Genomic DNA, 71,690 nt, shown 5'->3' with positions numbered 1-71,690 from the left:
GCACCTGACAAATAAACAGGTCATATGAACCATTTTACGAAGTATTTGTCCAGATAATCTCAGGAAACTTCATAAAACGCTTCCTTAAGAATTAAACTTCCATTTGACGAGTGTTCCAATCCAAGACATAAACAAAGACATCGATGATATTTTAACATTTTTTTTACTTAGGTTAAAATGTTAGTAATAAGGGATACGGTGTGAGGATAAAAAGGAGTGAGTGATTACTTTTTTGTATCAGTTTCATTTTGTGTATTTTTTACATTTTATTCTTTAATTACTACACATATTATTGTTGCAGTTCAAAAGGAATAATAGATAAGAATGAAATTAAGGGTCATAAATGTATTCGAAGATGTGAAGACCAAAAATTAGTTACAAAATTATATCCCTTTATCTATTGTGATAGATTATAGATTTTTATTTTATTTTTATCACTAAACCTAAATGAAATTGTGTGTTTGGTTTATCATTGCAAAGGCTTCATTGGATGAACCAATATAGAATATTCACTAGATGCATTTCTAAATCCCGTTTTCTAAGATCCCGTTTGAATCCCGTTTTCTGTAAAAGTCAACCTGATTCACTTATTTTTAGATATAAACAAAAAATCCTCGTATCCCAACGATGAACAAATAAAGAATATTCATTCACTAGATGCATTTGACTTCTCGAGTCTGTAACAATACAAAATCCCCATGACAAGGGGGTATGCCTTGACTTGACAAAGCATAATGAATCCCACAAAACAATTGTTTCTGTACACGCACTAAATCTATCTTTTTATACAGATGGACATAGTTACAAAACAATTGGCCTAGTTCCCAAATCAATCATCTTGCATGTTACCGGACAGCAAAGCCATCAAACGTGTTCTTCCCAATTTCATGTCCCACATATGCTGGCCATACCATATGTCATGATGGAAAAGCTCTATACAGGTTGGTGAATACTCTTCACAACATTCCGAATCTCGGGGAAGATGGAGACAAGTGCAAGTTCCAAAATTGCATAAGCAAGTTGCTTCACACATACATTAGACTAAAACACAAGATGATAGAATTGTTAGTTTAGCAGAAAAAATTTCAAGTGGATAAGAGAAAGATCATGGCAAACACAACAAAGTGAATACAACAATGGTATGGGACAGAGATTTAACCTGACTAAAGTAGTATATATCCCGGGCGCAACGTCTGTACTGCTTATGGCCGATTAAGCTGACTAAAGTTGTTGGAGCTCCATCTGGTAAGAATGGAAACTTTATATGTCAAAGTCTGGGAATGTAAATTCTGACAATGGCACCCGCTATTCTCACTTAAATCAACATAAGATTCTAAAGACTGAATGAAGAACATGAAACATGGAAGTACCATAACATTCAAAGACCTTCTACAGCAACTATGCCATTGTAAGTTCGCCAGAATAGTAAGGGCCAACAAATTCCATAACTATATAAATAAAATGAGATGTGCATCTAAGTTATGTAGAGGGAAAAATAAATGCATGATGTCACTTTGTCCAACTATCTCGTCTACCTCTCCAATCATTGTAAACTTGCAATTACACTAACCCCATTCTTTAATTAATTACTACAGAAACCTAGTGCCATTTGAGCAATACGAGTGAATTGTGATTATGTGAAGTTTAGCTGTCATTCAATTTCAATCTAAATAGTAGAACAAATTTGATTAGAATTCATATGAATTTATTTGTTTGTAGCACTATGAAGTAACAACCAGATTAACACTTTAAGCCTTTGACAAACTATTATAATGCTTTTTTTTTTTGTATTCAATTTGTAAAAAGTGTATATTGAAAATCTCTAATAACCAAACAACTAAATAACGAGGAGTGTGACTACAACAGATAAACTGAGGTGTCAGCAGTACACTTTAGTAAAAGATAACAGGGTGTTTGTGTACTAATCTTTGAAGAAAGAGGAAATCAACACATAAGAAGATTAATAGTAAAAAATGATGGGGAAATTAACGCTTTCGCACACAGTATATAAGCTCAGTGGTTAAAATGGAGAAAAACATCAAAGGTTATTTGTGACCATAAAGTACCTATAAAGCTCAAAAGAAAGTTTTGTCGTATTTATATGTGACCGGCTATACTTTATGGTAATGAATGCTTTATATGTGACCGGCTATACTTTATGGTAATGAATGCTAGAGTTCGGGATAACAAGATAAAAAGAGTAGGAGTAACAGAAATTATGTTAAGAGGGATGTATGGCTATACAAGAAAGGATGGGATACAGAATGGGAAAATATTGGTGCAGCACCTATCAAGAAAATGGCCACAGAAAATCAGTTAAAGTGGCTTTGACACTTGCAAAGAATGTCACTAGAGACAACGGTAAGGAAAGTAGATCACATGAATTTTAACGGTGTGAAAAGGGATAAAGGAAAACCGAGAACATAAGAGAAAAATTAATCAAAAGAGATCTTATGGTCAATAATATCTTTGACAATTTGATTTTTAACCGACTTCAATGGTGTCATATGCTTCATGTAACCTCACCAAATGGGATGAGACTATTGTTATTGTTGTATAGGGGAAAGAAGATTAAATAATGTAAAACACTTGATAGAAATACAAAATTGGTGCATAGCATATTTTGAAACGTGATTGGTGATAAATTTTCTCACTCTTATGGTTAACTTAAAGCATGATAAGTTAGTTTTCATTTGGCTTAAATTTTTTTTCGTCACTACAAATTAGTGCTTTTTTCATTTTCGACCTTGCAAAAATTTTTTTTTGTTTGATCATGCAAAATATGTTTGTTTTGTTTTTTTGTCCTTTAAGTGTTTTAGACAACATTTTTTCCACTGTTTAAAGTCTTCTTTTTACTATTCAAAGTTCTATCTAAGGCACTTTAAGGACGAAAAACAAAACAAACACATTTTGTAAGGACTAAAACGAAAAAAAATAAAATTTACAAAGATGAAAAATGAAAAAGAAATGCTAAATTACAAGGACGAAAAAAGTATTTAAGCCTTTTAATTTAATCAAAATCCATACTAAATACCAACACTGTTAAAAAAAAACTTCGAAGTGGAAGAATATCTAACAACCTAACGATCTCAAATTAATAAACATAGAATTCTACAGGAAATAAAACTAACCAAACAGCAGTTTCTTGATGTCACTTGCTCTACGAGCAGCCTCGAGCTCTTGCTCAAAAGACCCTGACTCAGATTTCGTGATGTTGCTTCCACCAGATCTGCTCATTGTTGGAGAAGATTTTTTATCACTGTCACTAATTATCTGGGGAGTCCCAACTCTTAAAAAAAATGTACCACCAGGCCATAGGACCTAAAAGCATGAGCACACAACATGAAAGATTAATCCAGTGTAAATTATTCTATAATTTTTATTTTTTTCTTATTACCTGGAAATAATTCCATCCAAATTCGAGTGGTAACTATAATTTATAATAAAGAAATTTCCACACAAGAGTTTAGCCCTTCATCAGCAATCTTTGACTCATCAAGACTAGCAATTAGTGAATTGACTTTCTTTTGACCAAACAAAGACATAAAAGATAAAAAGGACAAGTATTGATAATTTGATATCACTTTCTAAAGCAAAATTTTATTTAATCTTTTGAAAACTCAGAACATGATTAACCCATTACAATTATACCCAGTGCTTTAGATGCACTATCAAACAGAGAAATAGTTAATTTTAATCAAGCCAGACAGCCAACTAAGCCTAGTTTTTACTACTGTTAATTTGTATTAAAATCCTCATTTCTGTGAGTTGGCATACAATGTCTCCATAAAAAGATGTTTAAAGTTCAGGCTGAATTCTTACATCTTGGACCCACCGAATCCCTTGGGAAACAGTTTCCTCTCTCCGGAGCCAATGAATCTGTCTCAGGAGCCAATCATCGATTGCATCTTCCATCACCAACTGTAATATCTGTTTTGAAATCCAATAGACCTGTCTTCTGCATGAACATAAGACATAAATGATAACATTAGCAACTTTTAAGTCCTAGAAATTACACAAATTGACGGTGTAATGATACTTCATATTTTGTACGGACAGAGTCCATTTAGCCTAAGAAACAAAATATAAGGCATATTATAAATGATGGTTATAATAAAAAAAAGAAGCTAACATGAGCAGCTTAATTGGTAAATTATTCATTTCAAATCAGGGGATAAAGGAATGAAAGTGGTCAATAACTAACCTAGCTAACACACTTAACTGAGAGTGCAGTTGAATACTGCAGCTCTCTGTACAGTACACTAATAATGTAGGCCAAAAGTCTAGATAGGTTTATAAAAAAACACAAAATCTACATCAAAAGTCTTTCTTCTTCACCTCACAGAACCTTAACTTGAATTATCAAGTAGAATCTTTATTTGCTCCTGGTTTTTTATACCATAAGAACCTGACCATTTGCAGTGTTTGAGGGGGGGGGGGGGGGTGGATCCCTTCAGGCTTTTGACGCATGGACAAAGCATAAGTTGAACAATCATCACTATGCTGTGCTAAATTTTAATGATGAAAGGGTGCAAGGATCAGACTCTCATTCACTTCACCATGAAGGTTTTCATATCACATCAAGGAACCTGATATTCTAAAATCATGAGCTGCTAGGTACAATGCAAGTCTAGGATTTATTTTGTCTCAAACAACATGCAAAATCACATAGTATATTAAGATAACTTGTAAACTAGAAAACACCTAAAATAAAAAACATCAAAAGAAGCTTCTGCAAATTAGTATAAGATTAATTTTTTTGGAAGTTAACAGACATTATTTCTACCAGTTACTGAATTGAAAATTACAGAACAGCCAGATAGAATAGTATACCTTATCCAGCCTCTTTTATTAAGTTGAAATATGTTGTCAACCAAATTCAAAATGGGGACACTAACATTAGGTGGAGTCCACTGCGAAGAGAAAAATATCAAACTTATTAATGCTCATAATATGTCTTTTAAACCAGAAAAAAGAAAGGGTTCTCATCAAAGAATAAAGAGAAAATGAAACAATCCTGACAAAATTCTGTTTCACAAAATCCTAAGTAAAAATCCAGTTGTGATTTTTGCTGGCTCTCAAACCATTATTCTTCCCCCTAGAAGGAGAGAAAGGGAAAACGACAGAGGAGTTACAGTAGATCATAAGCATGTTTCCAAAATGTTTTTGAACACCAATATATTTGATTCATGCTTCTCGTTTTAACTTCATGATAGAAAAAGTTACAGAAAACTTTATTTTCAAAAGGTTTGGTAAATATTTGAGGTATCGGGATCTTGAAGAACTGAAGAAGTCAATGAAAGCTAGGATGCCTGATAATAGCTCAGCTTCTTAAAATATTTGGTGGATACAATTTGTAAACCGGAACGAAAAGCAAACTCAGTTGACTACACAGACCTCAGGTGGCACTCCAACTGGATCCTCCAAATTATCATGAATCAGAATGAAATTTGTAGCAGGAATACCATTGCCAGCCCTAGCTTCAACCACCATATCATGCTTTCTATCAAAATCCAAGTTCCTGGACTCTTCATCCCAATTGCTTATTCGTGATGAGTAACCCTTTGAGATCAATGCATTGTAAGAATGCAATCCACTATCTTGTGCTGCTTCTCTATCAATATTCTCACGGTCAAAATTGTTCCTTTCACCTTCCTCATTATCAGAGCTAACACTTTCTGCAGTACTTTGCCTTGGAATGCTTTTGTCGATTTCATCAGCATTCCAGGACAAATTCCATGGGGTATTAGATGTAGCAGATCCCTCATTGATGAGGGATGATGAACCAACAACTTTTCGCCTTAAACCATCTGAAACACCTTTAAACTGGCGTACAATATCATCCATAGCATCATCTACATTGACTGTTAATATAAAAAATTAAACATTGAATTTGGAATCAATAGACAAAAAATAAAATAAAATAAAAATCTAAATGTAAAAGACCCTTTTCAGGTTAGGATTAAGTTAAAACATAAATACTAAATACTATCGAAAAACAAAGAAAGGATTGGTTTTAGAATAAGAAAATGACATTTTTTTCCTGTAGCACAATCATCTTATAAGCAGTTACATAGCAATTCAGTCCATATTACAAAAAGCATTAAAAAGATCTTCATGCAAAGCATTTTCTATCAACTAGGGATAAATAATTCATCGACAGAATTTTCTACAATAAACACTTTTGACATCCAATGAAAAAACTGCAGCTATTACAGACATAGAGCCACATATAATTTCAACAAAAAAGTGTTATCAGATAATACAATACAAATATACAATAGCTGCCTAGCCCCTATTCTATCCAGCCCAATCAACCCACAAAAATGACAGAAAAGTTTCAACCTCATGGGCTTGAGTCCACAAGTAACATAGAAAAGACACACTTTGGTACAGCAGGAAGCCTTTTCTCCCACTTCTATTCAATTTTTCTTTTTAGGGATAATTAAACTAACTTCCCCTAAGGTTAGTGGTAATTACACCTATGCCCTACTAGATTAAATTTTTTTGCCTACATCCCTTATTTTATATATTATTCTTATCTTATGCATTGATGCCTTTAACCTTTTATATATTTTTTGCCTACACATGCATTCCTCATTTTTTATGTACAAACCATACACATAGTACCCTTAAAAATAACAAAGCAAGGGATGTGGAAGGGAAGCATGTGTAATTTATGAAACATGCAAAGTCTAAGTGAATTTGCTACTAACCTCAGGAGAGGTCGTTGTAATTAATCCTTTTAATTGTTTTTAATGGTAACCAGACTTTCAAAAGTTTAAGGACTTCAAAAATTTTAAAAAAAGAATTGCCAATAAAAATTTCATTAACTTAGAAGATTAACAGGAGGGGCCACCATACATAGAATAGCTACAGCCTGAGCATGAAACATGACATAAAACAAAAATGTTAGAACTTAGAACCAGATACCTGCCAAGGTCTTCATCACTGAAGGAGATTTCCCAAATGAGTAGTTCTTCAGGGGTAAAACAGAAAAAAAAAGTTTGTTAGATCTTAGATTGTCATTTTTGACATCCAAAAGCATGGAGAGAAAATTATGTAAAGGTCCCTCGTCAGAAGTTATGATAAGAAATACCATGCAAATGCACACCTTTGAGGAAACACTGAAGAAATCCCATACTTCATGTTGTTCGGCTACATTAGCTATTGACAGGAGATCCTGCAGCAAGATGTAATTATTAAAAATAGTACAAAGGGAAACTTAAGAAACTTTTTAGATAAGGAATAAGATACCTGAAGATATTTATCAAGTTGAATGCAGCGTTGATGTACAAAGGCATCATCTGTGCTTGAGGAAAATATCCTTTTAGGAGGCAATTGCAATGTGTAATTGGGAATATCTTTAAGATGCCGGTGCAATCGCTCAAAATTCCTGTATCTGAATATCACCAAGAGAAATTATGGCTAAGTGAAAGCACAAATTATAAGAGAGTAGTATTTTACTCCCTAAGTGTTTTTTACTTAGTTTCTGTATCTCTTGTAATCAGAGGTTAGTTAACTGTTTCTCACAGTTAACTAACCCAGGTTAGGTTAGTTTTCTGTTAGAAAGTTGTAAGTACAATTGTCAACAGCCTTATCATTCTGTTATGCAACTGCCTAACAGCCTTATCATTCTGTTATGCAACTGCCTATATGTACTGCTTCATTCCCCAATCTATGGTTGGGTTGAATCCTCATCAATACAGAAACACTTTCCTCTCTCTCTCTCCTCTTTTCTACCTAAATCTCTTTACGGTATCAAAGCAATGAGAGACTTCGTGCCCAAAGGATCACCTTGTACAGAATCATAGTTTGAGGAGAGACAGAAACTATGACCACTCGACCATACAAACAGCCACCATCATCCCTTGATTACCATACACAGAATCATAGTTTGAGGAGGAGTGTGTGTTACCCTGAGTTAGATGAACCTGAGCTTCAGAAGCAGAATTGGAATTCGAACCCTTAGCAAGATTCAACGAGCCCAAATTCTTCTTGCGAGACTTTTCAATGCTAGACTCCCCACTCCAGTGCTGAATGGTGACATCCCTTATCAGAAACTGATTAACAAAATTCCAGATTATAAGTTTCTAAGAGTTTTTGGCTGCTCTTGCTTCCCTTTGCGTCGAACTTATAACACCTATAAATTTGAACCTAGATCTCAGGAATGCATTTTTCTGGGCTATTCCATGCCACACAAACGGTATAGATGCCTTGCTGCAGATGGCTGCTTGTATATTTCAAAGGACGTGATCTTTAATGAGGATCAATCTCCCTATCCTGACCTATTTTCCCCACCCAAACCCACATCTTCACCTTCTACTCCTACCAATCCCCTTTCTATTTTACCTATACCTATAGCACAAGTTGCTGCCACCACCTCAACTCAGTCAGGAGCTTATGCTTTCCTTCACCAACTTTACCTCAACCTTCACCTATATTGCCTCAACCCTCCCCTGGTCAGGTTTCCTCTAATACATCTCAAGCTTCACCATCCACCTCTGTAGCATCCATTTCTGATGATTCTGGTTCAGGACCCTTGGTGAGAGAGGCTAATGTGCACCCCATGTGCACTAGGGCCAAATCTGGCATAGTGAAGTCTAGACTCAATCCCACTTTAATGTTAGCACACGCTGAACCTAAGAATGTCAAAACAGCACTCTCTAATTCTACGTGGAAGCAAGCTATGCAGGTTGAGTATGATGCTTTACTTTGCAATGGTACATGGTCTTTGGTTGAGTTACCTACTTCCGTATCTGTCATCAGTTGCAAGTGGGTGTTTCGAGTAAAAGAGAATCCAGATGGCTCTATTACTAAGTACAAGGTGAAGCTTGTAGCCAAAGGCTTTTATCAACAACTGGGAAAAGACTACAATGAGACTTTTTCTCCAGTTATTAAACCAGTAACTGTAAGGATCCTACTAACTTTAGCTGTCACCAACAAGTGGAAGTTACAGCAAATGGACGTCAACAATGCCTTTATAAGAGAGTAGTATTTTACTTCCTAAGTGTTTTTTACTTAGTTTCTGTATCTCTTGTAATCAAAGGTTAGTTAACTGTTTCTCACAGTTAACTAACTCAGGTTAGGTTAGTTTTCTGTTAGACAGTTGTAAGTACAACTGTCAACAGCTTTATCATTCTGTTATGCAACTGTCTAACAACTTTATCATTTTGTTATGTAACTGCCTAGCAACTTTATCATTCCGTTATGCAACTGCCTAGCAACTTCATCATTCTGTTATGCAACTGCCTAACAGCTTTATCATTCTGTTATGCAACTGCCTATATGTACTGCTTCATTTCCCAATCTATGGTCGGGTTGAATCCTCATCAAGAAACACTTTCCTTTCTCTCTCTCCTTCTCTCTTCTCCCTAAATCTCTTTACAAATATAAAGATGAAATAAAACAATTTTGAGACTTGAACATATTTATTCTCTATGGTGAAGCAGTTTAACTCAATATGGGAAAGAGAAAGATTAGACGAAAAAATACAATTTAATGATCCTTGCATTTTATTTATGGTTAGATCTTAGAACTCAAATGTAAATAAATTACACCTTGTATAAAGCAAGTTCTAATTAAATTGTCTGTGTTAAATTTCAAATTTCAAAGGTAAATTGTTTACTACTGCTTTTATAAAAATGTATGAAAGAATTAAACCTTCTTTTTACAAACCAAGTTTTATTTTGTGCGTCAGTCACTGCAATTGAATAAACAGCAAAACATGTGGACCCAATTTTCTCAAAATATGCTCCCACAACCTGAAATATTTTAGTAGACAAAAACAACAATCAACAAGTATCGACAGAAATCAAATCCATTAACAATATTTAAAATACTATATCTGAAAACTATTACAGCCAAAAGTGCATACCCGACACCGAAGCTTAGGAACTAATGACCCTTCTTTCCTAACAATCATATTAGAAGAACTCTTTCCCCGAAATCCTTCACTGTGCCTCTCAAGTTCAGGGTTGAAAAACTCTGAAATTCTGGAGTCTTCTTTATTAGATAGGATTCCTAAGGAAGAAGCACTACTCGACCTCTTTAGTGGACTTCTATAAGCATCAGAAGCAAGATCTCCCACAATAGACAATTCCTTGCCAGGGTTTTTAGGAGATTCTGAATTTTTTGCACTTCCAACATTTTGCAGGGGATCTGAACCTATGGCAGGCAATGGCGGCAGAGAAGACTTCCCATCTGCAACTTCATACTTTCCACGTTTACTTGCTGATGTTTCCTGAGCCAATTTTCTATGAGGCCGTGAACTGTCTGTAGAGGGACTCTTTGCAGAAAGATCCTTAGAGCCAGCTTTGATAATTTTGTTCTCTTTCCTTTTGTAATTCCTTCCCTTTGTCCACATGTTCTCAAGATTCTCCGGCATAAGAATTTCAGTTCTCCTCTGAGTTGTAACCTCCAACATTCGTGCCCAATCAGCAGGCCCAACTTGTTTAGACTCTTGATGGAGAGTGCTATCTTGTAACGATGTCCCTCCCTGATCACTCATTTTAGCCAATATCATATCAGTTCCTTGATTTAAAGATGGATGCTTATTAGAGGCTGTGAGATTGTTGTGTCCACCCTTACTGGCAACAGAATGACCATGATGGAGACTTGCTACATTAGTTGACTGATCACTGCCCATCCCTTCCGTACCATCATCATTAAAGAGAAGTAGAAGAGATTCAATCAGTTCATTAATATACCTGATCATCAAGATAAACATAGTATCATGAATGGGAATTGCAAAAATTATAAAGAAATGCAGTTAAAATGCTACTCCAATTTTCCAGTCTTGTAGATGACCAACCATATAGGAAGCAAATGCTCTACAATATTTGAGCATAAAATATTTTCAATTGTCTCAATTAAACAATATGCTTTACCTTTTTAACTCTACATATAACAAACAATAACAGTAACCATATCCGACTAGGTAAGATTGGCTACATGAATCACACAACGTCATTTGGCTTAGTTAAAAACCAAATTCTCAAGGATACTATTTACCATCAGATTTCTTTTAATAATTTTCTCTAATGTCCTTCTTGGTCTCTCTCTACCTCTTTTCACATGGTTAAAATTCATACAATTTATTCTCTTTGTCAGTGCCTTCTATGACCTTTACACATGTCCAAACTACCTCAACCAATTTTCTATCATCTTTTTCTTAATAGGTGTCACACCAATATCTTCTCATATACAATTATTTTGTATCATGTGCCTTCTTTGGTCAGATATTTATCTTAACATACTCATTTTTGCTACTCTCATTTTTTTCTCGTCCTTTTAAAGCCCAATATAACACTACCAGAGTACTTTTGAGTCTTGAGATCACAAATAATCTCTGAAGCCCTTTACCATTTTAACCACCATGACATCATTTTGTAATATTAATCCCAAATACTTAAACTTAAAAACATATGGTATGACATTTACAATTTTCACCTCCAAGTTGTTTTCCTCTTGGTTCTTGCACTAAATTTACAATGCTACTCTCCACAATCCTAGTCTCTTTTCTTAATCTATGCTCAATCACTGTTTCTTATAATTTCATAGTGTGGCTCATAAGTTTTACACCTTGGTAGTTTACACTTACACGATTTTGAATATCTCCCTTGTTCTTGCAAAGTGATCCTCCTCAATTCATCTAACATTTTCTTAGATCTCAAAATCTCGTTAAATAACTTAATGAGCCAAATGATATAATGTTCTCCTACACATTTCCAAACTTCAATAGGTAAGGGCCAACAACTTTACCATTATTCATCCTCTTAAGGGCTTCTTTCACCTCTCCAACTTAAATTCCACAAAAGTAAGCATTTTAATTTTTAATTATACATATAAATCTTTAAATTTAGAAATGCCCTTGGATAAAACAAGAGGGTTAGTGTATAAAAGATGTGGAAAACCAAAAACAATTGTTTAAAAATGGAAACACAATGATTACGATTAGACAATTAGTACATGTTAGACATAGTTCATAAATAACCTAGGTGCTAATTCACAGGTTCTTATATTCTCTGTCATTTTTCTTGCAACCCAAAGACTCGTCACTCAACCTATTGACACCCTAAATCCCATAATATTTCCCCCTTGACCTACGCTTAGACATCCAGAATATATTAAACTTGCTACTGTCCCAGTAGCTACCCTTTCACTTCTCAGCCTTCAACCTTATATGATCCATAACCTCCCACTTTTTTCTAGTCTAATAGTTTTATATCTACAATTTCATAAGCACAAAGCCAGAACAGAACAAAATCACCTTACACATGCTTGATATAAAATAAATATGAGAAGGGGGACAATAAAATGTATTCATACTCAGGGCCATAGCACTGTTTGAAAAATCATCATCATTCTGTCCTCTATATTGTTCCTTCCCACTTTCAACCTACTTAACTAAGTAAGCCCTAAATATGATTTCAACAAATAATAGAAAAAAAATAAAACTAATTGTCTAAAAAAACACACAAAACTTTAAATCTTGAATGGAGTAATCCTTCCATACAGTAGATATTACTATGATCCACCTCTTGAAAAATGAATTATCACCAAAAATAAACATAAGACAAAATATTCAACGACATACCCAGGGCTTGCCAAATTCATAATAGGCTGCATTACCAAGCAAGTTAATAATTCCCGAGATATAGAACGAATCACAGGACACTGAGCTTCTCGTTGTCTTAGTACTGTAGCTAAAACAGCACTCATTAGCCGCTGAAGAACCTGACAAAAAGAGCATTAATGAGATGAGACAGAAGACCTAATTCTCAAAAGAAACAAAATATAACATCAAAACACTCCACTCACACCTTGTACTCACTCTCAGGAGATATTAGTGCCGGATGAAGCTCCTTAGAATTCAACAGATGGAATTTTAATCTGTCATTCCGCTCCTCAGAAGATAATGTTTTCATAATATTAACACCTATAACAGCTTGATTTCTTCTGAAAAGTTCTATGTGAACACCTATTAAATCTACTAAATCCCTGAAATGTAAATGAAACATAAGAAAATTAGTAGTTTTTAAAATACTTTCTCTCTGGCAGTGAATACAGGAAATGGAAAACCAGATACCTTGTCAGCAGGTCAACCAGGTTTATCTCTTTAACCCTTCCTGATATTTCAGCTAGAACATCCATGATTATTGCCCGTATCTGCTCCGGAAACTCCTTATCTGGAGAAATCTCTGAGTACCACAAATCAACCACAAAATCCTTCAAAATCTTATCAATGAAATCACTCATTGCAGCCTCCACAGCAGGAGAATCAATTTTCCTCTTCCATTTTGCAGGGGAAGGCAAACTAGTGAGGCATGGATCATTGAGAGACAACTGCTTTTTCTCCAAATGAGATAGATAGGTCTGCGGTCTAGGCTGTTGAAGCTTCCAACGAAACTCCACCCTATTGAAAAGAATGCGCAGCCCCACAACAAATAGGATCGACATGGGTACATTCATCCACATTGATTTACTAGTATCTACGACACAACATCACCAAACAGAACAAACATAAGTACAAAGACAAAAAAAGCAAGTCAATTGAATGGCAATCATAATATATTCTCCATTTTTGTCCCTTCTTTCCTATTAAAAAGGAAAAGATCACATGAACTCTTCAATTGAAGTCATAACTCATAACCAAAACAAAGCCATAAACAGCCAAACTAGATAGAGTAAACCACTTACACACTAGCAAACAAACATTTTTTTTATTCATAGGAATTGAACTCAAGTGCCAGGGGTTTACAACAACTCACACACATTGTTTAACCAATTGAACTAGACCACTTTGGCTAGCAAACAAACATACAAACAATCATAGTGAGTTCAGTTCATCAATAAAATTCCACAATCCACAGTCATAACGTAACCATTACCAATGAGCTGAAGCAGCATTAACAAAGACTAACCAAGCAAAATTGGTAAAGCTGGAGCTACCAATTCCAAAAATTAAACCAAAATTGAGAGTGGAAACACGAGATTCATACACTAATTCACTAATATTAAACTAAAGTAGATACTGAGAAATCAAAAAGAGAAGAAAAGGAAAACTTACGAGTTAGGAAATAGGAAACGGCGAATATACAGAGTGCCCACCAGAGAGTGCGGAGCTTGGCCTCTTGGATCAGATCATTCACACTCTCCATAGCCCACACCGATTGGAACAAATCAGGCTCTGTGTTGCTCTGTTTCAATTTCAATTTCGATTCCTTAGGATTGGGGGTTTTCGATAAAAAAAAACAACAACAACAACAATAGTAATAGCTGGAATTTGAAATCCACCACCACCTAAATCTAAATGTTAATAATAATATTGTTTGTGACGTTATGAGTTGGTCCTCTCCTTAAACAATTAATTGGACATAGGAAGGATCGAAGGTGAAGAAGAAGTGATGAAAAAAGATAACGTGAGTGGCCTATGGTGAAGATTCCCGGGACCAAAATTTCTCACCCTATGATTATGAATTGGAAATTCCAAATTATAAATTGCAGTTCTCGTTCTGGCAATAATAATTCAGTCCTCGCTTATTCCATGTATTGTTATTGTTTATTAATTATTGTTTTTCTTTTTCGTGTTTCTTTTATCAGGCTAATTTTAATTTCAGTTGATAGTTTTTTTTTGTAAGGATTTTCAATTGATAGTTAGGAACTAATCTTTTTCAAAATGAATTTTACCTCCTCCTCTTTTTTTTTTTTTTTTTTTTTCTGTTGACCACAGTCCACACCAAACAATTTGTTAAAGTCAAATAGAATTATTTTGAGTAAATTACAATTATAAATATGGGATCGTTAAATTTCTCTCAATATGTTTTTATCTCTACGCTAATTCTCTTAATTGTTTAAAAAAATTGTACATTATACTAACCTTTTAATCGTTTAAAAATATTAAATCATATATCTTTGTAAGAAAAATTATTATAAATATTAAAAAAATAAGAAATTTGTGTACAATCTAAAAAAATTAAAAATATTAATGTATTTTACTCAATTATTATAAATAATGAAGTTCTTATCTACACTTTAAACTTCTTCTTTTTTGTTAATACATGTATACTTTAAACTTAAAACTCAATACAAACAGATTAGAATATTTAGACATTGATTAATTAAGAAAAAATAAATGTTAATAAGTGTTATTAAGATATTGGTTAAAAAATTAAAAGACAATTTTTTAATTAAAATACATAAAATTGTATTATTAATTATTTTTGTTTACCTTCTCTTAAAATCTTTATACTAAATATTTTATCTTTTTAATTAATATTCTAAAAACACTTATTAATAATACCCTTGAGAAAATCAAACTTTTGCTATTATTATACTTAAAAGGTCTAACAGAGGTGGCTCTTTTCTGTGTGTTTGTGGCGCATGAGAAATGAATATCTGGGAGAATATTCGAAAACTAATTCAACTCTCAGTGAATCTATTATTACAATACATGCACGAATGGAATGCAACTCAAAGTTGCACTGCACCTCATGGAAGTCATTGCTCAGAAAATCCAAGAGATCAAATCAGATGGACCAAGCTTGTTACAAGTTATGTGAAATGTAATATTGACGCTTCAATTTTCAATGATATTATAGAGTTTCCGTCTTGTGTAAGAAATTATAATGACTGTCTATTATTATCACTGCACTTACATCTTGGGTTTATAAATTTGAAATATAGATGAATTTCAATAAGAAAATTAAACATTATATAAGTAAGAAAAAAAACATCCATTAACTTCATCATTAATATCCATTAACTTTATCCTTAAGCTTTTAAATTAAGGTATGATATTTATCCACTTCAATTACACAATAATATTAATTTATCACAAAAAAATCAAGATTTAAGAGGAGACAAGTCAAAAATAAATTTTTAAATAAAAAATCAATTTGTAAAATCTAAATGTTAATTATAAATAAAATTATAATTATAATACATTATAATAAATATTTGTGAGTAAATTTAGTTTTTATGTCCACGCGAATATCGATTTCATAACATTTTTATCCATATGTATTACATAGACGATATGAGATGATTTTGTTTCACTTTTTACATTTTTGGAAATTAATTTTTTTATTTTTATTTTTTAGGAACAAATTTGTCAATACAATATACTATAATACACTTTTATGGATAAAAATAATTATTTATCTTTAAAAAATTAAATAGTTTAACATTCACTTTTTTTAAATGAAGTATTATATAGTAAATTATAAATATGGATAAATTGTGTGAGGGGGAAAACCCAAATATTACTTTCTTAGGTTCCAATTCATTAACTTGAAAAAGAACAAGAAAAACAAAATCACACAAAATTTATATATAATCAATTAATGATACAAAGTGTTAATTTGTGGATATATGGTTAGAATAATTTATAATTTTATCCGACCTTTTATAAGACGAAAATGACCCTAATAAAAAAAAAATTAAAAAGTTTTACTCCTTCATCATACTTAAAAGACAAATTAACTAAATGACAATTTCTTCATGATAGCCCAAGGTCCAAGGCTGTTAGTATAAATAGAGTTAAAATCCTTCAAATAAGAACCGCTATTCATTTATATATTTACTATTCTATTTATTGTTCAAAATTAAGATTTTCCTCAAGCATTAAAGTGTCTTTAAGTAAGGAGCACGATCAAAGGAGAATTGAGTCCGACCGCTATTTAACAAGAATATTTGTATTTTTAAAATATTTTTTTAATGAAAATAAGGTATTCTCATAACCTAAAATTATGAAACTAGGACATAAATATCATTTAAATGAGTTTTATTTTTTTTTAAAATCTTTTTTCATATGTACAATAAAAAAAATTGAATATTTGTGGCATGTTTAAGGAATACAAGTACCTACTAAATGTAATCACCTTGTTATAGTATTTTTTAAAATATTAATTAAAAGAGAGAAGATACCATTTGCAAGCAAGACAGGAAAATATCTAAAAGCACCAGTAAAATATCCCGCCGGCATTAGATGAGAATGGGTCGTATTTCACTATTTCTACTATCCGAAACCGCGGCAATCGAATGGTCGTTTTCGTATTGCCACTTATTTTCTGTACAAGACAAAGTAAGAGCCCACTTTATCAAATGCATCATCACATCTTCATAACCCACTTGGCTCCGGTCAATTCAACCACCTAGGATTAACCCTACAAAAAAGTGCACCCAATGGCATAGACCCACTTTACCAAAAAGTTTAAGCACCAATCAACGCCAAATATCTTCTTCTACAACTGAATTATACCATCTTCTTCCTACTTCTATTTTTTAAGTTACTATTAATATATCTAAAAAAAGTTATTTTACAATAAAAAATTATATAAGAATGCTTTTTTTTAACTCAATATTTCCCTCTTTATAATCTTCAACTTGCAACTTTATTTTAAAAGAATCTATTTCTACATTATTATCTCATCAACTTACTAATCATATTGTCTTTATTTTTCTGATATGTTATACAGTTATAAAATATGAAAATAAATCTATAACAACAACATCATCCTGATCCAGTTCGAGAAACTCCTTATTTAATGATATCTTGTCTTGTCTCTCGGATCATTCTTCAGTACCCTTACCCTTAATAGCACGCACTCTCTGTTCTCATCTCCTCTTTGTTGTAGAAGAAGAACACACCCGTTTCTAATCATTATTAGACTTGATCTCAACGATGAAGGCAACACTGCTTCGTCCTTGTTCTGGTCCTCTGATTCTCGACACACATAGCAACCGAACCTCGTCAACGATGAGACACGCTTCCACCGTTGTTTGTTGCTCATCGAAGAACCAACCCTACATCCCGAAGCTCGAGCCTTTTAGCCGAACCAAGTTTGAAAGGGCCGTTAAAGACCCTCCTTTAATCGAAAAATCTGAGAAAGAGATCTTAGGTACGTCCTTTTTTCTTTTCTTTTTTTCCCAAATTTCTCGACTTTATAATGAATTCAAAGACCCCTTTTGGGTAATTTTATTTGGGGTATCGATTTCAGTTTATTAACTCCTTTTGATGTGTGTTTCTCTGTTGCTTATCCTATGGACGATGGAATCTGATTACGGGTTTCATCATGATCTGTTGTTGAATGATATGAATTCATCGTTTGTGGTGTGTTTTGAATTTGAATTCTGTAGATTATTGTTCAACGCTTGAAGGAGACCAATCATATAGCTGCTGGCAGGCTTATTTTGAGCTGAAAGATCTTGAAGTATGTTCTTATTTCTATAGCTTGTGTTATTGGTCTCCTTTCCTTACTTGTTTTGTCATAAACTGGCATGTAATTTATAAGATATGGCCTAGCTTTTTTAGTGTGTTCGTTTTTTTTACATGTATCATTTGGTGTGGAGTACTTATCCTATTATCCGTTTTTTCCATGACTAATCTCTCCTTTTTTATGCTCTGTTGTATTTGCTTTTATTTCTCTGAAAATAAAGCTTTTTTGAATAAATTTATTTCTCTTTTAGAATTGTAGAGTGAAAGGAAAAAAGTGAATGTTTATGCAACTTCCTTCCTTCTATGCCTATGTGGAATATTCAAGATATCTTTTGGATGAAACGAAAGAAAATACACTTAAAAATTTGAAAAAAAGAAAATAAAATTAGAAACAAATTTTATTTCTTTTTAATTTAAATTCCAAAATTTTCTCCACTCGTTTATTTTCTATTTAGCATTTCAAACAGTGTAAATGATAAAAAAAACTTGGAAAAAATTAAAGATGTAGGCCAAAAAGAAAAAACAATGAAAAGATGTTCAGTGACAAGTGGAACAGGAAGTCTGTTGGTATATATATATCTGTAATGAAAAGAGTTAATATACTTGTTAAATATAAATAGTATTATTTAATTTTGATATGTTGAATATCAACCATCAATGATATTCATTGTTGAGTTTGTAATGTTTTACAGAAAGAGTCCCCAAGAGCAGACATAGAGAGGCTGATTCTGGAGACTGGTGGTGTAAAATCCCTAATAGGATGCTTGCATGGGATTTCAATCATGCACAAAGTAAAGAAGGGTGACATGAATCTGAGCAAGGATGTGAAATCAGAAGAAGGTGAGAGAATGTGTCCCATACCTGATGGATTGCCAAAATCTGCTGATGAACTTAGGGAAGAGGAGCAAGCAAGAATGCCTGATTCACCATACACTAAGCTTCTTAGGACCATGGGCAGGCACCCTGCATGGTACTCTCCTGCCCCTGACCATGAAACAGATTGATGAATGATGATTCCCATACATACTAAGCTCAAAGGGAATGAATATATTCTCTTTGAGGGAACAAGTAATAACATAGTGGAGTAGCTATAATACCCCCATGTGAATGGAATGAGTGTATATTTTGGGCTTTTTCTACAAATGTAACTAGTAATTACTTTGCATAACTCCTAATGTTATATATGTTTCAGGGAGTGATAAGTTAAATTGGGGGACAATATACTTTCATCAATGTGAATGAATTGTTTCACAACTTATACTGGTATATATCTTTTTGTTATAGAACTCACACTAATATTGTTTAAGTTTTGTTAGCAACAAAGGTGTAAATGACTCTTAAAAACACAATTAAGGGAACAAATAAAATGTATTTCAATTAAGTAAACGATTAGAATTTTTAAAACAATTATTTTTTCCTTAAATAAAGTTTTTAAAACAATTATTATTCTTTTATTTATAGAAGAGTATTAGCAACACATTCTTTAACATATTTCTCTTGACAAATTTTCTATTTGACAAATATTCTATTGTTTTGGCACTGTAATTTTTGTAAAACAATGAGAGGAGACCATTAAATAAGAAGTGAGGTTTATAATTTTTTTTAACTTTCAATAAATTTCAACCAATAATAAATATTTTTAAAAGAATATCAGAAAGTATGTTAGCATTTCCATTAATTGTGAGATACTATAAACATCAACTTTGAAATACAGTTCCTTCGTTTATAGACTTTGTATTTAAATATTTATAGAGTTATAGAGTTATATCTAACATTTTTTTCTTTAAAAAATATTAGATATACAATTTTAGATTATTATTTATTTAGTAAATTTGTTAACTTTTATAATAATTATTTTAAAAATTATATTAAAATTATTTTTTAATTAGTAATTTGCAAGTAAATAGAAATTAAACTTTTTTTATTCCACTCAAATAAAATATGGGTATCCTCAATTCATTTTGGAATATAGGATTGCCTTATGTCGTATAATTATTTTAAAAAAAAAAGTTTATAATAAACAATTCCTAATTTGTTTCCTAAGTTCACCTGACGCAGTTGCACCTGCTAGAATACTATGTTTCGTTTTCCACTTCCACACAATGACCCTGTTTCTGTGGGTACCTGGAAGTGCAACTGTTGGAAACGGAACCAAAGATTCCGACTTTTCACGACCCATTTGCAAGCTTCGGAGTCCGATGTCGGTCACGTGATTTCCACCAACATTTCCATCGCCCGTCGGTTCAAAATCGGCAATGTCGAAGAAGCCCATCGCCTGTTCGATCAAATGCCGCACCGAACAGTTTCTTCCTGGAACACCATGATTTCTGATTACTCCCGATGAGGGAGGTACCCTAAGGCATTGATCCTTGTTCCTTTCATGCACCGCTCGTGTCACGCTCGATGAGGTTTCTTTCTCTGCGGTGTTGAGCGCGTGTGCACGTTCCGGGTCCTTGCTTCTTGTTAAGCATGTTCATTCCCTGCTTTTGAAATCTGGCTATGAGAGGTTTGGCCTTGCGAGGAGTGCTTTGTTGTATTTTTGTTTGCATTGCTGTGGAACCAAAGAGGCTGAGGTTGTTTTTGAGGAGCTGCGTGATGGGAACCAAGTGTTGTGGAGCTTGATGCTTGCGGGTTATGTGCAGCGTGACATGATTGATGATGCTATGGATGTGTTTGAGAAAATGCATGCCCGAGATGTTGTGGCTTGGACTACGTTGATCTCGGGGTATGCTAAGGGGGAAGATGGGTGTGAGAAGCCTTTGGATTTGTTCGGGTGTATGAGGAGGAGTTCCGAGGTGTTGCCTAATGAGTTCACTTTGGATTGTGTTGTGAGGGTTTGTGCTAGACTTGGGATTCTGTGTGCAGGGAAGGTTGTTCACAGGCTTTGCATTAAGGGTGGGTTTGATTTTGATAACTCAATTGTGGTGCACTTACTGAGTTTTATTGTGATTGTGAAGCCATAGATGATGCCAAGAGAGTTTATGAGAGCATGGGGGGTGAATCTTGTTTGAATGTTGCTAACTCACTGATTGGGGGCCTTGTCTTGAAAGGAAGGACTGAAGAAGCTGAACTCATCTTTTATGGATTGAGAGAGACAAATTGTTACAGTCAAATGCAGGGGACAACAAGGAAATGCAAAGAATGCAGAACCAGAACCAAGCACAGGGGCAAGCAAGGAAGAAGAACCAGAACTAAGCACAGGGCAAGCAAAGAAGAAGAACAAAGGCCAAAAAGGGAAATTAATAAACCTAAAGAAGAAGAACGAAGGCCAAAAAGGGAAATTAATAAACCTTATTACCTGAAGGATTTTGTGAGCAAATAGGAATGAGCTGGCAGCAGTGTGGTGCTCAGTAATTCTCCTAAGATTTCCTTGTCGGCTGAAGTGGCACCATTCTGTTAGGATTATATTCCTTCTTTGTAATTTTGTTTTTTCCTCCAAGGCACCATGCCAAAAACCGTTAGGACTTGCTAGTGGAAAATTATACATATGAAGAGAACAATGTATCTAATGGTGAATCAATAATACATAATTCTCCTTCCTTACCTTGTTTCTGGAGGTGCCTAGTGTTCGTCTGCTGGTCGGCAAGTGTACCGAGTCGCACAAGTAATATAAAACGGTAAGATTGAGTATCGTATCCTCAGAGAATTTGTTTCACTCAGATACGGTAAATCCAGTATACAAACATTTATATGTATTAAAAGCAAGTAAATATTAAGTTAAATCTTGTACTAAAGTCTATTTGAATATAAACTAAATATCTAGAATTTTGGAAGTGAAAACACTCAAGTAAAAAGCGTTGGGTCGTTCTACTAAATTTCTATTGATGTTAAAATGTATTTTTCTCTATCCAACGTTGCCCTAGTGTTCTTATGCTTAGAAATTACTCAAACCAAGATCCCTCTAGTGAATGAGTCTAACCCTCTTTAAACTTCGTCCTTGATCCCTCAACAAATTTAGTCTAAAAGAGTTGCATTAAGCCTACAACATAATATGAACTAGATTACTACACTCTATTCTTAGACATACAAATTTCTAGTTTGTTCTACCAAGTTCTAAGGCTTTAAAGCATTTCTCAATACTAAAAATCCTAACTATACATACAAATGGGTGATCAAGCCACAAACATGTAAAATAAGTATAGATAGAAGCTATGAACACATAAAAATAACATTAGATAGATAGTGAAAGAGTGTTACATCAAGATTTTAGCCAAACTTCCTAACAAAGAGGCTTAGCCTTCCATTACAAGCAATATACTCTCAATACAAGAAAGGATGAGTTTTTGAGTGAAAGAAAATTATAAAGGCTGGTTGAGGATGTCTCCTACAACCTCTAAACCCTAAACTTCACTCCTCTAACCTAAGCTTTCTTTGCTGCTTTCTTTCTTTATGTCGCTTCAGCTTCTCCTTGTGCTCTGTTTTCAACTCTCTATCTCCAAAACTCTTTATTTCCATCAACTTCAGTGTTTTAAAGGCTCTTGGACCTTTCAACTTCCGAAGGCTCGCTAAGCGAGAGTAAGTGAATTTTGGCTTAGCGAGCTGGGCACGCTAAGCGCGAGAAGGAACAACGACCTCGTTGGGCGGGCTGGCTCCGCCCTGTGCGAACACATCTCTGACTGATCCTCTTTTAGGGTTTTCTAGCCCGCTAAGCGAGCTATATGCCTCGCTTAGCGGATACCACTCGCTGAGCAGATCTGCCTCGCTGAGCGAGTCATCAGCTACTTGAACCTTCTCTTCTTTTGGCCTGAAACTGAAGTGGTTTCAACATTAATTCACAAAATGAGAGTATCTACTCTATAAAATCATACTAAACATAAAAATATGTACAATTCCTACAAAAAGAGCCATAAATTGAAGATAAGATGCTATTTCCTTGTAAATATTACTAACTCATGAATAGCGACTAACACCTAGGCCTCGAAAGCTAGGAAACTTTATCTCTGTTCTTAACACAAATCATGTTTCATATAATTTGATGATTAAAGGTTATCCTATGATTGGTTAGTTTGAAAAATCAAGAAGGTTGTTTGAGAAAATGAGTCCCTAGAATCTAACTTCATTAAGTATTGTTAAAGTATTATATTGTGTAGACAACTGTATGAAGACAACTGGTATAGGTGTAGACAGCTGTATTGTGTAGGTATAAACAACTGTCTACCTCTCTCTGTACCTTATATATGTATGTAATAATGTGTAATGAATGAGGAGATTGAGTGTGAGTATATACACTCAGATTTCAAATATCAAGTAGTACTATGATTTCTGTGTACTCCAAAAACGGTGAACTTGATGAATCTGTGAAGCTTTTTGACAAAACTAAAGGTGAAAGAAACTATGTCACATGGAACTCAATGATGTCAAGTTATATTATTAATGGTCAGCACAGGGAGGCATTGGGTTTATATGTGGCTATGTGCAGATTGTCAGTTGACTATAGCAGATCAACGTTCTCTGTCCTATTTCGTGCTTGCTCTTGTCTTTGTTCTTTTTGACAAGGACAGTTACTTCATGCTCACTTAATCAAAACGCCATTCCAAGTAAATGTTTATGTTGGGACTGCTCTTGTAGACTTCTATTCTAAATGTGGTCACTTGGCTGATGCTCAAAGGTCATTCATCAGCATTTTTTCACCCAATGTAGCAGCATGGACATCTCTTATAAATGGGCATGCATATCATGGACTGAGATCTGAGGCAATTTTACTCTTTGGCTCGATGTTACATCAAGGAGTTGTTCTGAATGCAGCTACTTTTGTTGGTGTTCTCTCTGCCTGTAACCATGCCGTCTAGTTGGTGAAGGTTTGAGAATTTTCCATTCAATGCAAAGATGCCACGGGGTAACCCCGACAATAGAACATTACACACAATGCAAAATGCCTATTGAAGCAGATGGGATAATATGCGGAGCATTGCTTAATGGTTCTTGGTTCTGGAAGGACATGGAAGTGGGGGAGAGAGCTGCTGAGAAGTTGTTCAGTTTGGATCCCAACCCAATTTTCACTTTTGTCGTTCTGTCCAACATGTATGCCATACTAGGTAGATGTGGGCAGAAGACAAAACTTAGGAAGAGATTGCAGAGTTTGGAATTAAGAAAAGATCCAGGGTGTAGCTGGATAGAATTGAACAAAAATATTCCTCTGTTCTCAGTAGAAGATAAAACCCATCCTTATTCTGATGATATTTATGCAACTGTAGAGCATATAACAGCTACCATTAACTCTATTATACCATTCTATTATCGCTATAGCAGCAATGGTGGATAACATTTCTCATGAAGCCCATTCTTTATGATCTTATTTTTCTTTAAGATGTGGCCATTGATTGACCTAAATATTTTTGAGCGAACACAAACTATCCCAAAAAGCCTAGCATTTTGTATTGCCTTACAGGATTAGTTCCTGTGTAGAATCTCTAGACATGTTAATCATATAGTGCGTCACGTGAAATAAAATTATTTGTTACTGATGAGAAAAGAAAGCCTCGAAGGTCATTTATTAAAAATTATAACAAAAAAGAAGCCAATGTAATTAGGCATACATTATAGACTCGATATCATAGACGTAGGATGTGTCAAAAGCACATGTTATTTACTAGTCTTTTAGAGTTTTTTTGTTATACTAAGTTGGGCTTTTCGTCAATTTATCATACTATCGGTATGCAAAATATATCTCGTTAAGTTGTACGTAAAATATTCATAAAAATTGACCATACGAAGTTTAGATAAGATTTTTTTTTTCAAAAACATAAAATTACTATTGATTTTATAATTTTAAAAGGTAAGAAATATAAAAATTGATTGTATAGTAATTAATTATGATTGATTTTGATAATATATAATAATTAAAATCTGGTCAAATATAATTTTTAGATCAAATTTCCTTTTTTTAAAAATACTGTTTTATAGGCAAATTAGATGCCGACTTCAATGATCCCCCTCAAAGTTAGAACTATGCTTACGGACGTGCCTCACTTTGTTGATATTTTGTAGTTAACAAATTTAACGAATGCAACCATTTTTTCCGTCGAAACTTCCGCAATTGCATAATCTATTGAACTTAAAGTTTATAAAAAAAGTCAGGGGTCATGGTCTCCCTCGCTGAAACGTAGGTAAAAAATAAATAAATTTAGAAGACAAAACTAAAAATTGAAATGACGGACCAAAATTGCTATTGAGAAATCTTGCTCAAACTAGAAATGAGAGATAACGTAAATCAAAATTTAAATAGATTTTTTTTGTGTGTACAAATTTTAAATAGAACTAAAAGAACAGATTATAAAAGTAAAATATTTAAAATTGTAAAAATCATCGGCGTATTTGATTTAAAAGAATTTTAATACTTTGAACGTTCAAATTCTAGTTTTCAAGAACTACCTTGTTATGGAATATAATTGCAAAAACATTTAGATCCTTTACAAAAAAAAAAAAATAATAATAAGATCTGATATAATTATATTAGTTATCTTTCAATCTAGTAAAAAAAACATCTCGATCCCTCTTTATATAGAGGTTAATTTCTCTCGAAAAGTTTCCAGATATCGGACACTAATTTTGTTTTCCATAGCATATCCATAAAGAATGGAACCACAAAGATTCTCTACTATTCTCGTATCGGAGTTGTTGGAAGAGGATGATGAGAGTGTGACCCTTATGCCTGGTGATATTTTCAAATTCAGCGTTCATGTTTACTATCGCCCTATCAATCCAGGTACTCGGATCCGAGGAAGCTTAGTTCACCGCTCTCCTTCTCGATGCATACCCTGCCACAATTTCTTCCAAGAGGGGAGAGAATTCTTTAGGAGAATGTTGTGGCGCGTACCCCTCTATGTGGAATCTCCTGAGGATATAATAGAAAACCTCATGTCTACCATCGGAGAACGGTTCTTGCATGTTGATGCCGCTGCTTCTCCTTCTCCTCCTCCTCCTTCTTCAGAATCTCCACACCGAGAGATTCCTTTCGAATTGACCATTCTCATATTAGATACTTTTAATCTCGAACTGCATGCAGCTTTGGTGGAAGAGTCTATGCTGAGTTTCAAAATGATCCCAGCATCTAACGAAGCCATCGAAACGTTGTTGAAGAAATCTACGGTTATGACACGGAGCGAGAGTCCTTGTTCTATCTGCTTGGAAGATTTGGAAATCAATGATGAGTGCGGCACAATGCCATGCAAGCATGTGTTTCATTCACAGTGTATTGTGACCTGGCTGCAAACAAGTCATATGTGTGCCTTGTGTCGCTACCCTTTGCCGTTTAAAAAAGATTGTGATTGAATGATAGGAATTCGACTCTTGAGTACATTTTGTTGTTCTCATGTAGTCATGTGATGCTGACCTATTTGCCTATTAATTTGTTTGGTGACTATGCTATGAAGATTACCTATTTGTTTGGTAACTATGTTATGAAGATTATTTTGGTTTGCATTAATTAGTGTCTGGAATTTTCGAAGTTTTAACTCCTTTTGTTTGAGTTGTGTATAAGGCCATTCTGAAATACCATGATGAAATATAAACAAATCAAATTTTCTCAATTTTTCTGTGCTAGATATTTCCAAAACTTGGAGGCTATAAAAATTAATATAATAACAATAGAATGAAACTCAAACCTTAATGTCTTTTTTGTGTGTGTGCATTTTAAGGTTTGACTTGACCTCTTTCTGCACCTTCTAACTTTGTTCCTGGTACTACCGAATTAAATTCTAGCATGTAAAAAAAAAGTAGACCGTGTTTTACGTCCACACGGTAAATCTGCTCAGATTTGTGCCATAGTAACAATATTGTAAAATTTCATTGCAATTAATCTATGCTTATTAATCTTAAAAATTGAACAACAATACTCATCTTTTCTCTGTAGAAGATAAAACCCATCCTTATTTTGATGTTATTTATGCAACTTTAGAGCATATAATGGCTACCATTACCTCTATTATACCCTCTAATTATCTTTATAGCAGCAATAGTGGATAACGTTTCTGATGCAACCTACTTTATGATCTTATTTTTCTTTAAGACGTTGCCATTGATTGACGTAAGTATTTCTGGCAAACATAGACTATTCCATAAAGTATCTAGTCAGGACAAAGGGATATATATTGGGCATGCCCAAATCGACCTTTCAATCACGTATCCACATATATTGACGAAGGGATATCAGGTATGCCCAAATAGACCTTTCGATCACGTATCCACATATACTGAATAGTACAGATAAAATGACACCTAACAGTCAAAAGCTCTTGTAATACAATTGTTTTTCTTATCTATTAATGCAATCCCATTTTCTATTGTTCCTTGTAATACAATTGTTCTTCTTATCTATTAATGCAATCTCAGTTTCTATTGTTCTTTCTTGCTTTTATTGTTATTGTGTGGTTTGGTCATCCATGCATCTGTTTTAGGGATTATTCATTAGGAAGTGGTAATGTCAAAAAGAACTGGAAAAGAACATCTCAACATTACATGGCCAGGGATAGCGTGATTTTGTTGTGCCTCTGCATAGCATCCTTTTACTTAATGTTGTTTATTATTCTATCTTTGCAAAGGGATTTGGGAGAGAGAATATATAAATTAAGCTCTTCAACGTGAGGGATCCGGGTTGAGTATACTAACAGATGTGAGGTAGAAAACATCATTAAAATTGCATTATCTCTTTATCCATCCATCATCTTCTTCCATCCACCTAAACCCCTGTAAAAGTTTCTCATGACAATGAGATGCTAAATCCCTCTTAGTTAGGGGCCTGATAGGCCTAAAAAGCCAATAGATGTATTGTGATGTTTCATATCTATTAATGCAATCACGTGTTTTCTTTCCTATTATCCTTTCTTATTTTAATTTCATGTACCATTCATTCTTGTATCATCTTTAGGGGTTAGACGCTCGAGAGACGGTAATCCTTAATAGAAGTACAATGAAGGTTTTACATGCATTAGTTTTAGGGGTTAGTTGCTCGGGAGACGGTAATCCTTAAAAGAACTGGGAAAGGGTATCTCAATATTGCATTTCTAGGGATAAAGTGACTTTGTTGTGCCTCTGCATACATCTTTATACTAAATGTTGTTTATGATTTCATCTTTGCAAAGAGATTTGGAAGAAAGAATACATAAATTAGGTTCTTTATCGTGAGGGATCCGGGTTGAGCATATTAGTATATGTGGGTAGGAAAAAATTCACCAAATTGATAGAGAAAAATCTAAAATAATACATTTTATGCAAATATTATCTTTATCATCTTTTAATTCAAATATTTTATCTTTTCTATCTTCAATTTTTATCTTTAAATATTTATCTTTCCTTCTAAATCTTTATCTTATCTCTTATCTTTCTTTATCTATTATTTTATTTCTTCTTTTCATTAAATATTAATATTTCATTACTATTATATTTATATTTTAAATTTTTTAATTTATCATTTTTATTTTAATTGTTTGCTTTCTCGATTGTATTATTTTTCATTACTAATATTGACAATAGTGTATCAAATATATATAATCCGATCGTGGGTAAATATAATTGATCAATATTAGTATTGAAAAATAATAAAGCCTCTTTACTGTTGTTTTTAATGAAATAATAAAGAAATTAATATCTTTGCTATCTTTGATTAGCAGAATTCAAAAGACGAAGATTTCAAGCGCTTTGGAGGAAAATATCTTTAAAAATGTTTATTTAGCAGTTATTTTTTACTTAAATGATATGAATTGATATTTTTCTTATCTATGGCTTGCAGATATGAAAAGGAAGGATTAAAATAAAAATAAAAAGATCCAAAAGATATCAATAAGAAAGATTTTTTGCATCAAGCCCAAGTCTATTCCAACAGCTATAAAAAGGGAGTCAAGCCAAGGAGGAGGGAGACGAACTCTCAGAACCCACTGGGTCTATCCCTTAGGGAAACCCTCTCTCTTTATTCATCCATCATCTTCTTCCATCCACCTCAACTCCCTTAAAAGTCTCTCATGACAATGAGAGGCTAAACCCCTCTTAGTTAGGGCTTGGCAGGCCTAAAAAGCCAACATATGTGTTGTAAGGTTTCATATCTATCAATGCAATCAGATATTTTCTTTCCTATTATCCTTTCTTATTCTAATTTCATATATCATTCATTCTTGCATCATCTTTAGGGTTTAGACGCTTGAGAGATGGTAATCCTTAATAGAAGTACAAGGAAGGTCTTACATGCATTTAGGGGTTAGTCGCTCACGAGACGGTAATCCTTAACAAAATTGGGAAAAAGTATCTCAACATTGCATTTCTAGGGATAGAGTGACTTTGTTGTGCCTCTGCATACATCTTTATACTTAATGTTGTTTATGATTTCATCTTTGCAAAGGGATTTGGGAAAGAGAATACATAAAGTAGGCTCTTCATCGTGAGGGATCCGGGTTGAGCATATTAGTAGATGTGGGTAGGAAAAAATTCACCAAATTGATAGAGAAAAATCTAAAATAATACATTTTAGGCAAATAAGGCAGGTTAGGTCTCAATTTTATCACGTTCTGAGAATTTATTTTATCTTTTACTTTTTCTTATCTTATCTTTCTTTACCTTCTATCTTCTTTTATCTTCTATCATCTTTTAATTCAAATATTTTATCTTTTCTATCTTCGATTTTTATCTTTAAATATTTATCTTTTCTTCTAAATCTTTATCTTATTTCCTATCTTTTTTTATCTATTATTTTATTTCTTCTTTTTATTGCTTAATAATTGGGTTTGCATCATTTAAGTACAACCAAAGTCCCTGTGAATTTGACACTCGGACTTCTAAGTATTTTACTACTTGTGATAAAATTGAAACACTGGTCAATCAGTTAACAGTAACATATATCTCGACCCCAAAAATTTATGGCTATAACAAGAAATGGAACGAACACAACATCAATGGAGCAACCAACTAATCACCACAACAAAGATGTTCACATAGAAGATCAAATCGACCTATCTTCCACAGTCAAGAGATTGCAGGCTCTCCGAGATGCAAAAACACCATGTCGAGGAAATTGTTACCCTTCAACACGAGAACGCTCACCTTCGGGAGGCACATAGGTCACAACAACCTGAGGCTAACCTATTGGGAGGAGGAGAAGTTGAATCAACCATGGTCGACTTATCCTGAGCCACTAATATAAGTGTGAGTTTGGATACTTTTCCCCTATCCTTCAACACCTTAAGAAGATAGTTGTCGTAATTCAAGAACCCCTTTGTCCCTAGCATCATGGAGGAGACTCTTTCTTCCAACTGGAAGAACTTAACTATTGATAAGTACGATGACACCACAGACCCATATGAACACCTGGATGTGTACATTACCCAAGTGAGCCTGTATACCATGGATGATGCCATCCTTTAATGAGTACTCCTGACGTCACTGAAGGGGTAGACCATTCATTGGTTCACACGGCTACCCCCGAACTCTGTGGACTTGTTTGACACCCTAGTCACCCACTTTGGAACACAGTTTGCCATTAGTCAGCCTCACCACCTAACGTCCGTGGCCCATGTCAACATACGACAAGAGAAGAAGGAGCCATTGCAAACCTTCATAGAACGTTTCAAAAAGGTTGCATTGAATATCTAAAACTTGGACCCAACAGTGGCTATGCACCACTTGATAATAGCATTACGTCTATCACCTTTTGTCAACAATCTACACAAAAAACCTGCATCCAAACTTGAAGAGCTGTGAACGAGGGAGACCAAGTATATATAGATAGATGAGTTGACCAAATACCGAAACCAGGTGTGACTCGATGTCTTGTCAGCTAACAAAGATAATGACAAGTGTAGTGCCTTGAAGGATAAGATAGAAGAAATCACCAAGCTCGACCACCTGAAGAAGTTCTTTCACAAGCCATAGTTGTACAGGCCCGAGGGGAGGAACAAACTCGAGTCTAGTCAGGGGAAAGACAGAGAACATGCAGGACGATCTAAAAGGTAGAGAAGTCAAAGTTTCTCTAGGGAGAGAGAAGAGAGACCTTTTGACCAGTTGAGGCGGGTCATAGATACTATAGCTAGAGGTTTCGCTAGGGTGAGTTCACTACCTCCACACGGAAAAGACACATTCAGTAGGTCCGATCCGTCAACATGATCTCCTAGTACTAAGTGTCAAACATGCTACCTATAACCTTCACAACCAAGGGCTTCAAGGCGATTGACTCGGTGTAGGATGACCCAATAGTTATTAGCATGGGGATAACTAACTACGTTATCAAGAAGACCCTTGTAGATTAAGGGAGCTCAACAAATATCCTTTTTTTGGAAAACTTTCAAACAAATGGATATAGCTGAGTCTGAAATCCTTCCATGATGACCCATTGTTTTGTTGCTAGGGAACAGGTCGAGACAAAGGGTTGCATCTGGCTCTACACTAAGTTCGAGCATGAATGACCACTACAGAAATGGATGAAGATACGATACGTGATAGTAGACGCCCACACATCATACAACATACTTTTTGGCCACCCCTCGCTCAATGCACTTGACACAATTGTGTCAACCCCTCACCTTGTGATGAAATTCTCATCGGACGTCAGGACCACTATAATCGTACATGTTGACTAGAGGACGACCAAGGAATGTTACATGGCCAACCTTAGGTTACGACCTCAAACGAGGGGGAGGACCCCTGAGGCCGTCAATTGTGTGGAAACTAGAACTAAGGCCAAAGAAGTAAAAAGACCCAAAATTGACCCCAGAACCAATGATGATAACCAAGTGACCCAAGTTGAAGAAATGACCATTTTCTAGCTTGGGCCTAAGGAAGGTCAGATCACTCAATTGGGGAGTCAGCTACCCGAGGAAGACAGCAGCCAAATACAATGAGTCATCTGAGAACACACTAACTTGTTTGCCTAGTCTGTGACAAACATGCCCGGTATCGACCCGACCTTCCATTGCCATAGGTTGGCCATATGTGAAGATGCCTATCTTGTCTCCCAAAGGAAAAGAAAGATGGGTGAAGAAAGGTGTCGAGCAGTGCGGCAAGAAGTGTCCAAGTTGACAGCTGCCAAGTTCATCAAAGAAATTGACTACTCGACTTGGCTTTCCAACATAGTCATGGTAGAAAAAGTTGAACAGGAAGTGGAGGATGTGCACGGACTACACAGACTTGAACCGAGCATGCCCAAAAGAAGTATACCTAATCCCAAACATCGATCGATTAGTCAATTGAGCAGTCAAACACAAGATGCTGAGTTTTCTATATGCCTATTTTGGCTACAATCAGATAAGAATATGCCCCGAGGATGAAGAGAGATGACGTTTATCACCGAATCCGCAAACTTTTGCTACAAAGTAATGTCATTCAAACTGAAGAACACTGAAGCCACATACCAACACTTGATGGACAAAGTGTTCCAGGGTCAGCTTGGATCAAACCTAGAAGTCTTTTAGACGACATGGTAATCAAATCTGACGACCTGACAACCCATTTGGTGGGTCTGAGAGAAGTTCTTTTCCAGCTCAAAAGATACAACATGAGGTTGAACCTTGAGAAGTGTGTCTTCAGGGTAGGAGGAAGAAATTTTTTGGGTTTCATGCTCACCCACCGGGGAATACATGCCAACTCGGACAAATGCCAAACCATCTTGGAGATTAGGAGTCCCCGGAATGTTAAGGAGGCCCAAAGACTGGCTGAGAGAATAACATCCTTGTCGAGATTCTTACCAAGGATTGTCAAAAAGGCTAGGCTCATTATGAACCTCCTTATAAAGGCCAAAATCTTTGTATGGGATGAAGACTGCAAAGAGGTCTTTCGGCAACTAAAAGAAACACTGGCGACACCGCCCATTCTATCAAAGCTAGACACCACCAAGAAATTGATCGTTTATCTTTCAATCATGGTCAAGGCCATAAGTTTGGTTCTGGTTCAAAAAGAAGGGATAGGGTAGAGGCCAATATACTTTGTAAGTCAGGTACTATAAGATCCGGAGGTGAGGTACTAGGTGATGGAAAAGGTAGCCCTCGCGCTTGTTAATGTTGCATGCTACCTCCGACAATACTTTCAGAGTTGTCACATCACCATCTAGACTGATTGCCCTATAGCAAAAATACTTCTTAAGCCCGAGTTGGCTAGACGGATGATTGCATGGTCAATCAAACTGTTGGAATATGATATTACATACGAACTAAGAGGTACTATCAGGGCACAAGTTTTGGCCGACTTCATTAATGAATTCCATCCCCCACCACTACATTTTGAGCAAGAATGGTGGACCATGCGTGTGGGCGACTTCTCTAACAAGCACAATAGCAGAGTTGGGGTCATTCTGGAAGTACCCAGCGACGTGGCCATGGCATAATCCTTACATTTTAGATTCAAAGCCACATGCAATCAGGTCGAATACGAAGTACTCTTGGCAAATCTAAGGCTCGCCAAAGAGGTTGGTGCTCAAAGGGTCTGGTGCCGAAGCGACTCCAAGATCGCCACTGAGCAAATTAACAAGGTGTTTCAGACCCGAGACCCCAAGCTCCTAAAATACTATCATGCGTTTGAGAAGCTTAGGGGACAATTTGAGGAAGTCCAAGTGACTCACATAAGTCAAGAGGTCAATGACAAGGCCGACAAGTTGGCTCAACTAGCTACCTCCCCTAAGCTTGGACAACTTAAAACCTTCATCCTTCATTTAGTGCCCAAACCCAACATCTCAAGAAAAAATGTTTACAGGTGGAAGAAGCCTTCCAGGGGTAGAGATAGGAGATACTCAACTACTTGAAGCATGTGATACTCCCAATCGATAAGAGTCAAGCTAGAAAGATAAGAACGCAAGCCGTCAGGTACACTCTAGTGGTTGGGAAACTATATAGCAGGGGTTTCTCCTCACCTTTGGCTTGAAAGATCCTTCGACGAAAGAACGAGTACTCGATCCATTTGTGACTGAAATAATTTTATATCTATAAAAGCATGCCCTTCAAGCCTTCACACAATAGCTTGTAGTTTCTTACACTTCCCAAGTTGTTTCTTGCAGTAGGAAGCAAGTATAAAGTACAGGAAGCAGTAGCCTTCATTTTATCTTGTGCCGGAATTTAACTTTATTTGAAAAAATGTAGGTTACAATGATTGAACTCCTAACTACTTTAACTTGGTTATGAATAATTTGATACCATTAAGTACCAACTATCCGAAATGTTTTGGAATATTTGATTAAAATGTTGTACAGTTACCAAAGCTAGTTGATACAAAAGAAGAGTTGTTGTCCCTTTTTGTATACTATGTTTCAGTTACAGTACTACCATTTCTAAGGCTTAGTATTATTATTAATACAACAATGCTAATGTTCTCTAAATACTTACTAGTGTACATTAAAATGGAATGGGAAAATAGAGAATAAGTGCTAGCCAAGCAACTTTTGTGCCTAACTGGTGTTGCCCACCACTGCAAGCAACTTAAGGAGACAATGGACTAACCTATTAATCATTGAAATTGGAATTAAGGTGTTGTAAGCTGGGAAAACGTACTTGGGTGCACGGGTCATCCACGTTGCAACCCGCATGACATACGGGCTTTGATATTTTAAACCTATTTAAATTGTAGATTTTTAAGCCCGACTCACTTAACTAATGCATTAAATGAGTTTTACCCATGGCCCCCCGTGATCTTTTTACATTTAAATATAAAAATATAACACTAATAAATAAGAGATGTAAACAAATTAAAAAAAATATAAAATTTAAGTATTTTTTATATGATTTAATGGTAGATGAATGATATAAAATTTTTATTTAATATGAAAAAATGTTTTTTTAAGTAATTTAATATGCAAATTATATTATCATTTTGAACAATTAAATTTTTATTAGACATTTCATAATTAATTTTTAAAATTTGATTTTAAAATTTAATTTACTATTGTTTTAATTTTTTGTCCAATGCGGACCGACCCACGGATTATGCAAGACAGGTGTGAGCTCAAAAAATATGAATCCATTAGAAATGATATATTTAATGGGGTGAACTCGGCGGTTTGTAGGTGTGGATTTCACTAAACGAACTTACCCACATGTTAAGCTCACTTGTAATTGATGTGAAGCCTATGAAGCAAAAATATAGGTGTTGTAACCTACTCCCATAAAGTAGAATTTTGTTTTAATGGAAGGAGTTAGCAATGCTAAAAAAATATTTTTTGTTTTCATTTTTAATTATAAAAAATATTATCATGTTTTTATTTTGATTTTGTTTTCAAAACATTATATAGGAAATGTTCATCATTGTTATTAAATATTTTTTTACAAAAAAAGTAAGTTATAGTATAAAATATATTATAATTTTTTTTTATAACCAGAAGGTATAATTATCTTTCCATCGAATTGATTTATTTTTGGAATAAAATGATATATTTAATGTAATCCCGTCAACTTATTTGTTATAAGTAGGAACATAGTTAGTTTTCATTTTTCAAATGAAACGCCCTTAAACTTATTCCTGTACCATTTTATTTGCACGAAGCAACCTTTATGGGTTTGAGTTTATCCACTGATTGTGTCCCATACAAAAGCCAGTTTTGGTACGTCAATCGCAAGGCCAAACCAGAATTTGGCATTACTTAAGCATGAAATGTTTGTTTTTTTTTCTTTGGGCTACATCAAGCTTGATAATAACTCAGAACGGCTATGCAATGGAATACTGCCAGATTATTGTTTCTCTGTTGCTCTTCAACAAGGGGAGGATAAGTGATGTAGACATTAATTATGTCCATATTGCCAAATCACTCAACAATTATCTTAGAATGTCTTTGCTGACATAAATTATAAGCAACAACAGAAAATGTGGGGAAAAAAAACAAGCAAATGAGTGAGAAGGGATTGGAGGATGACTCGGATTGACACATTGTTTGTTTGCTTCTTCTATTTTTCTAAGCCTATCTCTTGAGACTTGAAAGACAGCCTGGCAACCTCTTCGTAATCTCTCACAAGAATTCGTCTTGGTTCGTAGCAAAATGTTACTAAAACCTTTTGTAAAACATATATAGAGAATTAAAGACGATATTAGTTTATAACAACTCGTTCATCCATTATAAATCAACTAAATTAGATCCATTGAACTTTTGTAAAACATGGAATAGTGATTTCTTCATATCGTACATTTCCTCTAAGGCAATAATAATTATAACCCACTTAAATTAATTAAAGCAGCACCAAAACGTCTTTTTCAATCTTCGTGTTTGTTGGGTTTATTTTGTTCTTATTAAATGAGTGTTGATAAAATTTATTTTACAAGATTTATTTTAAAGTGATATGATTTATGTTTTGATGTTTTTATTATAAAATCAACATATAAGTAAAACTTATATAAAATTATCGATCTAAGTTTTAAAGTGATATGATTTATGTTTTGATTTTTTTTATTATAAAATCAACATATAAGTAAAACTTATATAAAATTATCGATCTAAGCAAAAAACTAGTTAAGGTTATTTTAATTCATAATCAATTTTCAGAAAAAAACCAATCATGCACTTCAACTTTTGGTAACTAAAACTAATGATTTTTACTGGGTTTTTTAATTGCGTGCTTGATTTTATGTTGGAGAATTTTTTTAATCTATAATTAATTTTAAATATATTTTCATATGTTTAATTTTATATTTTAGGTTTAGAATTAATTTTAACTTGAAATAAATTTGAATAACTTTTGCTCTGGATTCAAAATCAGTTATGACTAAAATTAATTTTTTAAAATCAATTTCATTTAAAATAAAGTTTACCAACACTTATCCAAACACACATTAAGTACATATTTAATTTCACATTGAAAAATTGATTTTCATTCCGAATTAATTTTAAATAAATCTTTACATATTTAATTTCACACTGAATATTTCAAAATTAATTTAATTTTGGGTGCATAAGTATTTCTTCCTGGATTTAGTACTTATGAGATACTTAAATTGATTAGTAAAAATTAACAATACGTAAATCCATTCAAAATCTTAAAAAAAAGAGGTATTGAGTTGCGCCCAAATATACTATATGGAAGTATAATTTTTCTTTTGCTATGCACCTTCTCACAAGAGACAATGACAAGGCCACTAGTCCAGATTCAATGTATCTGTAGGAAGTAATCACAATCATACAAATACTTTCTTACAATCTCCGCAGAACATACATTTTCACAGATGATATTAATGTTTCATTTATTATTTAATTCACTTGCTTTATAAATACCAAGATTTTTGGTGTATCCATGCGCACCGGAAGAAATTGTGCCGTAAACGTTTATTTTTTCACGTAATTATATGAAATTGTGCCGTAAAGGTGTTCTAGCTAGTGGTAATCTTATTGGTTATGTTTTCGGTAGAAGAATACTACTGTTATTTTTTAAAAATATATTATTATTAAAACCACAAGTATTTATCTTTCACTAGAATAATCTTTGCTGGAACGGAGATTATTATAAAAGATAAAACTCCCTTTATAACTTCTGAGTTACTGATACAAATCCACAACTCTTCATCCATGAAAATCAGTTTTGTTTATAAACATATACAAATAATTAGGTGGTGAAATTGAAACAAGTAAACCTCCAAAAACCAGTAACCACTCCGTATATTATCTTATTGGCAAAGTACTCAATCATCAGCACTAGCAACAGCCATGGGAGAGGTAGACCCAGCTTTCATCCAAGACCTAGAACACAGACCAAAGCTCTCCATAATCCAAGCTGAAGGAATTCCCATAATTGACCTCTCTCCAATATCCAACCACACAGTTTCAGATCCATCTTCCATTGAAAACTTAGTGAAGCAGATAGGGAGTGCATGCAAGGAATGGGGTTTCTTCCAAGTAACCAACCATGGGGTGCCCCTCACTCTAAGGCAAAACATTGAGAAAGCCTCAAGATTGTTCTTTGCACAGAATTTGGAGGAGAAAAGAAAGGTTAGCAGAGATGAGAGTTCTCCAAATGGTTACTATGACACAGAACACACCAAGAACATTAGGGACTGGAAAGAAGTCTTTGATTTTCAAGCCAAAGACCCCACTTTCATCCCTGTCACTTTTGATGAACATGATGATCGAGTCACTCACTGGACTAATCATTCTCCTCAATACCCTCCAAACTTTAGGTAATTCATCTTCACTTTGTGATAGCTATAGACATAAACTGTCAATTTCTGGTTAAATTTTTTTCTCTTTCCTTTTGTTTCTTCTTGTAATTCAACTATAGATGAACAATTAGTCAATGAGTTGTGTATAAATGATGTGAACATTCTTTTTATTGACAAATGTTAATTTGTTAATTTTGTTAGAAATATCAGTTGAAAGATTCGAATCCGCAACCTCTCTTTCCTCTCTTCTTTCTTTATCCTTTTTTAACTGTTGGGTCAATCTTATATCACCTAAATGATGTGAATATGTTATATGATTAGGGATATAATCGAAGAGTATGTTCAAGAGGTGGAAAAGCTGTCCTTTAAGCTGTTGGAGATTATAGCTCTGAGCTTAGGCCTTGAGGCAAAGAGGTTTGAAGAGTTTTTCATCAAAGATCAAACTAGCTTTATTCGACTCAACCACTATCCTCCATGCCCTTCCCCTCATCTAGCTCTTGGTGTTGGTCGACACAAGGACATTGGAGCCTTAACCATTCTTGCACAAGATGATGTTGGAGGACTTGAAGTCAAACGCAAAGCAGATCAAGAGTGGATAAGAGTGAAACCTACACCAGGTGCTTATATAATCAACGTTGGTGATCTTATTCAGGTACATGCAACAATACAACAAGAGGAGTACTAAGAACACATTCTTTTAAACACATTCTCTTTAATGGTTGAAAGTTATTCAATATGATAAAATCATAATAGAAAATCATTAAATATGATATGAGATGTATAATTTCTTTTCATATTCAATAAATTTCAACCAATTTAATAAAGTGTTTTCAAAAAGAGTGTGTCAGTGTTTCTAACATTTTTTAACTATATAAATATAGAAGATGTTGAAATTTTACTGTCTTTAAGGCCATTGAATGTTGGGCTTGTGGAATCCAACTTCATGAAACATAATCCTTTGACAAGAATTTAGAAGAGAGATATTTACACTTGAATGTTGGATTGTTAATGCAGGTTTGGAGCAATGACTTATATGAGAGTGTGGAACACAGAGCGATGGTTAACTCTGAGAAAGAAAGGTTTTCCATACCTTTTTTCTTATTCCCTGCACACTACACTGAAGTCAAGCCTTTGGAGGAGTTGACAAATGACCAAAACCCTGCAAAATATAGGCCATACAATTGGGGCAAGTTTCTTGTCCGTAGAAAGGGCAGCAATTTCAAGAAACTAAATGTGGAGAATATTCAGATTTATCATTATAAGATAGCTTAAAAGGATGGTAAATTAGCAGTGCCTTTTAGCCTATGCATGTAAAACAAACTGATTCAAGAATGTTTCTGATATGTGGGACTGTGATCTTATGCTGCTAAAATTACTAGTGTGCAATGTGCATTATGTATGCCAGGAGCATCTAATAAAAGAAAAATAAATCAAGATTAATGATATTTGAACACTTCACTGATATTTTTCCCTTTTTTTTCTTTTTTCTTTTTTTTTTCTATTACATAATAAATTATATATTTTTTCCCTCTCCTACTAAGTGTCTAATAGCATTTTTGGATCTATTAATCTTTTTCCATAATATGCTTTTAGTTTCTCGAGTACCGTTTTATATGCTTTTTTTGTCCATAATGTAAACTGTTATTATAAAACAAGTACCCTATCATCAAATGTTTTAAGAATAAATAATTATTTTGATGTTTAAATTCATAAATTGGTGACAATTTAGACTCTAAAGAACACAATTTTTGATTTAGTTTTGATTTAGTACCTAAATGTCTAAAAAGTGAAACAATTTTATCTTGTCGATAAGTTTTTATGATCATTTTGTCATTATGTTTTAAGATGTAAAGACTAATTTATTATTAAATGTATATTTGAAGATCAATTTAATATTATGCTGTAATTTATAAATATTTAAAGATTAAATTTTTATTTTTTCAAAGATTAAATTATCATCGGTTTATATATTTGGGATCAAAATAATCATTTATTTATTATTTTAACCAAATAAGATAATTAAGGCTTCTTTAGAGAAATGAGGGAACAATTGTTCTATTAAGATATGTACGCCGGTCGCCAGAAAATATTTTTAGATGAAAAAAATAAAATAAAAATGAAATGAATTTCTTCATAATCTAAAATTAATTAATTTAAGCATAAGTTAAATAGTACATTATTTTCGTATTAACTTCTTTTAAAAATGATTTTTAATTTATGGATGAAAAGCTTATTCTATTTTTTTCCCAGGAGTATTTTTTTTTTCCCTAACAAACCATTTTTTATGTAAAGTTGCATGAATCAATATTGGATGTCTTCTTTTTAATGTTAATACTGTATGAATGGTTGAATATATATCACATCCTATAAATACTACATATTTTTCTTTTAACTCCCCTAACATTGTATAATATTATAATTATAATACTATAATTTTCTTCATTAAAGGAGTTTAAATTAATTGACTAAACAAAATATGTGAATTATTATAGATTTTTTTATATTATTTTTTATTTTTATAAATAAAAAATACAATAATTTTTTTTGTTACCTTCTCTCATGAGACAATGACATAGTATGCACACTAGTCCATATTCAATGTATCTGCACGCAGACGATCATACAAACACTTTCTCACAATCTCCTCCACAACATATATTTTCCTAGATGACATAACTTATCTTTTTTTTAATCAATTTTTTACTTTTAATATTTTTAACTTATTTTTGGGTCTTTAGTAATGAAGAAAAAATGTTATACATCAACGTAAAAAATTTTATATAATCATCCAATTACAAAAATATTTATGTCAAAGATAATCCTACTTTAATAGAACTAAAATAACTCTATACTAATTAATCTACGTACTCGGTAGTATTTTCTTTATTCCAATTATAAAAAAACTATAAATAATTTTCAAACTTACTCATCATTAAAAAAAAAAAAAGTTCATTTATTGTAGACATTCACCCATTGCATTATAAATACCCACATTAAATATCACCATTACATATAACATTTAAATTTAAGTACATTTTTGGAATACAATTTGAATTTGAGGAAGTATTAATTAAAAATAAATAATTTAACTACTTTTTTTCATGATCTGTCCAATTTTTTTTATAATACAAGACCAGAGTTAGTCTTTTTTGAGGTACTCAGCCATCACTAATCAGCACTAGCAACAGCCATGGGAGAGGTAGACACAGCTTTCATCCAAGAACCAGAACACAGGCCAAAGCTCTCTCCCAACCAAGCAGAAGGAATTCCCATAATTGACCTCTCTCCAATAACCAACCACGCAGTTTCAGATCCATCTGCCATTGAAAACTTAGTGAAGGAGATAGAAAGTGCATGCAAGGAGTGGGGTTTCTTCCAAGTAACCAACCATGGGGTGCCCCTCACTCTAAGGCAAAACATTGAGAAAGCCTCAAGACTGTTCTTTGAACAGACTCAGGAGGAGAAGAAGAAGGTTAGCAGAGACGAGAAATCCACAACTGGTTACTATGACACAGAACACACCAAGAACGTTAGGGACTGGAAAGAAGTGTTTGATTTTCTAGCCAAAGATCCCACTTTTATTCCTGTCACTTCTGATGAACATGATGATCGAGTCACTCACTGGACTAATGTATCCCCTGAATACCCTCCAAACTTTAGGTAATTCACCTTCACTTTGTACTAGTTACAGATCAAGGTTTTAAATATCAGTTAAAAACTTTGATGTTATGGCCTGAGTCAAGGCCGTGGACGGTTTTTTATAACCTTACATATTATAAAAAAGAAATCAAATTCTGGTGAAAACATAAGTGCTCTTTCCTTTTTTTTATTTTATTTCCCTATTGTAATCAATTATAGATGGACAATTAGTTCATGGGTTGTGTATAACAAAACTATGAGAAAATGAGCAGGGATATAATGGAAGAGTATATTCAAGAGGTGGAAAAGCTGTCCTTTAAGCTCTTGGAGCTTATAGCTCTGAGCTTAGGCCTTGAGGCAAAGAGGTTTGAAGAGTTTTTCATGAAAGATCAAACGAGCTTTATTCGACTCAACCACTATCCTCCATGCCCTTACCCTCACCTTGCTCTTGGTGTTGGCCGACACAAGGATGGTGGAGCCTTAACCGTTCTTGCACAAGATGAGGTTGGAGGACTTGAAGTGAAACGCAAAGCAGATCAAGAGTGGATAAGAGTGAAACCTACACCAGATGCTTATATAATCAACGTTGGTGATCTTATTCAGGTACATGTAACTATAAAGATGTTAAAATTTTACTAACTTTAAAATATTGGTTGTGTGGAATCCAAGTTTATGAGATATTTAATCCCTTAATTAGAAGGTGATACTTAATACTTAGACTTGAGTATTGGAGTTGTTTATGAAGGTTTGGAGCAATGATGCCTATGAGAGTGTGGAACACAGAGTGATGGTTAACTCTGAGAAAGAAAGGTTTTCTATTCCGTTTTTCTTCAACCCTGCACATGACATAGAAGTCAAGCCTTTGGAGGAGTTGACAAATGAACACAATCCTTCAAAATATAGGCCATACAAATGGGGCAAGTTTCTTGTTCACAGAAAGGGAAGCAATTTCAAGAAACAGAATGTGGAAAACATTCAGATTTATCATTATAAGATAACCTAAAGGATAAGAAATTAGCTTATTCATGTAAAGCAGATTGATCTAAGAATGTTTCTGATATATATGTGGGACTGTGATATTATTTGCTGCTAAAAAGTTACTAGTGTGCATTATGTATAGCAACGAATAGAAGAAACATATTTGGCTGTCTTATGTTGAAAGTAATTTTATGTTGGTGGAATAAACTAAGAAGAAGAATGAAAATTTGATCCCTTTTTGGTAATAATCGGCTAAGGTGGTCTAGCTATCATTCTGCTGACATGATCAAGCATGATATCAGTGATGTACAAGGGGAAGGTTTTAATTTCATATTAAGGCGTTTGTTGTTTCAATCACATAGATCACAAGATATAATGCAGCTACTGTTAAAAAAAATCCTTCTATCTAAAATCAAATCTTCGTTACAGTGAAAATAGAGTGGTTCCCAGATAGTATTAGATAATATTTTCAAAATTCAAAGAAGGAGGAAATAGGATCAGTGCCCCAAAAATAAGGGAGTGGTTTCGTCAACGCATTCAAGAGGGTCCACTTGCTATTTTGAGATGGCTCTTTTTGATGTTGTAGAAATTAGATATCAATATAGTTGGAATGGCAATTTCTCTTTCATCTAGACCCAATATTTTTGGCTTAAAAAAAAAAAACATGTAAACATGTTTTACAGTTTTGGGCAATTACACTAACGTTTGCTAGTATGCTGAAATCTAAATATGTACGCGCTATTATCACGTCCAAGCCATCATCACAATTTATCTACAGGATTTGGTTCCCCGTTAATTTAATTTACGAATTGGGTCCTCCTATTTTTTAAAATCGTACAATTGATCTCCCAGGCCACAATTGAACGTTGACCGTTAGTAAGTGACGTTGATTGTCACGTGTCACATTCTTATTGGATGATGACTATCATGTGTCATGTTCTGATTGGTCAATGAAAATAACAATGTATTTCATCCATGTAGTTGACATCCAATCAGAACATGACACGGGGTAGTCATCATCCAATAAGAACGTGACATGTGACAATCAACATCACTCGCTAACGACGTCCAATTGTAGCCTGGGAATCAACCATGCACGATTTTATAAAATAGGAGGACCCTTCGTGAATTAAATTACTGGAGGACTAAATCCGAAACTAAAAATAAACTGAGGGATCAATAATACAATTTTGCCTAAAAAAAAGAAAAAAAAAGCATAAACAAACATATTAAGCCTCACGGGCCATTAACATGTCACATCTAAAATTATAAGGTAATCAATAATTATGTGATACATAAACCATCAATTATACATATTCACTAAATTAAAGATATAATTAATAATTATCGAACAAAAAGTAAGTATGTTATCCATTAATTGAAGGAATCTTAATTAATTTAAAATATTAAATTATTGATCGGGACCATAAATAATATGATGATAGTAAACCAACTAATAATTTTTTCTTGCGTTCATGCTAATAAAATATATAAAAAATAAGGCTTAATAAAAGTCACCCTCTGCCTATATAGTGATCTTATAAAAAAATCATCTCAATACATTCAAGTTTTACCTCTCCTGTTTATTTATTAATTAATTAAAGAAAATATTTAAAAATATACTATTAAACAATAAAAAAATATCTCAAATGTAATTTTTAAAGTATTATAATAATAATTAATAAATTTATTAAAATACCTTCTTGAAATTAGTATAAGAGGATTGGTTAGAGATATTTTTAAATACTTTTACTATGTATACAAATCCGTCTCAATACATTCTATTTTCACAGTCACATCCTCCTATTTATTGAAGAAATTAGAAAGTACTATTCAAAATTATACTATTAATATTTTTAATAAATTATGGTAATGATTCACGAAAACAATTTTATTTTAGTCGAATAAAATTATTATGAATAATAAATCTTTTACTTCAAATATTTAATACAGTGACACATTCAAAACTCAATCCGATAACTTTTAATGTTTTCTATTTTGATAAATACTTGCCATTATTAAGTAATGAAGTTTATCCGTTTGCAATGTAATACACTAGTGCTCACTGAATAATCACCAGCCATGGGAGAGGTAGACCCAGCTTTCATCCAAGACCCACAACATAGGCCAAAGCTCTCTATCATCCAACCTGAACACATTCCCGTAATTGACCTCTCTCCAATAACCAACAACACAGTTTCAGACCCATCTTCCATTGAAGGCTTAGTGAAGGAGATAGGAAATGCATGCAAGGAGTGGGGCTTCTTCCAAGTAACCAACCATGGAGTGCCCCTCACTCTAAGACAGAACATTGAGAAAGCCTCAAGATTGTTCTTTGCTGAGAGATGAGAGCTCTCCAATTGGTTACTATGACACAGAACACACAAAAAACATTAGGAACGGGAAAGAAGTGTTTGATTTTCTAGCCAAAGACCCCACTTTTGTTCCTCTCACTTCTGATGAAAATGATGATCAACTCACTAAGTGGACTAATCCATCCCCTCAATAGCCTCCAAAACTTCAGGTAATTCATCTTCACTTTGTAATAGTTATAAACTGTCAGGTAGTTTAGTGCCATCTTGTTTGAGTGAATAGGGAATTTAGTTTCTGAGATTGTACTCATTTTGTATATTAGTCCCTAACTTAATATTAAATTCAAAAATAGTTCATATTTTTGTATAAGTGTTGCAAAATTATCCTTCTGTTAAATTTTAAAGTAACACTGTTAGTGAGGTCAATTTTAGTGCTACGTGAACTATCCAATGTGGCATTAAAAGATGACGTGACATGACATGTGAACGTGTCTCTTAAAAGATGTCAGGTCATTTGATGATAACAAAACGAGTAAATAGGCAATTTAGTCCCTGACTTTGTACCCTTGTTGCATATTAGTCCCTAACTTAATGAAAAATTCAAAATAATCTCTATCTTTTGCATAAGTATTGCAAAATAGTCCTTCCGTTAAATTTTAAAGTAACGTTGTTAGTGAGGTCAATTTTAGTGTCACATCATTTGATGATGATAGAATGAGTGGCTTCTTCAAATTTGATGATTCAGAACCAATTGAGGCATATATACGAAAAAGAACTCACACACACTTGCACAACTAAAAAGAACCAAAAATCCATAGCAACAACCTTATATTTGTAGTCATCAACACCAATGGGCGAGGTCTGCATAACCATTCTTTTTTCCTCTTTTTTTCTCCTTCAATTACCATTAATGTATCATTCCGGGTTCTAATTTTTTTTTTTTTTTTTGTGTTTTGAATAGGAAGAGAAAAAAAACTAGAGGAAAACAAAGTGAAGGAGAAAATAGCAAATGAAGAAGAAAAGAAAGAAGAAGAGAAAAAACCAGAAGAATAAAAAGATGACAAAGAATCCAAGGATGAATCTGTGCCGCCAGAAATCGTGCAAGGCACAACCTTTGCAATGCATGGACACTTTAAGTGCGATTTCTGACATCTTTTAAGTTAGGAACTATTTTGCAACACTTATGCAAAAGATATGAACTATTTTGAATTTTTCATTAAGTTAGGGACTAATATGCAACAGGGGTACAAAGTCAGGGACTAAATTGCCTATTTACTCATTTTATTATCATCAAATGACGTGACATCTTTTAGGAGACACGTCCACGTGTCATGCCACGTCATCTTTTAGTGCTACGTTAGATAGTCCACGTGGCACTAAAATTGACCTCACTAACGGCGTTACTTTAAAATTTAACGGAAAAACTATTTTGCAACACTTGTACAAAGATAGGAACTATTTTGAATTTAATATTAAGTTAGGGACTAATATGTAAAATGGGTACAATCTCAAGGACCATCTAGTCTATTCACTCCATCTTGTTTAGATGAAAGAACTAAGTGGACCACTCCTAGGATAAACTGGTAAAGCACATCCATTAGCAAGATATTAGGTTTTAAATTAAAAAAATATAATTAATTGAACCCTTAAATTTACAATTTTTTTATAATTGAATCTCTATAGTTCTTTAAACTATCATAAATTATCATTTTCTGATAATTTTAAGCTGTCAGAAACAAACTTTAGAAATCCAACTACAAAAATTTCACAAAATCAATAACTTAATTAAAAAAAATTCTAATTTAAACTTAATTAAAAATTCTCAAATACTGTAAGACCTGTATATTAATTTAACCATACTTTAATAAGATTAACTTAACCTTACTAAAATTTAGCCTTACTTAAGAGAATCATGGTTCAGCAAAAGCCTTTCATATCTTCAGTCTACTAGTGAAAGTTCTCTAGCAAAAGTCATGGGAGAGGTAGACCCAGCTTTCATCCAAGACCCACAACACAGGCCAAAGTTCTCTACCATACAACCTGAAGACATTCCTGTGATAGATCTCTCTCCAATAACCAACCACACACTTTCAGATTCATCTTCCATTGAAAACTTAGTGAAGGAGATAGGGAGTGCATGCAAGGAGTGGGGTTTCTTCCAAGTAACAAACCATGGGGTGCCCCTCACTCTAAGACAAAACATTGAGATAGCCTCAAGGTTGTTCTTTGCTCAGAGTTTGGAAGAGAAGAGAAAGGTTAGTAAAAGTGAGAACAATACCCTTGGTTATCATGACACAGAGCACACCAAGAACATAAGGGACTGGAAAGAAGTGTTTGATTTTCTAGCCAGAGACCCCACTTTCATTCCCCTCACTTCTGATGAACATGATGATAGACTCACTCAGTTGACTAATCAATCTCCTGAATACCCTCCAAATTTCAGGTCACTCATCTTCACCTTGTAATACTTATAGACATAAACAGCAAATTTACGGTGAAAACTGAAATGTCTTTTCTTTGTATACTTTAAACTAAGGTAAAATATATATTTATTGCATGTACTTTAACTTTGATCAATTTGATTTCCGAACTTAGGAAACTAATGATTTTCGTATCTCATCACATACGGTTTTTGTCGTAAGGAGGGAAAAAAACACTTCTTTTTATAAAATTTAGGGACTAAAATGATTAAAGTTGAAGTTCAGAGATTAAAAAAAGTTTTAATGTACTGAAAGTATATTGACTGAAAACATATTTTACTCTTTAATCTATGTTCTAAAATGATGTTCACATGAGCAGGGTTATAATACAAGAGTATATTCAAGAGATGGAAAAGCTGTGCTTTAAGCTGTTGGAGCTTATAGCTTTGAGCTTAGGCATTGAAGCGAATAGGTTTGAAGAATTTTTCATCAAAAACCAAACTAGCTCTATTCGACTCAACCACTATCCTCCTTGCCCTTACCCTGGCCTTGCTCTTGGAGTTGGTCGACACAAGGACCCTGGTGCCTTGACCATTCTTGCACAGGATGAGGTTGGAGGACTTGAAGTGAAACGTAAAGCTGATCAAGAGTGGATAGGAGTGAAACCCACCCTAGATGCTTATATTATCAACGTTGGTGATATTATTCAGGTACAATTTCAGTACCAATATAAAGATTGAGAACTTGAAAATCTATTTACTCTTAATCTAGTTATTTGATTAAGAGTCAATTAGGGAAGAGGATTGCACATGTCTTAAGGACAAGTTTGAGTAAATTTATCCAGAAACGAGCAAAAAAATAAGTAGAATAAAAATGAAAAAAATTCTCCATAATCTAAAATAACTAAAATTAACTTATGCATGAGTTTAAAATCATCTTTTAGAAAAGCTTTATGAAAAAGCTTTTACATAATACTGTATTAGTTTATGCATACGTTAATTTTAGCTAATTGAGAAATTCATTTTTTTTCTTATTTTCTTTTCCTATAAGTGTTTTTAGATAAACTTACCCAAACAGATCCTAAATATTCTCGCTTTTGAGTTTATGAATTATTTATTCCCTTAATTAGTGTGGAGAGAATTTTATGAGGATTGGAGTTGTTTGTGCAGGTTTGGAGCAATGATGCATATGAAAGTGTGGAACACAGAGTGGTGGTCAACTCTGAGAAAGAAAGGTTTTCCATTCCATTCTTCTTCTATCCTGCGCATGAAACTGAGGTCAAGCCTTTGGAGGAGCTAATAAATGAGCAAAATCCTTCAAAATATAGGCCATACAAATGGGGCAAGTTTATTACCCATAGAAAGAATACCAATTTCAAGAATCAAAATGTGGAGAACATTCAAATTTATCATTATAAGCTTGCTTAAAAGATAGTATAGTGGCAGTAAAATTTTGCTTATGTATATTGGGTATAATGTGTTGATGCAGATTGATCCAAGACACTGCTTCTGATATGCACAGCAATTGTATTTGCTGCTAAATTTACTTGGAATTGCATTAGTTTTTAAATTTCCTATTTTAACATTTTTTGTTCCTTGTGTATCTTTTTGTTAATTAGATTCTTGTGGATTGTGAAGTGTAAACTGTTTCTTCATTATTAAGTAGCCTTCTTCATCATCATTTGTTTAATGAACAAGTTTTACATTACTCTATTTATGAGGTTGATGTACACCAAATCACAATCGATGTTATTAAACAATAGCAAGCGTTCAAAAATAGTGTGTGGAACTTTCACTGAATGGCTTTTTGAGTTTTTGTTGGACTGCTGAGTCTGAAGTCAATAAAATATGTATTGGTTGCATGAATTTGGATGCATTTATCTATCAGCCAAATTTCAATCACTTTCAAAGCATTTTTTAACCAAAATAATTAAAACAAAACAAATCCATTTCTCTCTAACAATCTTTTTTTACTTTAAAAAATAACGATACTTCCATAATACTCTTCTTTATTTATTTTTTTTACAGTTTTTGGCTCTCAATTTTCTTTACTTTTTTTTCTCTCTCTAGAGAGCACATGTTACTGTTTATTTAACTGGGAAAGGCCCTTCACTAAACTGAGAAAAGGATCAAGAAGATATAGAAAAAATTTCCCGGCAAATCAATCTTTTTTTTCTAAACTACAACTATTTTTTATTAAAATTAATATTGTTCGAATTGGACAGAACTATTATGATGAAGGATAAAAATTTTCAAATCAATCTACAAATTGAAAAAACAAAGCAACTAGAGTTATTATATTATTTTTCTAAAAGATGGATTCTAGTTTCTTTTCAATTATTTTTTAAAACTAGTTTTTAGTTGTTTAATTTATTTTTTAGATTTAGTTTGATCCTTTAGTTTTCTTTAGGTTCATTTTAGTTCTCTAATTTTTTAAATTAATTCAATTTGAAAACACACTTTATAGTAGTTTAAAACTACCAAAGTAATTTTAAACCGTCATAAAATATATATTGATAAATAAATGAATGAGTTTTAAAGAAAGAATCAAATTAAAAAAAAATTAGAGGATCAAATTAAATTGATTTTAAAAATTAGAGAATCAAATTAATAGAAAAATAAAAAACTAAATTAAACATAAATAATAAAGGAGAGGATAAAAACTAATCTAACCTTTTTTTAGTAATGATTATATTTTTTAAATTCATCCCATCTTATTTGATTTCAATACTATTTACTTTGAAAGTTACGTAGTATATCTGCACAAGAATCGCCTAACTTCTGACATCATCAAACAATATATTAATGTCATGATTGTTAAATTTTTTTGAATCTATTACAAACACAAGACACCTGCATGGTAGCATAACTGAAACCAGTCCAGGTTCAATGCACATAAATCATAATATCTCTTTATTGTACGTGTACGTAATCTTCAACTTCAAAATTGTATTTGCACCACATAAAACTTTCTCTTGTTTTTTTTTAAATAAAAGTTAAAATAAATTGCGTCTTGAGAGCACGCACTGTTAAACATTGAACTCACTTCTTTATAAGATGACTCTTATTCTTATCTACTAAACTGATATTTGTTGACATATAAAACTTTTCTAACTTGTACACTTCTTAGCTTATAAGTTTCACACTATATTTAGAAAGATAAAAAATATTTTATCATATTAAATATTGCAAACATCTATTTAGTTGTGTAGAGTTTTAGTTTTGAAACTAACAGGCATCCACTAGAGGTTTCCTTTCAACTTCTGTTACCCACAGTACATTTCTTGGGGAAAAAAATAATGTAGTGTCTAACAATAAAAGCGATATACTAGAAAGACAAATAGCCCAAGTTATCTTTCATTTCATCACACAATGCACACCTTACTACATGAATGATGTCATGATTATATATAAGTGATCCTAAGTAGAAAAATATTTTCCGAATAGCTAATCAAAGAATAAATGAGTGTTGGGGAATAGATTTGTTGTGCCAATTCACAAGAGTGCTGAAAAAATCGAATACCATCCCATAGAATCTTGATTGGATACTAGATTTAGAAAATATGGATCGTAAGCTTATACTCGGTATCTTATTAGTTAATGCATCCTCTTTCTTAGCCAACTCATTTTCTTGGTGAAAACTTCAAAAGGTCCAAATTAAATAATTTCAAATGTGAAATTTGAACCTTCTCTATTTGTTCATCTTTTCTGCATTAAAAATTCAAAGAAAATTAGTATATTTATATATTTTTATTTAACAAATTTTAAAATATAAATCATTTGAATATACATATAAATGGATTATCTTCTTACAAATTTTCATCCAATTAATACATTGAAACATATAAAAAGACTCGATCTAAATCTACCTATGTTATATAGATTTGATCATATATCGATTTGCAAATAATCTTATATAAAAATAAAGATATATGTATGGATATCCATTCTATTCCACCCTTGTGTATTCTTTTCAGTATTCAACAGTTTTATGCAGTAACAAATCTATATGATAAGTATTGGGGGCAATTGTCCCCACCAACTTCAAGTTTTTTTTTAATGAAATATAGATGTATGTTTATAAATTTTTCTCATAATTTAGAATGTAGTATAAAAATTATGAGTATTGCTCTCATAAATTTATGAATATGAGTATTGTCTCCACAGTATAAAATTTTTAAATTTATGAATATGAGTATTGTTCCCACAGTATAAAATTTTTGGATCAGTGTTGGTCTTATGTGACACCCTTTCTGAATATCTTTCTTCAAATTTTTAATACGGAAGAGGACATACTTTATTTGATATTTTTTATATATTTTATTTGATATTTTGAGAGAGAGGAAAAAGACAGATGTATAAATAGTAAATACAATAATTGATATATAAGATAAGATAATAAAAAGAAAGAGATAAAGAAAATATGGGTTTCAAATGTGGGTTCCAAGTTCAACAATCATTTTTGAATCTTAAATAAGAGAACAGCCCAAAACCTTTCAAAATACACATGCTGCAAATTGCTCACCCAATCACCAGCCATGGGAGAGGTTGACGCAGCATTCATCCAAGACCCACCACACAGGCCAAAGCTCTCCACCATCCAAGCCGAAGGAATTCCCATAATTGATCTCTCTCCAATAACCAACCACAGAGTTTCAGACCCTTCTGCTATTGAAGGCTTAGTGAAGGAGATAGGTAGTGCATGCAACGAGTGGGGTTTCTTCCAAGTAACAAACCATGGAGTGCCCCTCACTCTAAGGCAAAACATTGAGAAAGCCTCAAAATTGTTCTTTGCACAGAGTGCGGAGGAAAAGAGAAAGGTTAGCAGAAATGAGAGCTCTCCAGCGGGTTATTATGACACAGAACACACCAAAAACGTTAGGGACTGGAAAGAAGTCTTTGATTTTCTAGCCAAAGAACCCACTTTCATTCCTGTCACTTCTGATGAACATGATGATCGAGTCAATCAGTGGACTAATCAATCCCCTGAATACCCTCTAAACTTTAGGTAATTCATCTCTACTTTGCAAGATTTTAAATATCAGTCGAAGTTGCATTGCGGTCACACAGACAGTTAAAAAACCTTGATGTTATGATCCAAATCATGGTGACGGACCGTTTTTCAAAATCCTGGTACTTTGTAATAATGATTACAACACGTAGTGACAAATCTAATTGTTTAGACGACACGTCGTGACAGTTAAACAGTTTTTATAATTCTATTGATGATGTGAATATGAGCAGGGTTGTAACACAAGAGTATATTCAAGAGATGGAAAAGCTGTCCTTTAAGATTTTAGAGCTTATAGCTTTGAGCTTAGGCCTTGAAGCAAAGAGGTTTGAAGAATTTTTCATCAAAGACCAAACTAGCTTTATTCGACTCAACCACTATCCTCCATGCCCTTATCCTGACCTTGCTCTTGGCGTCGGTCGACACAAGGACCCTGGTGCCTTAACCATTCTTGCACAGGATGAGGTTGGAGGACTTGAAGTGAGACGTAAAGCAGATCAAGAGTGGATAAGAGTGAAACCCACCCCAGATGCTTATATCATCAACATTGGTGACACTGTTCAGGTGCCAGTGTAGTACCATATTGAAAACTGAAAATTTTGAAATTTCGGTGTCTGGTTCTAACACACTCTATGATTGGTTGAAATTTATTAGAAACTACAAAATCATGAAAGGACCGTTAAGTAAGACGTCAGAAGCACAATTTTCTTGTAATTTTCAATAAATTTAAACCAATGGTAAGTGTGTTAGGAAAAGTTTATTAGAGAATATGTTGCTAGGATTTCTCTAATTTTATTATCCCTTAGTGAAGAAAAACTTTTCACTTGAGGATTGGGGTGGTTTGTGCAGGTTTGGAGCAATGATGCATATGAGAGTGTGGATCACAGAGTGGTGGTCAACTCTGAGAAGGAAAGGTTTTCCATTCCTTTCTTCTTCTTCCCTGCACACGACACCGAAGTTAAGCCTTTGGAGGAGCTGATAAATGAGCAAAACCCTTCAAAATATAGGCCATACAAGTGGGGCAAGTTTCTTGTCCACAGAGGGAACAGCAATTTTAAGAAGCAAAATGAGGAGAACATTCAAATTTATCATTACAAGATAGCTTAAAGGGTAAATTGTGTATGATATTATCATGATATGAGGCAGCGTTGATCCAAGACAACGTTACTGATATGAATAAGTCCGATCAACTTCACTGCTAAATTTCCTAGTGTGCCTTATGTATTGAACAATCACTGAATAAAAGAACTAAATTATTACCATTTATCATGTTTATCTCAAAAATTGAAATTGCATTGGACTTCAAAATTTACTGTTTTAAGATCTTCTGTTTCTTGATTTTCGTTTCTTTAAGATTTTTATTGATTATAAATTATTCTTTCATTATAAGACTAACTGTTGAAGACCTCTTAACATCGTTTGGACCCTTTATGCTTTTATTTGGCCAACTACCTAGTAGCCTATTAAGTTTTGGCGGATCAATATCAGCCTAATATCCATGAATGAGCAAAACCAGTAATAATTATCATTATAACTGAAATTAATCATGGAAATGGGGCAAGTTTCTCATTGCTGATAAATGAGGCAAGTCCCTTCAAAATGTGAAGAACCTTAAAATTTATCATTATAAGCTAGCTAGCTTAAAAGATATTATAATGCGGGTATAACGTGTTGAAGCAGATTGATCCAAGACAATGTTTCTGATATGTGACTGCAATTGAATTTGCAGCTGGTGTGCATTATGTATAGAAGAATCAAGGAATAACAGAAAACTAAATATCATTTACCATGTTAATTGCAAAACTTGAAATTACATTCCTCTTTAAATTTCCTGTTTTAACATCTTTTGCTCCTTGAGTATATTTTGGATAGATTCTTAGGGACTTCAAACTACTTCTTTATTACAAAGGTGTTAACCTTCTCCATCATCATTTGTTTAAATTAACTTGCATAAAACTACATTGCAGAAAGGAATGAACAAGCTTTTCACCACTCTGTTTATGAGGTTGATGTACATCAAATTATAATTAATTTTATTACATTATTAAACAATGCAAGCGTTCAAAAATAGTCTGTGGAACTTTCATTGATTGGCTTTTTGTTGGGCTGCTGAGTCTGAAGCCAATAGAATATGTATTAGTTGTAAGAATTTGGATGCATTTATCTGTCAGCCAAATTTCAATCACTTTCAAAACATTTTTTTAATCCAAATAAATCAAGCAAACAAATCCATTTATCTCTACCGATTATGTCGTCCACTTTACTAAAAATAAATCATTATAATTCCGTGATACCTTTTGGTTATCTATGTTCTTTTCTTTGTTTTTTAAATTCTGGAGATCACAGATTATCGTTTATTTAACATAACTGAGAGAGCCTTTACTATAGTAAGAAAAAGGATTGAAGAAGATATAGAAAGAATGAATGTACAAGAACCGGCAAATCAATATACAAATTTAAAAAACCAAAGTAACTAGAGTTAATATATTTTTCTTCATGATTGGACTTTGGTTTATTTTTAATTATTTGGAGTAATCATTTATATTTTCTGAGTTCTTCCAGTCTTATTTGATTTCAAGAGTACTTATTTTTAAGGTAGCGTAGCATGTCGGCACATGAATCACCTAACTGCTAACATCTTCAAACATTTACCTATAACTTTGTTTGTCAAAGTGATGTCATGTCATGAACTCATTCTAAAATTTTGAATAGACGATTCTTAGTTCATGTATAGGTTAAAGTTTGAAAGCTCGGTTTAAATGAATTTTATTTTGCAAACCGAGTTTGCACTCTTTTATTATTTCATTCAAATTGAGTTTCAAGGCAAAATCAAGGAAAAAATCATAGCATGTATGGATAGTCGTTGAGCATGAAAGAATGATTTTTGAGATGTGAAAGTTATAACTATTAGCTTCTAAAAGTCACATTCATGTTGTGAAAAATTACATCTAAGGTTGTGTTTGGGCTATGGTTTAGTTGAACAGCTTTGAGTGTGTTTGGTTTAACGTTTAAACGGACACACATTTCTATGCATATTCTGTAAGAAGTATGAATTTAGAGCTTTTAATTCAACGATTGTTTGAGAACCTTTCAACAATAAAACAAACACACTTTGTGTATGTTTGGTTTTCAGGTAAAAAAAGTCATTATATTTTGTTTTTATCTGTTAGATTTGTACTAAAACGCACCCGATATTTTTACCTTCAATCTAAACATGTATTTTGTTGTTTTTCCATTGGATGTGTGGGAAAAGGTGAAATGTCATTTGAAGCCTTTGAAACATGGAACCAAACATACACTTAAACGTGGAACCAAACAGGCTATCAATTTACAATCATATCCAACTAAAAACAAAGCAAGAGAGTTTATCTTCCTTTTTCAGCTTTACTTTTTTATCAAAACCAAACATAGCCTTACAAACACAAGACCGTGGTAGCATAACCGAAACCAGTCCAGGTTCAGTGCACATAATTCCCCATCATTGTATTGTATCTGCTACACATAAAAACATTCTGCATCTAACATCTTTCGATCAAACAAATAAAAATAACAAAGCGATCCAAAAAAACACACAAACAACAATCACCATGGGAGAGGAAGTAGACACTGCTTTTGTCCAAGCACCAGAACACAGGCCAAAATCCTCAGTGATCGTGGCAGAAGGAATCCCTCTGATTGATCTCTCTCCCATAAACTACCAAAACGAAGACACCCTCTTGGATTCTTCTATCGAAAACTTAGTCAAAGAAATAGGCAGTGCTTGCAAGAAATGGGGTTTCTTTCAGGTGATCAATCACAAGGTGCCTTTGGATAAACGAGAGAGGATTGAAGAGGCTGCAAAAAAGTTCTTTGCACTTGGTTTAGAGGAAAAGTTGAAGGTGAGAAGGGATGCGGTTAACGTGTTGGGTTACTTTGAAGCAGAACATACCAAGAACGTTAGGGACTGGAAAGAGATCTATGATTTCAATGTTCAGGAACCCACTTTTATACCACCCTCAGATGAACCAGATGATGAGGAAAACGTTCAGTTCCAATGGGATAACCGGTGGCCTCAGAATCCTCCTGAGTTCAAGTAATTCAATACCCTGAATTTGATTAGTCTGTATTTCTGTTATTATTATATTTGATTTTAATTTCTGTGCGTGTTAGTATAATGTTTTTTTTTTTACACCCTTAACTAATAAAAAAATGACTTATAAGGATACTATTATTAAAGTCAATAATTTTATCATGTCAATCCATAACAAATAGATATAACTAACTATTATTAAAATTAACAAATTTATCCATCAACTTGTGATGGAATGATATTGTTAGTGTATACATTAGATTCTCATTAAATCTTTAGTGTTGGTGAGTTATTGTAATCTAATTAAAAAGTGGTTACAGATAGAATAAAAGTTTGGAAGAAACCATGTAAAAAGGGAGTTTATTTTAAAGAGTCTTGTTAATCATTGTTGTTAGGGATTAATTAAAGAATTAAAAAGAAAAAATATTTAGTGTAAAAATAATAGGAAAACACAAAAAATATTTTGGGTAACAATTTTTCGTCTTCTAATAAAAATATTTATATTTTAAGTTATTTAATTAGTATCCTAAAAACACTAATTAGTATTTTCTATTTTAAATAGAATTATTCATAATTTAATTTTTGACAAAGTATGGTGTGTTGGATAGAGCTAGGTTATTAATTGTTGTTTAATCTCCTTCCTTCTATGTTGTATTTGTTTTTTGTTTTTTTTACAATGATAATAATAAAATTTAAACTTCAGACTTCATGCAAAGTATATAAATCCCATCAGTAAGCCGATCCTAGTAAATTATGTTGTATATATGGACTTTCAATAATTATGCAAAATACTGATCTGATACCAGAGAAGCATGCCAAGAGTATGCACAAGAAGTGGAGAAACTTGCTTATAAGTTGATGGAACTTGTTGCACTGAGCTTAGGCTTAGTGCCAAATAGGTTCCGCGGGTATTTCACACATAACACGAGCAATATCCGTCTGAATCATTATCCAGCTTGCCCCTACCCTCATCTGGCTCTTGGACTCGGACGCCACAAGGACACTGGTGTCTTGACTGTGCTTGCTCAAGATGACACTGGTGGTCTAGAAGTTAGGAGAAAATCAGATGGAGAGTGGATTCGAGTCAAGCCCATTTTCAATTCCTTCATCATCAATGTCGGTGATATGATCCAGGTATCAAACCATATTTGCTAATTTTTCTCTCCATCAAATTTATCTCACGGGTAGACAAATCCATATGTCTAGGTATTACAAACAACTCTTTGCTTTTCATTCATTATTTACTTACTAGTGATATAATTAAAAAAAAATAACAATAATTTAGTTTACGTTGGTTTAATTAACAAATTGGTAGAATTTTACAATTTAAAAAATAAACAGTAATAAATTGGTATGTTCTTAAAAATTAACAAATTGGTAGATTGCTAAAGTTAAATAAATTCACACTTTTTTAAAATTTAAAAAACTGTACAGTTTTAGTTGACAATTTTGGTAAATTCTTAAAATTTAAATTAATGGACAGTTTTAATTAAGACTTTCATTAATTAATTTTAAAATACAAAAACTTAGAAGTTTTAATTTTTAAAATTTAAATAAAAAAAAGTAATTTTACCCGTTTGGGTGACTTTTAGCCGCCCACTAGCATAAACAAAGACTAATGATAACAGAAATGAAAAAATATCAACATAATTCAAATAAAATAAATATCCCTAAACTCTAGGACTCTCCAAATCAGTAAACTCATTCATTCTTCCAACTTTGCACTCATCTGAGATTCTTCAAAATATAATTAGCCACGATGTGTATAAAAATAGAGTAACACGATCATAAAAAAATTGAATAGTTATGAATCGATAATTTTTAAATAGATGTGAGAGTCTGACGAATTGCTAATGATATATGCTACTGAACAGATGAATTTCACAATCCTCAATTGTTCTAATAAACTCAAGATATTGATATATTTTTCTGAAACTAATAAACAAGAAATGATCAGTGGTGATAAAAATGACAAACATAAGAGTGAGGAAAAAAAGATATGAAAGAGAAATTTTAAAAGATATGAAAAGAAAATAAAAAAAAATTACAACTATCAAATTATGCATAATAATTAGTAGTTAATACAAGCAAATCTAAGAGTATGAAAATAAGGAAACAATACAAATAAAATTGTATTTTAGAAAAACAATTTTGTTTAACAAAAACAAAATATATAATTTTAAAAACTTTTTAAATCATGTTTCAAATCTGTCTTTTTTAAAAATAAAAAAATAAAAATAAAACTAGTTTCAATTTTAGATATTATTTGCTAATTTAAAAACACTGAAACTAATTTTAAACTACCTATTTTAATTAAATACGTGCAGGTAAGTAATTGTGGAAAGGTTTGTTACCATCCAATTGAGTGTTATGCGCAAAGAAAAATAGAAAAGAAAAGCAAGACTAAAGATAACCAATCATCCAAAATGGTTTTAACAGTAATAATCTAAGTATGAAATTCACAACCTTAAATAGTAAATATTTAGGTTAAAAAAACTTACTCCGCCCAAGTGAAATCATAAATAAAATGAGGGATGCATCTTGAATCAAACAACAACATCGACCTATCAAGAAGAAAAATAGTAGCCAAAATGAAAACGCAAATAAAATATACATTACTAAAATAACCAAGCATATCCTTCAATGAAGGGAAAAAATGCAAATAACTAAAGTGAAAGATAAATGAAGAAGTAAGCATAAAGAAAAAGGAAGTGAAAAATTAACTTACCAAGTAATTCTCATATACAACTCACATCATAGCCATCTCTTACATGCACAATATAGGCAAGCATTATAAAATCATTTTACATGTGCATGACCTTTTTTTAATATGTGAAATGGCAAACAGTAAAAAAAATGGATGCAAAGGGAAAAATAATACCTTCGGGATCAGAATTTAACTTTCAACACTATGTTGTCAATCTTGAATGCTCAAATGAAGAAAAAGATTACAATATGTGAAGATGTGCTGAAGATGATAATACCTGAAGAAAGAAACTAACTACAATACGTGAAGATGGTTAACAACCGTGTATTGAATAGGAGAAAAAAATTGAAAATCAAAATGAGAGAAGGATATAACTGTATAAATGAAAGAGTGGAAAGTGGTTAGTGGGTGATTACAATATTAAGTGATTTTAATTTTAGTTGAGAGGGTAAAATAATAAAACGAACATGTAAACTAAAATTTGTTCAAAATTTTATATTCCTTGTTTGCACATGGTTTGTTTTATTTTTGGTTTAATATGAAAAGGTAGGATAAAATGGTCTAAAAAAGAGAAATCAAAAAGTGGTTACCAAAAGTGATATTACATTTATAACAGAAGCAATTGGTTGGCATAAGGTTTAGAGATTGGACATATATATAGTGATCTTCTTTAGATTGATATCATTGTTATATCATATAGGTTAGTTAAGGTGTGTTTGGTTTGTATTTTTATCTTTTGAAAATTTATAATATATTGACTTCTTGTGTTTTTTGTATTTTTAGGTTTGTTTAAAATTATATTCATTGTCACCACATTTTCATTTTACCGAGGTTCCTGTTTTCAAACGAGATTTTATTGTTTTTATTTCATGATTGTTTCCTATTTTCATTTTCACTAAAAATATTTTTAAAAATTCAATCAAACACATCTTTATCATCATTTTTTATTTTCAGTGAAAATAAAAACAGAAAACAATCAAATCAAACACCCTTAGTAATTGAATGAAAACGTAAGATACTTAACGTTGTGGTTGCATAGTCTATTTTCTGATAATGAAGTTAATTTTGTTTTAATGCTTTGGCCTATAGTTATTACAGAATGGCTTTTGTTTGTGCAAGCAGGTTTGGAGCAATGATGCTTATGAGAGTGTAGAACACAGGGTTATGGTGAACTCTGAGAAGGATAGGTTTTCAATTCCATTCTTTCTGAAACCAGCACTCTACACTGATGTGAAGCCCTTGGAAGAGTTGCTAGATGATAGAAACCCTCCTATATATAGACCAGTCAACTGGGGTAAGTTCCGCTCTGCAAGAATGCGAAGTAATTTTGCCAAATCCAAAGTTGAAAACCTCCAAATTTATGATTTCAAGTTTCCTAGTAACTGAGTCAGAGTCCATAAATTGGAGACCGTACAAAATGAAAACTTGAAAAGTTTTTAAATAGTAAATACAAGCCCAAATATGCGAGATGGTAAACTAAATTTCTTTGCTATCTGAAGCAATTTTGCTTGTATTTGTACATATATACATATATTTCTAAGAAACATGCCAGAGGGATTGGAAACAGGTTTGTGATTTTAATGACAAGAAAAGCCATAACTTCACAGAACTTCCTGAAAATTTTGCCAGATAAAGTAACTATGTCAAAGCAAATTTGGTGTTACTCGGTTCCTGTGAAATAATCAGTGTACAGTCCATAGAAACCTTCAGACTTCGGGTATCTTAATTTAACTAGCTTTTAGCCTTGTACTAATTCTTCTTTCTGAAGACATCGATTAATTTACAAAGGTCACTGACTAATTCACTGTACGGAAGTACTACTATAAATAATAAGATTTAGTGTGTGTTTAGATCACCGTGGGGTAATTCGAAATGGAGGTTGAAGAAGGAACACCCATACTTTTATGGTGACGCTGTCTTGGATTTCATGCTGTTGCAAGTCCACCAGAAAAAACAAACACGCACTTAGAAAAACGCAAATAAACTATAGAAAGTTTGAAATTGAATGCAGCAAGAATAAATATCAAAAGAGTTAATGAGTAGAATTATAAAGTACAACAAGGTAAGATTAATTGCATAGAATTAAATTTGTTTGTATAATCATCATCTATTGACCTAAATGAAAAAATAATGGAAAAATATATATACTTTGAAACCCAGAGAGAAAGAGAAGAGAGATAAATTATTGATAATATAATGTGACAAAAAAAGACATAAAGAAAAATAGGAATTTGTTGTCAATGAAATGTTGACATTATTGGGGTGTCTAAATATCAATACTAGAAAAAATGATACCACGTTTGCAATACCACGATGAAATCGAAATGGCAAGGAGGAAGGGAAAAGGAGGAAAGGTGATCAGAGACATCACTTTAAGGAGAAGATGAGTCAAGAATAAGCTCACCACCATAGGAGGTCATGAATAAGAGCTTGAAAGTGGAAGAAGATGAGTGGAGGGAGAGGAAGAGAGGGGGGCACGAATTTTATGTCTCAAATGAGATCTGAACTTTGAAGTGTAATTCTCAAATGATCAAAGTTGAAAAAATGCACATACAAGACCTCTATTTATAGTCTAAGTATCACACAAAATTGGAGGAAAATTTTTATTCAAATTTCACTTGAATTTGAATTTGTAATCAAATTTGGAGCCAAAATTTCACTAATTATGATTAGTGAATTTCAACTATGGTTCAACCTACTAATCCAAGATCAAGTCCAAGATTCTTCACTCAATGTGAGGCATGCAAAGCATGAAAGACATGCACAAAATGTGACTATATGATGTGCCAATGGGGTGTAACAAGCAAATGTTCACCTCCCCCTTAGGCTAGACCAAAATTTAATTGGATTGAGATTCTCCCAATTCAATTAAATTTCTCTCCCAACACACACATCAAATAGTGCACCTAATGCATGTGAAATTACAAAACTACCCCTAATACAAAAACTAGTCTACGTGCCCTAAAATGCAATGGCTGAAAAATCTTACATTACTAGGATACACTCCCTACACTGTGGAACCCTAAATACAAGGCCCAAAAATAATAAAATCTTAATTTAATATGTACAAAGATAAGTGGACTCATACTTAGTCCATGAGTTTAGAATCTACCCTAAGGCTCATGAGAATCCTAGGACCTTCTCCTGCATCTCTGGCTCAATCTTTTTGGAGTCTTCTATCCAATACCTTTGGGGGGTAAGATTGCATCATAATGGCTATGCTGGATTTAGTGGAAATGAATAAAACTTGTCTTATGAAAATGGGATGGGCCTTTAGAAAAGGGAAACGAAGCTTATAGGCTCTTGAGCTGGTTGGTAAATATGGTAGGAATGGATCCACTTCTAACACTTTGGTAGTTAAGGCTACAGATTCCTACATTTGGAAAGCTCTTACTGAGCAATGGAGTAGTTTCCAAGAGATGGAGATGTGGTCCATTCATAATGGTACTACTATTAATGCTTGGTGTGATAAGTGGTTGGATGAGCAAACAATGTTATCTAATCATGCTATTGCCTTCCCTGACTCATTTAGAATCATTGTGTTATCTCTATGGTAGTCATGATGAGCTTTTTGTTCGTCCGTTCAAACCTTGAAGAATTTGTTAGAAATTACAAGGTGAACTTACCCCATAGTGAGAGAGGTTATCAAGAAATTTTTGTCCATTGGCAACCTCCTTTACGAGGTTGGTTCTGCCTAAATATGGATGGAGCAGTGAAAGGGAATGGTGGCATTGAAAGTTGTGGTGGTTTAATTAGAAACAACAATGGTCAATGGAAGGGTGGGTTTGCTAAATACATAGGACGATCTTCTGTGTTTGTAGCTAAGTTATAGGGAATCTTGTTGGGCTTGAAGTTGGCACTGCATTTACAGTTGCAGATTGATTCTAAAGCAGTTGTTACTGCTATAAAGGGGAGCAGGTGGGATGTGTTTCAGGAAGAAGGCTAGTTCGAACTATTCACAAGCCTGTTGTCTTCCTTTAACCATATTCGGATTCACCATAGTTGTAGAGAGGAAAATTATTGTGCAGATAAATTGGTTGATTATGCTTGTTCTTTGGAGGGTGAATATGTAACTTTTTAGCAATAACCTTCATTTTTTGAAGGATGTGATTCTTAGTGATGCGAGAGGTGTTAGTCTCTCTTGTATCATTCCTACTTAGTTTTCTTTCTTTGGGTTTTTAGTCCTGTTTCATATAAAAGAATTAGAAAGTTCTTTGCCAATTTATGATACTTTTTCTCAATATTAAATTTTAAAAGACTTTAGTCACCTTTAATTTGTTTTAAAATATATATTTTAATGATTCTCAAAGTAGTATCCGTTGAAATAAGAGATCATCAAGTACTAGCAAGTATCACCATATATGTTTGCCTTGACTAAACGCATATTCTTTCTCTCAAAACCAATAGCCGCATATTCTATATCCGTTGATATGGAATCAAGCCATTGTTTAAATTCAATGATCTTTTAATAATATATCTTATGTATGAACGCAATTTTGGCACTAAATTACAATGTTAATTATTATAAATTGACATCTTTGTCTTGCAAGATTTTTAGTCCTTATTGTTGCAAAATAGTTAAGATGAAAAAAAGGGAAATGAACATCCAAAGCTAATTTTTCTTATTTATTTATGCTATAACTTCTTCAAGAAACTCAATAATATCCTAGGCACCAAAGTCAACGAAGTACTTTGTTCTAGTGCATGGTCATGGTGCAAGGTGACCCCAATACAAGGTCTCAACTCACAAAGTCACTATGCCCTAGCTAGACTTAGCAGCTTCAGGAGTGAAACCCTCCGAAGGCATTGAAGCTTCAATCCATTTCACAGTAACTTCAAGCCTCTAACACAGTTTATGGCATCTTTATCTTATGATGAAAGAGTGATCCTCATTAATTGGTCACAACCTTGGTGGGTTAATTAGCAATTTCTCTTGCCATGGAGAAATTTTCACACAATGTTGTTGTGGCTATTTTTGTCACTGCCTAACACTTAACAACGCCACCCTCTCAATCAAGTGGTATCCCCTCCTAGCAAGCTCATTTTTCGTCATTTTGTGACTTTTTGGAACCATTTTTAATTGTTTGTCTGTTTCCTCTTTTAGTGCATCATTTTGATCTATCTTTTTTTTTTGGAATGGGTGGTAATTGTTTGTTTTCTCTTTAGTGCATCATTTCTCGCTCTTTTTATTGATATTTTTATAAATTTCTTAGAGCATTTTTAATAGGAGTTCTTAAGCTGAGTTTTTGAACTCAAAGAATTTCTATCTATTAGATCTATCATTATTTTTGTTTGAGAGTTCTTCATGCTGAAGATTGGATTCTAGGAAAAAGAATACCTAGTAACTCTTCTTTTTTAAAAAAATATTATTTTTTAATATAAGTGAGGGAAAAGATAAATTCTTTTTTTCAAGTAAAATCTAAGAATTCAAATTAAATTACACCATTAGAACAAAAAATGACAAAAAAATTTACATTTTATGTGACATCATGAGAATCACAAAAAGTGATAAGTTCTACCATAAAGATTATTTTACGAGTAACTTTGACTTTCTTTTTGACTTAGAAGAGAATGTACATAAAGTGATGTAGACCCTGGAGTGAATGCTAATTTGTTTTGGCAGGTAGATTATTTAAATAAATCAATTTTATGAGGGGAAAATGACAAAATAAGTTGATATTTTTTATGAACAAATTTTCATAAAAATATACAATAAAATTATGTCAAACAATATTAAATTAAGAAGTGTTCAATATTTTTTTGTTATCTTATTTCTACTCCTCATTTATTTAGGTAGAAACAAAGTGAAAGGAAATAAGGAGGCAGAAAATATGTTTTTATCATTTATTTAAGAGAAAAAATAGGAAGGAAATAAGCTATTTATGTTGAACTTTTGTTCCCCCAAATTAGAATGAAAGGAAAGGAACACTACTAAAAAATCATGATTTAACGACCATGCCAAATTCGGTCGCTAAAAGTGTTAGCGACCGAATTGGTCATGTTGCAAAAATCATAGTTGTTAAGTCTCTTGTTACCGAATTTATTTTTGGTCGCTATTTAGTGACCAAAATAGTCACGCACAAAAATAATAAATTTGGTCCTTGTTATTTCGCTTGGGACCAATTCTGCAACTGAAAAAGTCGGTCACTAATTTGGTCGCTAATAAATAATTAAATTTTAAATATAAAGTAAAAACAAACAATATTTTGTCATTATCGAATAATTAATTTTTAATATAAAATAAATTAAGGCGGTGTTCGGTAGCTATTTTGGTCGTTATTGAATAATTAATTTTAAAATAAAATATTAAAAATTACCTTTGGTCGCTAATTCGATGGCTAAGTTTAAAATAAAATACATTAAAATATAATTCGATTGCTAATAAATAATTAATTTCAGAATACAAATGCATTTTGGTTTCTATTTCGGTCACTATTTAATTATAAATTTTTAACTATAAAATAAGTTAAAAATGAATTTCAATCGAAAACTTGGTCGCTAAATGAAAATATGATGTATGTTTTGTTTTTCCATTTACATTTTGACCTACTTAATAATTATCAACTGTAAACATAAATTTTAATTAAATTGTATAATCAAACTTATAAATAGAAGTGGACATTCATAATGAGTAAATATATCTAATAACAAAATTCTATTTTAAAGATTGATAAAGTGTAAATTCAAAGTTTTCAAGGTTTAATCAAATGCAATGTAAAAGTTTAATAAAATTCGAATTCATAACTAACGTGGCATAATCAAACTAAAATAAACAATAACCAAGAGTCAATGATCATTTCTCATGTCATGAGGACGATCAACCTGAGCATCATTAACATGGTGCTCAGTTTCATCTACTATGGTAGGCAATAGACTAGGAGTTAACAATTAACATGATTGACTGGATATGTAAGTGTTGTAGTATACGCTACATTTGCTCATTTTGTTGACGAATTTGCTCATTTTGTTCTTGCATCTGTTGTCGCATTTCCTGACTTTGGTGGTCATGATTCTCCATCAGCCGCAACATCTTTTCCTCAAGTGTCTTCTCCTTATTTGCCTTTGCCAAAAGCTCAGCATTCAATTTATTAATTGTCTCACGCATTTCCTCTATTTGGTCTTTCACAGGAGCAATAAAAGTAGATGGAGTTGATTTTGAGCAACTAAACCTTTTGCTCAAAGTACCTAGCTCGTACATGTTCCCCTTGTAATTTGGACCTCCAACAACATTCAAATATATTTCATTATCAATAACAGAAGTAGCAGTGTTAGGGGAATTCTGTGTAGATGTGTCTTCCTCTGTCGAATGTTGTAAAATTTCATCTCGACGATGTTGATATTTCTCCTTTAATATAAAGTGAGGCATAAAGATAAATTGTTGAATGTGTAAACATATAAGGATTAATATTCAAGAAAATCACCACTAATACAGGAAAAAAAATTGACTTTAATCTACTATAGTAGGCTTCAAAGTTTATACTAGTCAATCACAAACATTTAACACTAGCTAAAGAAAACAAAATCAAGATGTGTAAATATGTTCAAGAGATATTGACCAAAGGTAAGAGTTCATTTATAATATCAGTCACTATATATCAAATAAAGTGATATGATTAGAAAAAACAACTAACAGAAAATTTGCGGGACTTGTCATTGACCCATTTTTCCGACTTCAATTTCTTAGTTTTCTCCATCACCTCCCAAGCAATTGGTGGTCTTTGAAACTCCTTTGACTACAAAAATTTAAAAAGTTAAAACTGTAAAACATTTAATTACATTGAATTGAAAATCAATGAGGTATACATACATACATACATATATACATACATACATACATACATATATACATACATACATACATACATATATACATACATACATACATACATACATACATACATACATACATACATACATACATACATATATATATGAAGTGAAATTACCAGCTTTTCAAAGTGAGTTGCAGTACATATGGAACCACCACAGTATGTTGAGGCTTCTCTATCAACAGATCGATTCGCCTTGGCAGTGGAGCTCTTGTTTAAGAAATTTGTAGAACCCCAATGTTCATCCAAGGCTGCTCGAACATTGATTGTTATCCACTTTCCTTTATCTTGACCATTGTTGATCTTGTTCATTGCACTTTTCAAAATGCGTGAACCTTTTGTCTCAAAAACAGCTCTAATGGCTCACTCTTCTTGTGGGTTCCACCTATACTCTTTCTGCATAAAATAGGAAACAAGAACTAAATTAGAAATGATACAAGAAACAATACATTTTAAATTAAACCATAATTCAAGTTACCTTAAACTCTCCAAACCACCTATCGCGAAGGTTAATTAACACCTTCAACCAACTCGCAGTTGGTTCATCAAATTTTGCCCTAATGATATTTGATATGATATTAGAACACCCATATGTTGGTTGAAACCTATGTACAAAGACATTGTCAATACCACATTTAAAAAACATTTAAGAAAAATTAATAGTTAAATAAAATGCACTTACTCTCCTTTATATGCACAAATGAAAGGCCTCTGATCAACAATATGTTCACAATTTGGATCTGGTGGGTACTCAGGTGTAAGAGAATCATCTGGTGTTGAAGGAGAAGCATCTCTAACAGGGGTAGTAGGAATTGACTCCCTTATAAAGGTAGGATTTAGGTTATCTTGAGTTGTAGGAAGTGTGTTTGGAGTCGATGCAACAACATGAATCGACTCTGAGGTTGATATGTGAATGGATGAGGTGGAAGGGTTGGTGGTAATTGGAGCTCCGAAACTAAGACCACGTCTTCTACCATAATTAAATGTTCTACAACCACCACCTTTACCTCTGTCTGCCATCTACATGTTTGATTTTGTTACACATGTAAATATATATATATATATAATATTTAAGAAAAAATAAATAAAAAATGAAGTACCACAAGTAATACACTTTAGTAAACAAATAAATCTAAGTTGTTAATGAAAACTCACATAAACATGTTTTCTACACCAAAATAGGTCACTTATCTTCTCTTTCATATTCACTACAAGAGTAAAAGGAATAATTATTAAAAACCACAATCATACAAATGTAAAAATAAACACACACACACACACACACATATACACAATGAACATAAGACATGCAATTAACTTTAATGTATGAATTACCTAAGAAGTATTTGTATCAACAAAATCACTCTAAATGTCATTCTCACTTAATATGCATTCATCATCGTCTAGTTCAACCAAGTCTAGTTGTTTGAGTAAATCTACATCTATCTCTTCTCCACCTCCATCAACATCCACAAGAGATTCATTAATGACATCAGGGTCAACTTCCAACACTTCTTGAAGCCCTACAAGCTCATCATCTTGGTATGGAGCCTCTTGCTTAGTTTCACTTACTATATTGTCAGTGATTCTGCTGTGAGCTTTTGTCTTCATTACGGCTAACAATCCTCGATGTCCCTCGGGATATGTTGTGTAATAAACTTGTTTTTCTTTTTGTGCAAATATGAATGGGTCATATGCTTTAGTATATCTTTTTTATTTCCTTACTTCAACAATCTCATACTTTTTATCCACTCGTGTCCCTATATAAGGAGTATTATCAAACCAATCACACTTTAATAGAATTAACTTCATCAATGGGATGCTAGTATACTCCAATTGAATAATATCAGACAACATTCCATAAAAATCATATTCTAGTTGGCAATCAGTTCCTCGTATGTGAACATCATAATTAGAAGAATTCATGCCTTCATTCCAGCTAACTATTTGAAATTTGTATCCATTTATAATGTAGATAGACCATGATTCAACTTTTCTCTTAGGTCCCTATGCCAAATTAACCAATATTGAATCTTGAATATTATTTTCTGGATTTAGAACCTAAAAAATTTAACAATTAACGCCATATATAACACCATATCATTATGGAAGAAATTTTATTTCAATAATATATAAGGTGTTAACCTACATATTGCTTGAACCATGTAGGAAAGTTGGATGAAATGTCTTTGTTAAGTTGAGCATCCGAAGTAGTGGGATTCAGCTCCCTCAAAAAATTCTCATAAATACTGGAAAAGAGAAAACAAATTACTCAACGTAAACAACATAACATCATTAAAATATTAATTAGAGTTATAAAAGTATTAAAATCATCTTACTCTAAATATGGCTCAACCTCTGGACAATTTTGAAGAACGTACAAGTGAGCAACATGAAGATCAACTTGGTCCAAAAAATATGTTTTGGATTTACCACTCGCTCTTCCTGAGTAATTAAAAATTGATATAGGAGGAGAAGATGAAGAATTTTCATCCGCATCAACATTTTGAGGCATCCTAGTCCTTCTCGTTATAATTTGATCAGGATAGTAAAACGAGGCAAAGGTAGATGTCTCCTCCACTAAGTACGCTTCACAAATCGATCCTTCAACTCTAGCTTTATTCTTGACTTTATTTTTTAGGGAGTGTAAAAACCTAAAATTAATATGAATAAGTATTTTTTTAAAAAATAACTATATGTATATAAAACGAACATTCTTGACTTTATTTTTGGGGGAGTGTAAAAACCTAAAATTAATATGAATCTAGAAAATTCTAATTTTGTTTTAGGTGCAATAATGTTCCCTGAAAGACGAGGAACAAATATATAGAATATCTTAATTTGATCAATTCCTAAGAGATATCAATATTAGGCCCTTTGGCTTAAACTATACATACTGATACTGTCAATGGACATATATCAATTTGCATGGAAGTTGAAATAGTCAAGTTAATGTTTATTTACTATGATTGATTTTAAACTTTAGATAAATTAAGGTTGATGATGGTACATGGATATTGTGTATTACAAATACCTGAATGTAGGTATAATTAGACTTGCATGGACCACTGAAGGTAGTAGGCTTCAGCAAGAATGTCTGTTTTGCTGGTATGATGAGGCGAGATATGTGAGTTGCTCTGGCATGCGACTTTCCAAGCCTTTAGAAAGGCCTGTTGAATGTATATTTACAAAAGTTTAAGATTGTGTGTAAGGCATAATTGTGGCATGGAACCGAGCAAATGGAAGAAATTATTCAAATTAATGTTACGGTTTCTACGAAACACTATAATTAGCACAATGAAGGAAAACTCCTAGACGAAATTAATAAAATACATGATATTAAATCTTAATTAATAGGGGAAAATAATGCAAACTTTATATAAACAAATCACACATGATCAGAGAAGTTATTATAACACATAATATTGGAAATATGACAATAACACATAATATTGGCAATATGACAAGGGCTACCTACTCTGTATTTGGAAGCAAATTTTATTAGACATTAAATTATTAGCTCCCTTTATTAATAAAATAAAACAAGTTACGCTTCAAGTTTATAATTGTTAATAAAGATACTAGTTTGGTTTGCTAATATTGGTTGAGTGCATCAATTGAGACATATAATGGGGTTGCGGAAAATTATACTGCACACAATTTAATAGGAAAACACATGGCTTATTTAGACTAAGATAAAGTAATTATGAATTTATTTACATTTAATTGTGAGCGTAAAAAAAATATAAAATATAAAAGAATGATTAATTTTAAATTATCTAATGAATTATCTTTAACTTAAATTTAAATATATTAAATCAATTAATCTATCGTATCAATATTATAACGTACACTGCAGCAATTTAAACATGAACAAGAAAGACGAACCGGGCTAGAGGGGTCCAATGAGATGTGTTGGCGGCTATATCTGGTTCCTCTGGTGTTTGCAATCCACAGGTCAAACCCACTATCAGCTAAAATCAATGGCAAATCTTGCTCTGGTGGGTTCAGAAGCCATGTCATACCATCTTGCACCCACCGTCATCATATAGATATAATAATGTTCACTAAAATTGTTCAAAAACACTTAATTAATTAGCACTACATGGACATAGAACAAAACCATTAACTTATATTAAACAATTATAAAATACAATAGACTATAATATAATATATAAAAGTTTAGATTTGTGTGGAAATGAACAAACAGAGTAAGCAAAAAGGATGAAACAAAGTACCGTGTAAGAGCCATTGATACAAAATAGAAGAGAGGAAGGTATAGCTACGACAATGAAATATAGATGGCGTTCAAAAAATGAAACCCTAATTGAAGAGGAAGAGTAATGAAAAAGAAGAACTGAAAGGAGGACCAGAGAAGAAAAAGAGTGATATGTAATAACTGACACCCGTATTACCTACTCTTATTCCTTAAAAGTTTAAACGCACCGTTTTGGCTACACAATAAC

General features: G+C 32.9%; 8 protein-coding genes and 3 pseudogenes across 10 annotated transcripts; 10 read left to right on the top strand and 1 right to left on the bottom strand.

Annotated features, from left to right (window-relative positions):
* Positions 1-628: 628 nt before the first annotated feature.
* LOC100811262 (uncharacterized) lies at positions 629-14,595 on the bottom strand. 2 transcript variants are annotated; one of them, XM_041006743.1, is made up of 15 exons: positions 14,072-14,595; positions 13,091-13,493; positions 12,825-13,002; positions 12,599-12,738; positions 9,878-10,709; positions 9,664-9,764; positions 7,258-7,402; positions 7,100-7,183; positions 6,934-6,979; positions 5,398-5,864; positions 4,834-4,913; positions 3,823-3,958; positions 3,132-3,321; positions 1,160-1,242; positions 629-1,041 (listed from the first exon to the last, which is right to left on the bottom strand). In XM_041006743.1, the coding sequence occupies exons 1-15, from the start codon at positions 14,160-14,162 to the stop codon at positions 934-936; spliced, it is 3,084 nt and encodes a 1,027-aa protein (XP_040862677.1). In that variant the 5' UTR covers positions 14,163-14,595; the 3' UTR covers positions 629-933. The 2 variants fall into 2 exon arrangements, with proteins under 2 accessions (XP_040862677.1, XP_014622479.1); XM_014766993.3 differs by having other exon boundaries at positions 7,115-7,183; positions 14,072-14,592.
* Positions 14,596-17,583: 2,988 nt separating this feature from the next.
* LOC100305614 (uncharacterized) lies at positions 17,584-19,279 on the top strand. Its single transcript, NM_001251029.2, is given in 3 exon segments — positions 17,584-17,903; positions 18,142-18,215; positions 18,913-19,279. Coding segments are annotated over 3 exon segments (603 nt in total). The 5' UTR covers positions 17,584-17,686; the 3' UTR covers positions 19,225-19,279.
* An 814-nt stretch (positions 19,280-20,093) lies between these two features.
* On the top strand, positions 20,094-21,763 carry LOC100810715 (pentatricopeptide repeat-containing protein At2g22070-like; annotated as a pseudogene).
* Positions 21,764-22,673: 910 nt separating this feature from the next.
* LOC121173034 (pentatricopeptide repeat-containing protein At2g13600-like) lies at positions 22,674-24,670 on the top strand (annotated as a pseudogene).
* A 1,125-nt stretch (positions 24,671-25,795) lies between these two features.
* LOC102660303 (RING-H2 finger protein ATL58) lies at positions 25,796-26,491 on the top strand. The gene has a single exon (XM_006575798.3). The coding sequence runs from the start codon at positions 25,796-25,798 to the stop codon at positions 26,489-26,491; it is 696 nt and encodes a 231-aa protein (XP_006575861.1).
* Positions 26,492-37,403: 10,912 nt separating this feature from the next.
* Positions 37,404-39,705, top strand: LOC100810518 (protein DMR6-LIKE OXYGENASE 1). The gene is made up of 3 exons (XM_003518819.3): positions 37,404-38,278; positions 38,582-38,912; positions 39,275-39,705. Exons 1-3 carry the CDS (start codon positions 37,809-37,811, stop codon positions 39,530-39,532), a joined length of 1,059 nt encoding a protein of 352 aa, XP_003518867.1. The 5' UTR covers positions 37,404-37,808; the 3' UTR covers positions 39,533-39,705.
* Positions 39,706-41,372: 1,667 nt separating this feature from the next.
* On the top strand, positions 41,373-43,084 carry LOC100809985 (gibberellin 20 oxidase 1-like). 2 transcript variants are annotated; one of them, XM_041006367.1, is made up of 3 exons: positions 41,373-41,920; positions 42,172-42,502; positions 42,633-43,084. In XM_041006367.1, the coding sequence occupies exons 1-3, from the start codon at positions 41,451-41,453 to the stop codon at positions 42,900-42,902; spliced, it is 1,071 nt and encodes a 356-aa protein (XP_040862301.1). In that variant the 5' UTR covers positions 41,373-41,450; the 3' UTR covers positions 42,903-43,084.
* Positions 43,085-44,959: 1,875 nt separating this feature from the next.
* On the top strand, positions 44,960-45,386 carry LOC106797827 (1-aminocyclopropane-1-carboxylate oxidase homolog 11-like; annotated as a pseudogene).
* Positions 45,387-47,141: 1,755 nt separating this feature from the next.
* On the top strand, positions 47,142-49,289 carry LOC100808901 (putative flavanone 3-dioxygenase). Its single transcript, NM_001367053.1, has 3 exons — positions 47,142-47,632; positions 47,989-48,319; positions 48,779-49,289. The coding sequence occupies exons 1-3, from the start codon at positions 47,163-47,165 to the stop codon at positions 49,034-49,036; spliced, it is 1,059 nt and encodes a 352-aa protein (NP_001353982.1). The 5' UTR covers positions 47,142-47,162; the 3' UTR covers positions 49,037-49,289.
* Positions 49,290-52,117: 2,828 nt separating this feature from the next.
* LOC100807298 (gibberellin 20 oxidase 1-like) lies at positions 52,118-53,881 on the top strand. Its single transcript, NM_001255459.2, is given in 3 exon segments — positions 52,118-52,616; positions 52,853-53,183; positions 53,469-53,881. Coding segments are annotated over 3 exon segments (1,059 nt in total). The 5' UTR covers positions 52,118-52,146; the 3' UTR covers positions 53,727-53,881.
* Positions 53,882-56,098: 2,217 nt separating this feature from the next.
* Positions 56,099-61,144, top strand: LOC100808372 (flavanone 3-dioxygenase-like). Its single transcript, NM_001255680.3, has 3 exons — positions 56,099-56,691; positions 57,495-57,822; positions 60,518-61,144. Exons 1-3 carry the CDS (start codon positions 56,207-56,209, stop codon positions 60,779-60,781), a joined length of 1,077 nt encoding a protein of 358 aa, NP_001242609.2. The 5' UTR covers positions 56,099-56,206; the 3' UTR covers positions 60,782-61,144.
* Positions 61,145-71,690: the final 10,546 nt, after the last annotated feature.

The sequence above is a fragment of the Glycine max genome, chromosome 2 (genome assembly GCF_000004515.6).
Source record: "Glycine max cultivar Williams 82 chromosome 2, Glycine_max_v4.0, whole genome shotgun sequence".
Classification (NCBI taxonomy): Eukaryota; Viridiplantae; Streptophyta; class Magnoliopsida; order Fabales; family Fabaceae; genus Glycine; species Glycine max.
This window is presented reverse-complemented; position numbering and strand designations above follow the sequence as displayed.

Excerpts from the sequence above, each read along its gene's own strand:
- LOC100811262 (XM_041006743.1), bottom strand. The coding sequence starts at position 14,162 with ATGGAGAGTGTGAATGATCTGATCCAAGAGGCCAAGCTCCGCACTCTC. Across the intron at positions 5,865-6,933 it reads AGTGATGAAGACCTTGGCAG|TCAATGTAGATGATGCTATG; the intron begins GTATCTGGTTCT and ends TTATATTAACAG. Across the intron at positions 3,959-4,833 it reads AATAAAAGAGGCTGGATAAG|AAGACAGGTCTATTGGATTT; the intron begins GTATACTATTCT and ends ATGTTCATGCAG.
- LOC102660303 (XM_006575798.3), top strand. The coding sequence starts at position 25,796 with ATGGAACCACAAAGATTCTCTACTATTCTCGTATCGGAGTTGTTGGAA.
- LOC100810518 (XM_003518819.3), top strand. The coding sequence starts at position 37,809 with ATGGGAGAGGTAGACCCAGCTTTCATCCAAGACCTAGAACACAGACCA. Across the intron at positions 38,279-38,581 it reads CAATACCCTCCAAACTTTAG|GGATATAATCGAAGAGTATG; the intron begins GTAATTCATCTT and ends TTATATGATTAG. Across the intron at positions 38,913-39,274 it reads ACGTTGGTGATCTTATTCAG|GTTTGGAGCAATGACTTATA; the intron begins GTACATGCAACA and ends TTGTTAATGCAG.
- LOC100809985 (XM_041006367.1), top strand. The coding sequence starts at position 41,451 with ATGGGAGAGGTAGACACAGCTTTCATCCAAGAACCAGAACACAGGCCA. Across the intron at positions 41,921-42,171 it reads GAATACCCTCCAAACTTTAG|GGATATAATGGAAGAGTATA; the intron begins GTAATTCACCTT and ends GAAAATGAGCAG. Across the intron at positions 42,503-42,632 it reads ACGTTGGTGATCTTATTCAG|TTGTTTATGAAGGTTTGGAG; the intron begins GTACATGTAACT and ends TGAGTATTGGAG.
- LOC100808901 (NM_001367053.1), top strand. The coding sequence starts at position 47,163 with ATGGGAGAGGTAGACCCAGCTTTCATCCAAGACCCACAACACAGGCCA. Across the intron at positions 47,633-47,988 it reads GAATACCCTCCAAATTTCAG|GGTTATAATACAAGAGTATA; the intron begins GTCACTCATCTT and ends TCACATGAGCAG. Across the intron at positions 48,320-48,778 it reads ACGTTGGTGATATTATTCAG|GTTTGGAGCAATGATGCATA; the intron begins GTACAATTTCAG and ends TTGTTTGTGCAG.
- LOC100808372 (NM_001255680.3), top strand. The coding sequence starts at position 56,207 with ATGGGAGAGGAAGTAGACACTGCTTTTGTCCAAGCACCAGAACACAGG. Across the intron at positions 56,692-57,494 it reads CAGAATCCTCCTGAGTTCAA|AGAAGCATGCCAAGAGTATG; the intron begins GTAATTCAATAC and ends ATCTGATACCAG. Across the intron at positions 57,823-60,517 it reads ATGTCGGTGATATGATCCAG|GTTTGGAGCAATGATGCTTA; the intron begins GTATCAAACCAT and ends TTGTGCAAGCAG.